The following is a 72089-nucleotide window of genomic DNA, read 5'->3' as shown; positions in this document are numbered from 1 at the left end:
CAGATCTGCATCTCACTCCTCCTACTATAGAAATACTCTCTGTAATCACTGTTGCCTTTGAATTTACTAAAAGAAAAATCTAAAAGAAAACAAAAAATCTCCTCATAACTACATAGATGAAACTTTTTTTTTTAACCTTGGGTGGTGGAATATAATGATAAAAATCTAAGGGAACTAAACAGACTTTCAGGTCTCATTTGGCTACTTACACATATAGGACCTCAGTGATGAACAAGGATGATGGTTGCAGCACAAGGTTTTAAGACTGTTTTTTAATTTGGAAGATCCTAGAGGAGTGTCTTTGTAATCTGTCTTAGACCAAAAATCTGACCTGTGGACCAAAGCTTGGAGTAGGAAAGAACTACTCTGTCTCCTGTATTTATTGGAAATGGATACAAAAATAATGTGCTATTGCAATACTACTTTAACTCATATTTTTCTAGGACGAATTTTCCTTTGCCAGTTATAGAGGAAGAAGGATTATTTTCAATTTGTGTTTTGAGAAAATAATGTTAATATCATATTTCTGCTTACCTGGCACACTTATTATCCCTAAGAAATACTAAATGCATTGAATACTTGAAAAAAAACAAAAAACCCAAAAACTCTTTTTGTCACTTTTCTCCAAATTACCTGACAAGAGAAGAGAGTATCTTGTGTAGGAAGAATGACTCAAACCTTCATTGTGAAGGATATTACCTGATGTCATTGTCAAAATGTTCGAGTTGACTCATTCACAGAGATTCAAACAAAAGAAATAGCCTGTGCATACAATCAAGCAACCAACCTCATGCTAATTCTTCCTTTAATACAGTGGGCCATTGATATAAAATGGACCTTACAGAGTAAAACCAATTAGAAGACTAGAGGGAGTTTTCCAGAGCAATGGTCAATCTGCTAGGGAGTCCTTGGGCTAGCATTACCACAGTTACCTCTATTATTTTAAGGGAAAAAAAAAATCACAACAGTTTTTATCCAAAAATTATGTTTTTCTACTTTTTTTTTCTGATAATTTTAGTTTCTGATTGAAAATAAGGAAAAAAAACTCCTTTAAAAAATAAAAAATGGTGTACCAGAAATTATTTCTCTTCCTTTTGAAAGGATAAACTAAAGAAGAAAGTCTCATTTCCTCTAAGAAGCTGATTGCTATCTGTTTGGATTATCATATCATTAAGCTTCCTTGGCTTGCTTAGTTCCATGATTACTATCTAATAAAACAACGTTCATTGGTACATAAAAGGATCTACTTATTGAAAACAGTATTTGAATGGTTTGGATCAGAACATTGTGATGCAACAAATCAGCCTTACATCTATGTTAAATGCATCACACTTTATTTTAGCAGATATAATGGATAATTTGTTTATATTTGAATTTTGCTAAGACAAGTAGGAACAGAAGTACTGGGAGATCTGACCTGAAGCCTCGTAATGATGCATTGACAAATGACATGGACCTATGCAATGTGTAGATGTGTAACCGAGGGAGAGGTGAAAACATTTTTTCGTTAAATTAAGATGTATTAAAAGCAGAGGTGCAAGACTAGCATGAGATAAAGTCAAGTTTAATAATGATCTAAGCAAGAAGGGTAGAGTAGCAAAATGTTAAATACTCCTCTCCCATATAGGCCATGGTCATCTCACCTAGCAGAATTTGCTAGTAAAAAGACAAGAAAGAATAATAAAGCTTTCACCTTAACAAAAATATTTTCTTCTAACGCCATCCATATTATAGATATGTAATTTAATTGGGATTGTTTGTCACATTATTATCCAGAGCTGAATTAACAATGGTAAGTACCAGGAACAGCAGAGACAGGACTGAACTAGTAAAGAGTACAGAAGTGTAATACAGCTGAGAAGCCCTGGTCTCTTAAGTGGTGTTTGAGATGAAAATAACTATTATTCTTCTGACAGTGACTGGAGTAGAGATAGTCATAGCTAAATTGAATGACAATACATCTCAATTTTGCAAGCACTTATAATGCTCACTACATATGTCATTATTTTAAACTTCGTATTGTAGAATCATGGATTACTGAAATAAAGATAAAGAGTTCTTAAGTGACCTAGTGAATTCTAATCACTATAAAGTAAATGTCATCAAGCTTTTAAATTAACTGGAACCTGCTATTTATTATTTCCTATTAGGTACACTACTTGACTAGTTAAACTGGTTATTGGATTCTTCATACAGTAGCCCCTGAACTCCTTCAGTCAATTAAATTCTTTATTGAATCTGATTTGTCAATGTCAGTGTCATTTCTAATCTCTTAAATCCACATTGCTTCAGAAGCTCTAAAATGTAGTTATTCTGTTGCAAAACTAGGAAGTTACACAGAGAGAATCCTTCCCCCCTCCCTCCTCTCTCTGTGCAAGCCACAAACCTGCCAACAAAGCAAAAGATATACACACTTGTACATATACACTTATGTAGCTACAGAATGAGATGTTTTTTAAGATGAGTTACAATGAATTAACAGGAAAAATATAGAAACAAAAACTCCCATTGGATGTTTTCCTACCAGCATGTTGTATTTTGAACACTTTTATTTTTGACTCAGTTTCACAGCACTTTAGATTACCGAAATTAGCAGAACAAAGTAACTATAATTCCGGAACTGGAGACTTCAAAATCTTGGTAATATTCTTTACAGGTTTTGATTGATATCTGCAAAAGTATTTCAGAACATTTTTAAACCTGTTACAACATTAAATTCCCTATTCTTAAATCTCCCTGTTTCTTTGTTCATCCCCAAAAGCTAGATTTCAAAGGAAAACACAGGTGTTAAAGGGAAAAAAAGGAAAAAAATACAAGTATTAAATGATTGATCTATGCAATATTCCTGTCAGCCGAGTAACTCTTTAGTTCACCTGGAGAGCAGCACAAACATGCAGGCTATTCCTTTCCATATTGCAAAGTAGAGTTTGCCAGACACAGACTTTTCCCCTTAAAACCATCCCCTTTCTACAGGATCTCCTTTTTGCCAGTAAAAATCTGCTTTTTTACATATTACAGGCATATAAGCCTCTGAACTATGAAAGCCATTCCCCTCCCAGGTTAGGCGCACCGCCTTCATTCTGAGAGAGAAGGCGAACCAGAGCAGACTCTTACCAGACACAGGGAAAACAATCGCTTCAGCTGCATCCAGCGGCGCCGTGTGCGAGCAGCAGCCTGAGCGATCTCCGGGCCTCACACAAAAGAGAGATAATTGTCTTTGGCGGAGGAGCCGAGCACATCCATCACGGCGGGCTGGGCTGGGCTGGGCTGGGCTGGGCTGGGCGCTGCCCCGGCCGGGCTGGGCTCCCCGGCGGGATGATGTCAGGACGGCCCCGGGCGGGCGCTCATTGGCTTCGCTCACCTGCGCCGGCCCTTAACCCTAAACTGCCAGCCGCCCTCCCAAAGGTGCCTCTCTAGGCATGGCACACGTACACACAGCTGGGGGCTTCCCATTTCCCCCTCCTTTTTTTTTTTTTTTTTTTTTCTTTTTTTTTTTTTTTTTTTTTTTTTTTCCCTGTACAAGAAGCCCCTGCTCTGGGGACCAGGTGTGCTTGTTGTGGCTTAGATATTGAACGTAGCAATTAAATAAATCCTGAAAACTAATTTGCTTAAATTATTAAACAAGACCCCCAGGTATCTGCGTTTTCGTCATCCGTCTGCTAAATGACAGTAATCATCAGATATTGTACAGAAAAGGTATTAAAGGAAAGGTTAATGCAGGCAGCACCTGGAGAACTCATATTTTTAATGATTTTTGCATTGCATCCTCTTAAGGCATGAGATTAATAAAGGCACCTGCTGGAAAAAGGGTGTAAATTCAAGAATGTTGCACTATTGCAATGTTATGTTGATTCTTGTGTCTTTTAAAGTATTTAAAACTAACAGAAAAAGTATAGAGATGTACAAGCAGAGTTATTCTTTGAATGCTAAGTAGCAGCCCAGATATTCATTAGTAAATCAGGCATGAAACACATTGCCAAATGTATGGTGTCCTAAATATAGTGGCGCTAAGTATTTAACTATGTTACAGACAATACCTGAAATCATGAAAACTTTAACATGAGTCCAAATCAGTGCTTAAATAATTACTTTTTCCATAAATTAATATTTTGATCTCCCGCATTTAAGTGGCAAAAAAACCCCCATTACTCTATAGAAAACCTGATCTATAACGTGTTGTATTTGTATTTTTTGTTCTGTGACAACTTTTTTTTTAATCTTGTGAAACTAATACTTTTTTTAAATGGATAGGAACCCGATCCCAAATGTGTTTACAGTAAAAAATATAACACAGGAATTTATTTATGGTTCTCTACTAAAAAAAAAAAAAAAAAAGAAAAAAAAAAAAAAAAGTTGCTCAGTTTGTTCTCTGGGGGAAAAAAATTACAAAGAACAAACTACACTGAGCCAAAAAACCCCAGGAAAAATGAAATATAATCAAACACAGTTTAATCTAAAAGATCTGTAAGATAAGATTTCTAGAATAAATTTGATAAAGAGGTCTGTCATTTTCTTGTGGCTCTTGCACAAATTTTTAGAGACTCAAGAGATTAAATTCTGGGGACTTAAGAAACACTAGTTTTGTGTGGGAATATGGAGGCTTTCCTATTAGTCAAAACATTCTTTAGGCCAAAAGTAAAGCCTTTGTCCACTCATATCTGCTCAGAAAACATGATAGTTTAGATGGAAATAGTTATAAAAAAAAGACTCAATGTTATGCAAAGTGACAAAACTGAATTTCAGATCAGAAAAGATGATTATTTTGGACAATGGGAATGTCAGGTTTGCTTTTGTATGATTAATGATAAAGGTAAGACGTAGTGTCATGAGTTGTAAGGAAAAGAACTATTGATGAGATAAAGTATTCTTGGATGCATCATAGGTAAAAGTTACATTCTCCTGAATATTTAATTCTATATATAGTCTAGACCAAACTGACACATTGTTGTCAAAATTTTAGTACACTAGTTGATTCAGCATGAAAAATACCTGGATTTCTATATCTGGTTAATCTTAAAATGATGAATTAAAGTTCTGTCCATTTTTCATTCTTATGTAGAGTATACTTTAGACCTTTAAAGAGTGTATACCTCACAGATTACTTGCTAGACTATCTTTAATGGTAGAATGCCATACTCTTATAAAAATTCTCAGCATTCATAAAGTTTTTTATTCTCCAGTGATAATAGATAATCTATGCCTTATGAACTAAGCAGTAACTTAGAAAATTTATTTAGAAAATGTAGTATCAATGCTAATTTGCAATATTAGTGCGGAATACTTTTTAGCAAATGACCTGTAAAATTTGACATTTTCTTTACCAAGAAAATAATTTTTCTGCAGTAATATATGATTAATGAATGTCTTGAAATTGAACTATTTATGAATTTACTTATAAATTATCAATTTTTCTATACTCCTTGTTTCAAAAATTATCTATCACCAGTATTTTTAAAACCATGGAAGAATTTGGAGATTCAGGCTAACAAAGTAACAGTTGTAGGTAACAGAGCAGTTTCATGGTCCTAGTCAAGTCACAGAGCATTTTTCACACTTTCACATGCTGTCATACATGGGTTGTAACCAGTTCAAAATACAAATAATAAAAACAATTTTAATTATAGGATTTAAATTACACCCTTTAAATATGGAATAGTAGCAAGTCACTTCATTTAAAAAAAAAAAAAAAAATCCGCAAGGCCATTTATTTAAAAGAAAAATCTCTTCAATGAAATAAACAAGTTCTCAAAGCATGACTGTGTGTGAAATCCAGGAGCACAGAATTCATACGCTCATATCATTGTGCCACGAGTTCCATATCTGAAAAGACTGGCTTGTCAGCTCTCCCACCTGGCACACACAATAAAGGTGCTGTTGGCAGTGATATCTCTTGGCATTTTTTGAGTTTCAAGTTCAAATCATGCAGAAGAAGAAAGAAGAAAAGAACAAGAAAATGGAAGAAAAGTGACTAATGATTTTCAATAACTATTTGGTTTTCTTTCTATAACCTAATATTAATCGATGTATGAATAGTGCTGAAGAATCTAACTAGAGGGGATATTTTAGTCCTCGAGCGAAGTGAAACTCAGGTTTATTAGTATATATTTCCCATGGGCTGAAATCATTATTGCATTTAATTGCTTGACAATTATTTCTGTCACATCAATTTAATGGTTAAACCAATTATTTATATTACAAAACATAGTTCTTCACCAAACACTAATTGAAAAACACAAATGGTTCTTCAGTGTTGCTTAACCTATACATTATTAATATTGGAAGGGCTAGGTTTAAAGATTTTTGGGGAAATTAGAACTCAGTCAGGTGATGAGTTTTTAGAGATTGATTGTGTAAGCTCAAAATTACAGCTCTCATAATCCTGTATATGAGATGAATGCCAAGTCAGGTAGACCTGAGGACTGCTATAAACATTTTTCCTCCTGCATTAACACAAGACGATCAACCAGCTCTTAGGAGACTTTTGTCCACAAGATGGCAGCTCTGTTTGCATGGTCACTCCTTTTCAGCAATATTCAACTTGAAAATCATAAAATGGTATTTTTTTTTTCATTCTTCATTTTATAGAAGAGATGATTTTCTATCTCCATAGGAATTTTAAAAAGATTCCCAAACAAGTACAATAGATATACATTAATTAACCCAAATATTGAGATAAATTTGCCAAGTTAAGAAGATTAAGAAGAATATTTAACAGCAAAATCTTTAGCTTTAGAGTTTTGAAAGAATCTCCATTAAGATCCATGTGTTTTTCATGCTTTAATTTCTAGGCCATCAAACCCAACATAATCTTTAACAGATCCAATTTAAAGAGTACAATAGGTTTTACTGATAGAAAAGGAAATGCTTATTTGTCTAAAGGAAACTTAGTTTAATAGATTTCTTCTCTAGGTAATGATCTATTTTATTTTGCTTTATACCTAAACTCATCAAGAATGCTCTTTTATGTTACTAAAATCTAATAGATATCTTTATTTCTAAGTTTAAAAATGCAGATATATTTATATGTATGGACCAACCATGGACATTTAATAACCATTAGTGCCTTGTAAAATTAATAAAATACAAAAAAACATTAAAAACAGGGTCTACCTCTTTTCAAGGAGTTCACTCACAGCTGAAAAACGATTAGCAAGAATAGAAGTGAAAGCATTTTCTTCATCAATGAAACCCAGTGAATTAAAATGAAGCTTTACTGAAACAGTGCATAATTTAACATGGAAACAGTTTGCCCATGGCATAGCCATTTCAAAGGAAACTATTTGGCCTAGGTACCTGTCTGCATGTAGTCTTTGATAGCACTTCTGGAGTGGAATCAGTGATCCCTCAGAGAGGACTACGGAATTCTGAGTTTCCTAAATTTATCACTGACCAAGACCCTTTTGCACATACCATTATAAATCAGTGCACAGGAGCTTACAGACTGTAGTAAATGCAGAATTGATTGATGTAACTTTCATCTTAATGAAAAAGAGATGAAGTCGTTTTAAGTGGTGTGGGGCAGCAGTACCTGTATGAATGGTTGTCATGGATCAGCTACTGAGCAGTAACTTGTTAGCAAGGCAAGAAGGCCGAGATTCATGGCTTAGAGGCACATACCTGCTCTCTCAGCACTTTAAACAATGGAAAAAGCCCAACTCTGAGATGTGAAATTCCAGAGGACAAGATCATGTTTGGCAACCTAGGTCACATCAGCATTGCCTAGGTTTGAGGTGAGCAGCAGAAGAGAAGTAGATTGAAAGCGTCTAAAGAGAAAAAGTGATCTGATAGAAGGATAAAGGCAATTGGAGAGAGTTTAGACTTCTGTGAAGATAAGGCAAACTGCCCAATGCTTGACAAGAGCCTGAACTCAGTCATGTCACAGCAGATGATTCAGTACAAACTACAATCCCAAAGTGAGTGGTTCATATAGCCAGCTGTAACAGCACACTCCTCGTCAGAGTATTGTCAGAACAGAAGTGCTGGTCTTTCGTAAGAGAATGTCAAAATACATTTATGTCACAAAGTTACATGCTCATTCCATAAACTAAAACTTTCTACTTTTCTTTGCATGTGTATGTGGGGGCGATATTCTATGTCAGCACACGTCGGCTTTTATTTTGGGTCAGCTATGTGAGGGTCCATTTTTATGCACTTTAAAAAAACCCAAAAAAAACAAGCAGTTTTATATGTATTCAAATGATGTAATAAAGCTACCTGGGCCAAGAATTTGCAGCATTCTCAATAGGAAAACATGAATGTGAAGATTGAAATTTTACACTGAATAGAAAAATTTTCAGAAAAAAAGCTACTGAAATGTGGAAATATTTTCTACTTCTCTGATGATCATGTCACTGTAATACTTTAGCTGGTCACAAGGTGATCGCAAGCATCTCCTTATTAAATGGCTACAATTTTTCTCTAGCTGGAACTTTCAGAGAAAAGTTTTAAAAATCTGATTACAGAGCTGGATAGTATTCATAAAAAAGCTCTGAAGAATTTTTAGATCTCAGAATTACTGGATCTCAGGGAAAAAAGTTCTAAGACAAAACTGATAAGAACATAGTTGCACAAATTTTCTACATAAAATAGGATTATTTTGCAAAACACTTTTTAAAGCCTTGTTTCCATAATTGCTTTGGAAATCTTACGAATATCAGCCTATTATATTTTGATAATTAATTATTTCATTATTGATGCCTAGATAAGGCATTTAAAGTTTCAAAATTGAAATACTGTTTGGTAAAGACAAACATTAGAGAAAAACTCATAATGACTTCATACACAGGAATCAGAATATAACTTGAATTTTAAAATACAAGCTTCGCAGATTTTTTTAAGTTTAAATGTTCATTTTGATAACATTATTTGTGAGTGTAACCCCAAACAGAAAGGTCAAAAGCACTGCTGGAAGCTGTGATTGCCGTGTAATACCATTTGCCCAAAGTAATTGTCACAAAGGTAAAAGGATGAGTAGAACTTCCTGAAAGTTGTGGTTTGAATATTAATGTTCATTCCAACATCTTGACCTGTATACAGTTGAACATTTTGAAGCAGAATTTTCAGACACTACTAATGAGGGGAACTTTTTTAACATTTAAATCAGCAGACAAAGGCATTTTTTGTAGATACAAGCCAGAAATACCAGTCTTTCAGAACACCTCTCATGATCACTACAAAATGTGATACAGGCATCCATCTCTTTAAGTTTTCCAGCATTGGGCATGCCAAATGGCAATTTGCAAAGGATACTAAAGGTACTGGATATTAATGGCAGTCTAGAAAAGACATAAATTATATCATAAATGCATCACATGATGTAATAACGTACAAGTTGTACAACCCTTCCTTCACACTGGGATTCAACTTGTTCCTAAGTTTCATCCTCACACGACAACTTTTTCAGCTCATTTGAAAGCTTATCAAAGAGGAAATTATTCAGAATAAATACGTCAGTGTTTGGTGTTTTAGTAGGAGATTTTGAGCCAGTATGAAATGAAGAGCTTGTTTCTGCAGCTAGCATGACAATGTACAAAACCATGTCACACTAAAAAGGCAAAGGTGACTGATTGAGGTACAGTGCTGTGCTGACTGACCAAACAACCTTTCTGATGTGTTAAATGTTAAGATAAATTTGAACTGACAAATAACTACATTTTTGTTATTTATACACAAAAAAGGTTACTTCCAAAAGTTTGTATAGCAATATCTAATGCAGTCATTACATTATTAAAATAAACATACTGAAAATACAGGAAAAATATTTTTAAGGAGGATACTAAGTATTCATCTTCAGTGTTGATTGCCAAGGGAATACTAAGTACAAGACAAAGACCTTGAGGAAAATGGCATATGAAGTGATTTAGTCTTTAAGACATTATCTTCATCCTGCCATTGGTTTGAGAAACAGAAGTGGAAAAGACAGCTTGCTGTAAGAGGTCTCTGCTGGTGACTGCAGAGATGCATTTAAAAATGATAGTGAAATGGTATTAAACTCATAATAATATACAAAGTAATATATGGTGTATGAGGCATGTCAAAAAATGCATTTAGGTATATTTTAAAGTAGAGTTTCTGGAGATAGTAAAAGAAAATAAGAAAAAATATTATTAATACAAATATTCAACACTGCTCAATGAAACTAATTCCAGGGGACAGAAGTAGTGATAGGAGAGGAAAAATAATTTTAAACCAAAATATGGTAGACTTAGATTGCATATAAGAAAGAAATTCTTTACTATGAGTGTGGTGAGACACTGAAGCACGTTTCTCTGAGATGCTGTGAATGCCTTCACCTGCCCTGGTATTGGTGTCCTCCATGAACTGCAGGTGGATCTTTGCCCCCCATTGACCTCCAGGGACTGCAGGGGCACAGCTGCTTCACCATGGTCTGCAGCATGAACTGCAGAGGAATCACAGCTCTGGCACCTAGAGCACCTCTTTTCCCTTTCTGCTCTCACCTTGGTGTCTGCAGAGCTGGTCCTCTCACGTGTTCTCACCCCACTTTTCGCTGGCCACAATTATATCTGAGCAATAACTTTTTCCTTCCTAAATATGTCATCACAGAGGCATTCCCATCATTCCTGATTGTCCCAGCCTTGGCAAGCAGCAGGTCCATCTTGGAGCCACCATGGACTGGCTCTGCATGACACGGAGGAAACCTCTGGCAGCTTCTTACAGAAGCCGCCGCTGCAGCTCCCCGGCACCACTGCACAAACCTGACCACGCAAACCCAGTGCACTCTGTAAGGCACATCTTTCTTAGACATAAAGACTTTTTACACTCCTCTCTATATGTCGCTGGGTCAGTGAATCTTCTGCTTTTCGCGGACATGATATATTATGTCACAGTGACATGTTTTCTTCCTATTTAAACTACATGGCTGAGGAATTGCTTGAAATTATGTCAAAACAGACCACTCTTTGACCGTGCTGACTTCATGAGCAGAGGCTTTTCCCCCTCACCACTGCTAAATCAAAAAAACCTCGTGTTCCACATTAATCTCATTTTAATCTAAAAAATTCCCAAAAAAGATTCTAAAGTATACCTTACAATATAACTTTGCTTTGGATAGAGTTAATAATTAGTCAGTCCCTTTTTAAATTATTTTCAGACTTTAAGTTACAAAATTATATAAATATTCTCTATTCTGAGTTATCTTATTGAAGTTAATGATTCATATGTTCCACTTTATCTGCTTGGATCTGCTTAATAAAGTTTGAATCCTATTTTATCTTTTCTTTTCTGAAATTAATAGTCTGTATGACCTTTGCTACCTTTCTTTGAGTTAAAATTAATCTTCATACCTATTTTTGCTTTCTGTGTATTTAATTGATGAACCCATTTTTGTTTCCTTCAATAAAATTAAGTTTCCGTTAATCAGTTTATCGTAATTTTTATTTAGATAAGAGAATGCTTTATTACAATTTCCTTGCCATTATTTCTTTGTTTCCATGAAAGGTGTAAAACAGTAACATATAAAGAAATATTATTTTAAACAATTAATCTATCGCTTTAGTACAGAGTTTCTTTCACTTCTGTGTCCCCTTCCCATCCCATATAGGCTTTTTTTCAGTTTTTTCCAATTTTATGTTTTATTTGTATTTTTGTCATTTTGTTTCTATTTTGTCTCAGTAAGGTGCACTCTGAGCCTCTAGCTACACAGCTTTCCTCCTACATGCTCTCTGTGCACAATCAAATTTGCAGTGTGGCTGTAATTCATCCCTGTGGCAAAAGGTAGGAACAAAGTCTGTGAATTGTCTAAGTCCAACAGCAGCCTTTAAATAGACTGTATATTATCACTCTGCATACAAATGAGGCTTGTCATTAGTTTCCCCTCTCAATTTGTTTGCTACTGTTAGATATGTGCAACGCAAAGGAAGCCTCCTGGGGAAAAAAAGAAAAAAAACCAAAGCCAAACCAAAAAAAAAGCAACTCTAACAGGAACCAATCAAAACCATCTGACTTTTATGAACTTTCAAAATTGATATAAATGATATATATCTCTTATTAAAAAAAATTTAATCTTCACATTACTTATCAGAATTCTTATTGACAAGATGGATGTATGAGGATTTTTCCGCTTTATGCATTCTATTGTCTTGAAATTATTAACGTGGACTGAACTCAACAGCTAAAATAAAGTGTCCTTCGTGGATTCACCAAAAACTGAAGGTATGTCTGTTTTGTGACCTGGTCAAAATGTTTGCTTATTTCATATTTCAGAACTCCAAGGTGTCATTTCACACCTTTGGTCAACCTCCATGCTTAAAATCTTTTTGTCAGTCATTACTTCTGTTGCCATGTGATGCCTAAGCTGTGATTGAAGTTTGGATTTTTAAAATCACATTTTTCATAAAAATCACTTTAAGACTACATTACCTAGATGGTTCCTGAATAAATATCAGAGAATCAGCAAATCACAGACTAACAGGATCACAAATGAATAAGGTTGGAAAGGACCATAGTGGGTCATCTAGTCCAACCTCAAAAATAGAAAATACTACATGAGAATCATAGAATCATATACTATCATAGAATGATATAATATCCTGATCATCAAAGTCCTGGCCCTATACAGAATAACCACAAGAATCACACCATTTGCCTGAGAGGAGTCTCCAGATGCTCAAGCTCTGTCAGGCTTGGTGCTCTGACCAGTTCCCTGGGCAGCCTGTTCTAGTGCCCAGCTACCCTCTGAGTGAAGAACCTTTTCCTGATATCCAACCTAAACCTCCCAACAGCTTCAGACCATTCCCTTGGACCCTGTCAATGGACACCACACAGAAGAGAGCAGTGTCTGCCCCTCCTCTTCCCCTCAAAATGAAGTTTAGACCGTGATGAAGTCTCCCCTCAGACTCCTCCAGGCTGGACAGACTGAGACACCTCAGACACTCCTCATGTGGCTTTCCTTCCAGACCCTTCACCGTCTTCATAGCTCTTCTTCAGAAGTTCTCTAATGCCTTAACATCTTTTTTGCACTGTGGTACTCAAAACCGCACACATGACTTGAGGTGAAGCTGCACCAGTGCACAGCAGAGTGGGGTCCAGGTGAAAAAAATATTAGAAAGAAGGTCTACCAAATGAAGGCCTGCTCCTAAATATATAGAACTAGTATAAAAATTCTCAACCTTTTTATTTAGCTTTGCCTCAAGGTGATAGGGAACACATAAGCAATAACAAAATGTTAGTTATTGCCTTCAAGTTAGGTAAGGCTGAATCCCCATCAGATTTAAACCAGTGTAGCTTTTATTTGTTTAAATTGAGTTGCGTCTTTGTAGATTAAATGAGGCTGTCACAATTTCATTTGAAACTTTCACTGTACCTAAACATCTCTTATGAGTGAAATGTCTCTGTAGGTTAATTTGTGGTTATTTAGAAGAAATTTAAAGGAAGACATTTCTAAATTTTTGATCACTAAAAATACATTAATGAAATTATCCTGCTCATTCAGAAAAGTTCTTGGGATGTTATCAGGGAGGAATGGTAGCTGCTTTTAATTACAGCACCTGTCTAGTCTGAATAAACTAACCACAGAGCATTTTGTGTTACAATGAGTCATTGCTGCTGCCTATGACCCTTTATTCTCTCAAGCAGCTCTTTTAAACTCCTCACCCTCATTCTCTTTCTGTTTATATTACTCAACACCTTGAAGCAATAGTTAGAAGCACTCATAAAAAAGCAATGATTGTGCTTCAAAAGCTTAAAAAGAAGGGATTCCTACTTGGTATTTCTTATTTTCCATTGTGAAACACTGTTTTGTACTTGGAACTAGCCATGGTTTGTATTTAAAGAACTGTTCATCGAGATTATTGTGTTCAAGAATGATATTTTTTGTGCACAGTAACTTTCCATGATTAATAATTTCTTTCAAATGCCTTCAAGAACCCTATTCACAGACATGCAGAAAAACAACAATTCACTGTGATGGTCAGGATCGAACACTGCTGATACCAAGAGAGGAAACATGTTCCAGTTCTGAGTATCCTTTCAAAAGGAAAATATCTTCCTAGCTGTCCCCTACTGGTTAAGAATGACTGTTTACTCAAAGATGACTGCATGCAGATGAGGAGAGATATTATGGCTTAGAGAGGATCTCTCAGTAGAGATAAAAATACCATCGTTTTTAATAAATAATTTGAAATATTTAAAGTCAGGTTGTGTGGTGGTTTGTTTTATTTTTTAATTCTTTTAGCCAAATTTCAGCTTCTTCTTTCTTGTTCAGAATTCAAATAATTTGCACGATGGAAAATGGAACTCAGAACATTCATTTTCTTCAAAAAGTCTCTTAGAATATATATATTATTTCCCACTAAATGCAATTTTCTACAGTGAGTCTTTCAGATAGACAGTACTGAGGGACAGCTGCTGAGAGGAAACATTCGTTTTCCATTGTAAAACTAGATTTTAGACCTAGTTAGAACATATTTCTTACAGGTATGTCAAGTCCTCCTTGACTTGTTATCCTCCTTGTAGCTGCAGGGATGGCAAATGTTGAAAATTCATAATGAGTTTTCTTTACACAAACAAATCCCAAGAAAATAGATTTTCTAATAAAAAGAGGTCATTTCTACTTACACAGTTAAAAATAAAAATATTCGCCTGGGTGTTTTGTTCCCAGATGGAAAACAGCAAAATACATCCTAGAAAAGTAATTATAAGAGACTACCTAAAAATAATTAATAATAAGATTTGTAGAAACTGTCATAGGTACGTATGATGTCCTTAAATTAATAGAGGTTTACATTGCTTTCATTGTTTTCCACAAAGAGTGCTGTTCCATTCTATTTGACCTTAATTAGTGTAATTGATAGTAGTTTTAGAGCTGCATGCCATTTTAATCATGTAGTTACAGCTTTTATGACAGAAGAAAAATGAAATAGCAGCTGGGAGTTATCTATTAATAGTGAGAGAGCAGAAAGGTAAAAGGAAAGACTCCTCTCTTCTAGGACTCCAGGGCTTTTATGGAGTTAGTAATGAATGACTAATGTATTCTAAGAGGAGCACACTGATCTCCAAGGATGTAATGAAGGGCAGTAGGAGGTAGGATCAATATGAGTTAGAAATTTTATATCATTAGGAAATAACATGGCTACAAGAGTATACAGATAGACTGGTAAAAATGTCAAAGCTTGAGCATACAAATCATGTATATGCATGCATCCATGGATAGGATTACCTGGGCTAGTGTATTTGGGGCTCAGGCTGTGTCAGAGAGAGTGAAAGTTTCTTGGGATAACAAGCAATGCTACATCTGGTCATGAGCTTATAGAAAACAACAGGACAATCAAAAAATTCTTTGGGATGTGATTATTTGGAATGGATTTGAAATAAGACCAAGGTAAATGAAAAACTAGGCAATAAATGAGAGCTTCGAAATTGTGAGCAAAACATCCTGAGTAAGTGCATTCATTAGCTTTAAGTGGCAATTTTTTTCTTGAAGGTTTCTCCTATCACTGTTAATGACACTCAGTTTCTGAAGCTGGGAGGCTTTACAAGGAAAGAAAACTTGTTCTACTCTCTCTTTCTCACAGATATGGTTAAAAAAAGCAACATAAAACAAAACAACCCTCTACTAGTGGTACTTAGTGCATATTATACTGGAAGAAACAAGCATGTCGAGCTCACTGCCAATTATATCTAAATCTGTATTCCCCTAAATTCCTCTCTGGCACTACAGTTTTGGCACAGTACTTTTGTAAAAGTGACAGTATATGATGAATTCATTCACAGATGTTTACTATATTTTATATCTAACAATTATTTTTATTTCTTTAAAATAAAAAGTAAAACATGAACACAGAGTTCAATTTAAAAAAAATATGGCAAAGGATGGCTGAATGGAAAATGAGAGAGTCTGGGGACATATATTAGTCTTTAACTGTACATGCAACCAGTGAAGAACTAAGTCAACTTAAGAACGACCAGCTTGCTCATGAAAATAAATAACATAGCTCTTATAACTTCAGCAGAATTATAGGTATTTCAAAGATTGTGCAAAAACTCCTGAAGTGATGAACTGACTAAGTTATTCATAAAATATTTTTGAAGTTTCTGTCTTTATGACATTTACATGCAAACACACTTAAGAGTATGCAATTGTCTTACAGACAACGTGAACACTCAGATGGTGAGAAAGAAAAATATTTCTAAAGATTTGTAAAACAAATTCTCATCCAGCTATTTTTCTAGTCTTGTAGAATGATTGCCTTATTTTCTTTTTTCCTTGTTTTTTTGCTCTCCCGTATTCTTACATAATAAAATGAACTTTAATAATAGGGATTTTAAAACTTTCATTACCTAGGAGAAGTGAAAAGCATTCACCCTGTTGTTAAATCTGTTGCTGTTCCAGTAAGAGCATATTGTGGCTATGTGATGGAAAATATTCTATTTCTAGATCAATTAGTGCAAAAAGGAGATGCTTTCTTTTTATGTGTTTTTCGTTATGACATATTTGAATATTGGAGATAATACTTAAAGGTCAATAAAATCCAGGAAAACAATGAAGCCAAGGTTAGACATTGATTCTACTTTTCATATGAAAAAATATGCACAATGATTTCTTTTTTTTTTTTAATATAAAATTGGTGCGGTATTAGATGACTTTTCAAAAAAATTTAGTCTTGCACTACTTAATTACTTAATATACAAACTTTATTTGCTTTCTATATCTTCTCCTCTGGCTCAACTCAAGAGTCCTTTAGATATAGCCAGGTGTTGGAGGTTCTTATCTCTGTTTCTTATCTTTGTTCACTCTTCCACTACCCCCATGGGAATGTCTTCTGTTAATGGACCATTAAAGCTCACCAGTGGCATGACACATTTCATCATCCTATTGTAAGATGCTCTATCCAGGGAGGAGGAGCCAAACCATTTCCACCTAGATAAAAAGGAGCCACAAGTGTCACCAGGCACTCTGGTGTTCCCATGGGACTACCAAAGGAAGACTGGACCCATCTCTGGACCCCTGGCTCCACAGGATCATCTCTGCTTCCAACAGGACCACATCTGCCACTCCAGGAGGGCTGATTTTGGACTGTTTCCAACACCCTGACCAACAGGGTGTCAGATTGTATTTCTAACTCTGTCAAGGTTTTCTGAAATTCCTTGTTTGTTTGTTTACTTATTCTTTTGTACTACAACATTTGTATTTTTAATATCCCTAGTAAAAAACTGCTATACCTATTCCCAAAATATTTGCCTGACAGCCTTTTAATTGCAAATTTATAATAATTTGAAAAGAAGGAAAGAGGGAGGCTTACATTCCAAGAGAAACTCCAATCTTCCTTAGCAAATACCTGTCTATCCAAACCAAGACACCAGGCACTTCAGAAAGTTAAATCTTTCCATAAAAAGGTAATATACAACAGAGGAGATATTTGAAATCAGTTCACAACTCTTATGAGGCACAACACCCTGATTTCATTATGGTTTTCCCTTCACAATTATATAAATCATGAAAAACAATTAGCATTTTTGATTCCTTCTTTATCTTATACACTGCTCACTCAGTCCATGTACAAATTAAAACTTCAGAGATTTACCTGAAATTTATTTTCGGAGTTGCTTGTAGATATTAAACTCAACTGAACAGCACAGCATTCACTCTGAAAAAACGGAAAACTCTTTTTTTGGTTCAAAGCCTCATTTTGGTCTAGATGATTTAATTTACTAGGAGAATTGTGGAAACATCAGTATCATCCTTAAATCAATAAAACCAACAACGTCCCAAATCCCCGAGCATTTTTATCTATATAACAACTAACCATCATCTGTAAATATTTCTCTGAATGAGACAGTGTGTGTTTCCTCATGGATAGTTATGCTGTTATGTTCTTGACTACTTTGTGTACTGAAGCAGAAATTGAATCGTGCAACAAAAGCTGCTTAGCATGAACAGGTTTGTAAACTCGCCCACAAACTCCCTAAATGACACTACTTTCTTGTTCTGATTAGGGATGGTATTACCTTATAGGGATTTGCAAAAATGATTGTGGCAGAGTATTTACTATTTTATCCTGGAATATTCATGAACCACTTTAGACATATAAATCCTGGACTTAAGCTCCTTTGGGTTTTCAGAACATCTTGATGACTGAATTGACTAAAGCTTAAAAACACAAGATTTTTAGCTTGTGAATATAAAATTGGTTGATTGATATTTCATGTTCCATATATGAGTTCTTTTATGACAATTGTGGTATTATTTTTACAGCATCTCATACTTCTTGCAGTTGCTAGCTGGAGGTGTCTAGACTGACTTATCATCTTACAGGGCAACATGAAGAGGATTTTAGCTTGTCACTGAGAAATGCTGTGAGGGTATGTAAAGAATTTGATTTTTGTTTTGTTTTCATTTTGCTTTTGCTTTTTAATTGGATAACTTCAGCAATCACGGAATATATTTTCTCTGAAAGGTCAAATCAAATAGTTGTTTGCACAGTACATCAAGTGGCTGTTGTTGAAAATGTATTTCAACCTTTCCTGAGTGTAATATATGAGGATAGAGGCTTTCAAATGTATAATACTGCTTTCTTAACCCAGCCTTCTTAAGCAGTAATTACATCAGAAGATTGGGGTGAATAAGAAGCAGAGTATGCAAATAATCCATTTCTAAGATAAATATTTCATAAAACTGGCAAAAAAAAAAAAAAAAAAAAAAAAAAAAAAAAAAAAAAAAAAAGCTTGTCAAAGAAATCCTTTGACATAGATTAAAATCAAAGTTTTCCATTTTCAATCTTCAATTTCAATTTACTGAACAAACTTTCTATGTTTGGACATCTTTCTTTTTTTTTCTTACTTTCTGGCCTGACTCCATTTCTAGCAAATGTTAAATGATTTGTAAAAAGTCTCATATTTATGTGGCATCCAGTAAAGAAATTACATTTTTTCCATCTTACATGTAAAAAATCTGCTAACTTTACTATACTTATCATCATTGGCTTTATTATTGACGATAGGAAATTGACAACTGCTTCACACTAGGAATCTAAATATAATTATTGTATTTGGCCAAAGGAAAATCCAGTTTCTTCCAATAAAAGAAAAGGAGAAGCAGAAAATTTCAGTGTGTAGATGAAATTTCATGATACAAGTTATGACACTGATAAACCAGAAATTAAGAGTTGCCAGTGCTTTTTGGCCAAGTATAAAAGTATTACCTTCCAAAATATAAAATACCTCACCCACAATTATTTTGTCAGGTACACACAGTATTAGCCATATGAATAACACATTTTCTCAGAAACAGAGATTTGCATCTACTCAATGATTCAACACACTTAAAAATCCTCTCATAATCTTATTTGACTGAACAATCCATAGAAGGAGTTACAGAAACTCACTGTTGGGGAAAACTTCTTCACCCTGGTTGTTATAAAAAGATTCTATATTTGGAACTGGACATGTTAAAATATGTAGTTAGCAGCACAACCAAAATGTGTATTTTTACATACATTTATATGTACTTTTATGTACTTTATATATATATATATATAGTTATATCTGTATCTTCATTGTCTCTCTTTCCATCAATATTTTTCTTTCTTTATTGACTCATCCATATGAAACCAAATGAACAAACTTTTGCAAGCCTGAATTCAGCATGTTTCCAAATTTATTTGTTTCTTTTATTAATTTTTGACATCTACAATTCAAAAGAAGGAACAGAGTGATATTTTTTTTTTTTTTTTTTTTTTATACACCATATTGGGTATGTTTCATTATTTCATGGTATTCTAAGTCCCATTTTTTAATTCTGAACAGCAAGTTGTCATGTATTGATGTAAAGACTTGACTGGTTTAAAATTTCCCAGGGAACATTTATAACATTTCAAGGTAAAATATGTATCTAAAGTGATAATTAAAAGAGAACAAGAGGCAAATGGACATAAAGTGAAGCACAGGAGATTCCATCTTAACATGAATGGAATCAGATAGGAAACCTGCCCGTTTTACTATGGGGGTGACTGGACATTGGCACACACTGCCCAGAGCACTTGTGGAGTTTTCATCCTTGGAGGTCTTCACAAGCCATCTGGACTTGGTCCTGAGCAACTGACCTTATGTGGTCCTTCTTGAGCAGCAGGATGGGATCAGGTGGCCTCCAGAGGTCCCTTCCACCCTCAACAATCCTGTGTGATTCAGTGAAATCACTGCACAGTTAACATTTCTGCTTAAAAAACATCTGATCCTTTCAGCTGCTTAGAAAAAGGGATTGTATCTTTCTGTTGTCAGCTCATTCACTAGCACAGTTAAGCTTTTTACACTTCTGTGTGTATACCATCTGGAGTGACTCTGCTTTTGAAGTTGCTGGTTTACTCCAAAAATGCTGTGTCTGTCAAGTCAGTCCCTGAGGATATGAGGATATGTGAAATATTGAACAAGCCAGGTCCAAACTGCCGCTTTGTTATTGATGGTGAGACGAAAAGATCCACTTCTCAGCATTGTCTGCATTTTGTGTAGCTGTTTCTTTTAACCTTTTCATATAGCTAACGAGTCTTCCCCTTCTTAAAGAACATGTTTTTTGCAAAACATCAAGATCAAGTTTTGATATTTCTGATTTCCTCTTATTTTTGTCATAAATCAAGAAACATTCCTCTCTTTAGTCTCTAGCAAGTGTATTTCTCAAGTAAATATGATAGGGCACATCTCACAAAAAAGACGTGGTATATGCATGTAAATTGGGATGAGCATTTTTTCTGGTGACCAGAGTATGATGATATTAGGTTTTGTGTTTGTAACAGCTTTGTTTTGAAGTGCTTCATAGGCACGAGCATCAGACAAGGCACCTCCTTGATTTTAGAGACTTAAAATGACTACTGTTAAAAACTATTGTGAGTAGCAATACATCACTTAGTAAGTATCATAATCAGAGTTCTTTGAAAGATAAAAAGTACCTTTACCCCCCTTTCTATGAAAAAAGTCCAGCAGGTGCTTTCACAAGGGGGATGTGTTTTGGGCATGGGACTTTTCTGAGTTTTTGGCAGGGAGTTTCCACTTCTTTAATTTCCTTTTTTGTTTTTCTCTCTTCTATACACTTCTAGTTTCTTTCAGGAAGTGGAATCTGCTCAATCCAGATTATCAGAGTTTAAACACAATTGGCACACAAATCTTCTAAAACACTCTTCTGCTTCTTTTCACATCACTATGATGACAGCTAGTCATCACTCTAAGGAACTTAAATATTCTTCATGCTCTAGATCTCCCTGTCTAAATATGTTAGGGATAGATGGATGCTTTTCCTTAACTTTTCTTCAGTTTGAACCTGCTTGGTCCTCCCTTGTGGAATTGAAAAGCTGGCATCATTTGTTAGATCCTCCATGCCTTCTTCTGGCTGGATGTTGGTAGAGAGTGCATTAAGTGCTCTATGGAATTCATGAAACAGATTTTTACTTTTGGCACCAAGCATGCAGAAAAACATCACAAAGCCGTTGCATTTCCTAATAAATTGAAGAAAGAAGATAGGCAAATGGTATCTTCTAAGCAAAAGAACTTGGAAAATACTATAAATTTCTAGAAATTTTAAAAACAAAAAACTTATAAACAAATTAGAGTTTCTTCTTATTAGGTATTGTGTTTGCTACATAAATAAATAACGCATCACAGAAACACACATTTCACTTGTTTGAAGTTCAGACAATTCAAAGACACTTGCACAGTATTATCTCAGTAGTCTTTGATAGATACATTGCAATATGGCCCTTGGCTGCATGATTGCAATCAGTACATTTTTGGCATCTTCAGGTCCAATGTCTTAGTTGTTGCCATCTCAGCTGAAGTTTTTCATTCAGTTTAGCCCCTGAACTGGCCTCTGTCCTAGCTACTGCTGCATACTTGCCCATGCCCCATCATGCAGGCTGATTGTATAAATTTGCCTCATTCTCCTTGTTGAGAAAACTCTCCTAAATTTCAGAAACTTATGTTCACTTTCAAAATACTCATTTCTTCTCTTAATTTAGAGACCTAGCAAAAGTGGGTTTCTTTAAAAAAAAAACAAACCAAACCAAACCAACAAAAAAACAAAACCCAAAAACAAAACCCCAAAAACATGAAAAAGGAGGACAAATGTTTCCATACACACTGTTGAAGAAAGAAGAAATCACACAACTGATCTGTAAATTCTATATTAAATGAAAAAAAAGTTAATTCTAAATTAAGTATGCACCATTAAATCTCAAAGTCAGCCAGTTCAAAGGTTGAGAGTTTCACACATTAACAACTCCTGAAAACAGTGTAGAATATATATTTAATAGAAAACAGAATAAAAAATTAAACATGCAGAATGGAATCTCCAACAGAGAATACGTGGAACACATGGCATAATACGGTAAAGAAATCAAATTAAAAAGTAACTATATGATAAAGCAATTATATTTCAGAAACAAGAAAATAAAATTTAAAAAAATCTACTAAACCATTGAAGTTTAAAAAAAAGAGAAAAAAAATCAAATAAAATCAAATGAGTATTACCAACAAATCCTGGAAGTAATTTCTTTTCATTCTCTAGCAATGGGAATATGTGACCACATATGCATCATTCTTATGGACTCTTCAGAAGCATTTTACTTAAAAGAATGGCTTCAGGATACAAAGGTACTTTATCCTAACATCTGAAAACTTTAGTTTTCAGTGTTGATCATAAATTTTAAAAAATGCAACAATCTCAAAGCTGAAACCTTCTTTGTATTTTCCGCTTTATATGCATATATAAAGACCTCCTACAATTTAAATGCACTTTAGTTTACATATAACTATATTTATATATTAGTTTTAATATTGTGACACTGTGACTGCTTTTATAATAGAGAATATATGTCTGATATTTCTCCAGTAGGCAGTAGAATTGCCATTTGTGATGCCCCAATTTGTTGAAGTCTTGAAGTGCATTTAGATTAAGTAATTAAAGCTAACCCTTGATGCTTGATAAGTTTTTTATTAAGTCAGGCCATTTTGGTAAGAAATATTTGACTTATGTTGCATGTTAAAGTGGCAACATTAATGGAACTATAATGTAAACAGAAATCAAACAGCACTGAACAAATACAATAAAGATTTTGTGACCCCCCACATTTGTTTGTTGTATCACAGATGCCATAAATAGATTCTTAATCTATATGTAAATTAGATTATTTCATACTAGGAAACAACATTAAACAACTGCTGGAGTGTCTTTAAAACCACATTTAGGTACCCATAAAAAAAAAGATGGCTTTGTACATGAGCTATGAACCACATGACAAAACTTTCTAATTCTCTTTAGTTTGGTTTTAACTTTCTCATGGTATTCATATTGGGATATAACTATAGATTTCTGGTCCTCTGAATCTTCTTAATGAACCAATGCTTCCTTGTGCAAACAACTATTTCAAGACACACAGATCTGAAATTTCTGCTATCATGCCTAAACCTACCTTTAGAAAGACATGAACTCTTTTGCAATATCAGTTATTCCACTGTTGTACTTCACTGATATTTCAGAAACTGTTTTTATAGTGATGAACAGACTTTTACACCTGTAGAAGCTCATGTCAAGGAACAAATTCCAATCTATCCTTTCTACTATGAAGAAAACCGTCCCTCACTATTGCCTGCATTTCCTCCAGCTTGCTATTCAAGCTAGTCTGATCAGTAATGACTAGGCCAACCTCTTTAACTTCATTCATGTATAATATGAATATCACCTTCTAGCACCCCAAAGGTGCTAAAAGGAAGTAAAGTCTAACTGTTCACCAGCCTTCCTGTGGTTTTCCAGTGCATATTTGAATCGTCTAGCCATGTGGAGCTGCTGAAAAATAGAGGCTGCATGGCATCAGTTGTACTACAAAGTTCACCTCTTGATCCTTTGCTTTTCAGCATCTAAAGAGGATAAATTTTGTCATTTAAAACTGAGCAGATATAATCTTATCCTACACCATCTGAGTGGTGATTTGAGGTAGACTTCTTCCCTAGACAGATATTTCTGCTACTTACAAATGAATCTGATATACTGGTCTTCTGAAAATTGAGTGCTTTCCTCCTGCTATGGAAGCCTCTTTGGGCCTGCTGGGCATCTATGGGTCACATCCAAACAGATGTGGTTGCTCTTAAACTATTTGGACAATACCCCCATACAGGCCATCCTGTCAGTGTTAGGCTGAAGATTCAGGGTAATATTTTTAAAGAACATAATATTTATGTATCAGTTGCATTCAGTCATTCACAGTGAAATGTTTAAAAAAAAAAAAGAACTGTGTTAGAACTGTAAACCAAATATGATAGATAAGAGAGAGCTGCAGAAGGATTGCAAGAAAAAAAAGGTACAGAAGCATTTTTTTCAAATTTCCAAAGGTAAACAGGGCTGGATTTTTAAGCACAGTTGGTTAAACATAGTATATGGTCAGACAATCTATTTATATTACAGAGTGCATTAACTATTGAGTACTTAAAGAGAGAGACAAACCACAAATAAATACCTCTAAAACAAAGTCTTCTATATCTAAAAGAGTACTGGAAAAAAACCAACCAAAAAAAAAAAAAAAAAAAAAAAAAAACAAAAAAACACAAACCAAAAACCAAACCAAACCAAACCAAACCAAAAAAAAAACCAAAACCAAAAACAAACAAACAAACAAATAAAAGACAAAATATAACAAAACAAAAAACAAAAAAAAAAAACAAAAACAAACAAACAAAAAAACCCAACCAAACAAACAAAAAAAACCCCACAAAAAAACCCAAAAACAAACAAACAAAAAAAAACCAACCAAAAAAAAAGACTCTTAAGATCTGGTATGACTGCAACATGAATTCTAATTTGAGATGTTTTCCTATTTGCATGTATGCATTTGCAAGAAAACATCAGAGGAAACAGGCATACCTGTATAAGTTATAATTTAATTTGCCAGTTATTTCTAATCACGTCTTTCTTGGGACATAAAAATTGTCATTGAGAACCTGCACATGTACCAACCTCAGCTGATTGTTATTCAGCACTGACAGTTTGCCTGCAAAGAGGAAGCCTGAAGATGATCTGTATGACTCCTGCAGTACCATCAACATGCCACATACCAGAAACTCTTCTATAGCTATATATTTTAGACAGTAATATTTAAAAAGACAAGAAAACAGAAAAACAACAAAAGATAAAATTAAAACTGATTACTTAACTTCAGATGTAAGTATTTTACCATGATTTCTATTTAAACACAATGAAGTTTTCAATATGTAGATTAAGGCTTTATTTTAACTTCTGACAGAGAAAGTAATCAAGACCTCATCATGCACCTATACGGAAAACCACTAGCCTTGGATTACACTTGTGGACAAGGAAAGAAACAAAACTGATAGATGAGTCTGCCAATGCTAGCCTAGCCTATTGAAAATAACCCATCTGAACATAACTATAGAAATACACAGAAATATAGAGAAATAGGGTGATATAAAACTTTTACAGTAGATGTTTTTGGTAAATGCATTTTTGGAGCCATACATTTCCATTCTACAGTTCATTTTAGTTTTTTTCTCCAATATATCTACAGGTTGTCTGCCTAAGTTGTATATTTTATACTACTATTTCCTACTCCAATCACAAAGATATGTAGAATATAAAGTATATCACATATTAGGCATATAAAGCTTTCAAGATTTCAGCTTCCTTTATAAATTACAAAGGTGAAAAACCATAAATGTAAGTTTAAGTTCTATAGAGTTGAGAGAAATATATTCTCTTTTGAATAACCCCTGCCTCCTTTTGAAGGAGGGCATGGACTACTTAGACATTGTTTGGTATAGATTAAATGTATATGGGTTCAATTACAAATTACATGATCTTATTTAAAATATGATATGCAATAATACAAAATTACTTTTATTGTAAATGGAAATATGTTACATATCTTGAACGTGTCTTTTATACACATGTGTTGAACAGAATATTTAAAGAAATAAATAGCTACACAAACAGTGGTATACCAGCAGAAGAGCAGGGCTGTGCTGAAGATGCAAAATGTTGTTACCCTTACACCAACAGGAGCATGGTATGTGTTCTGTGTCCACCAAAATTGTGAATTTGTGAATAAAGAGTAACCAGAGAGCTGCATTATAAGACCTCAAATCTAACAGTCATCTTGGAGTGATCACTGGTTATTTCTATAGTGATTTTGTGAAGCATAAATAACTAGAAGGTTTCCAAGGGCCCAGCTGAACTCCTTCTACCTTTTCCAACTCTTTCCTATCATATCTTAGTCTAAAAATAATTCCAGTCTATGCTGTTGTATTGACAACTATTTCCAATCACTGCAAAAACTACATAACCATGCAGCTTATGAACATACTGCATATTAGGGGACCAGCAATGTGAGCAACATATATCCACATTTCTGATCTTAAGTCCTTTCACTGCAATGTTATTCTCTTCATAGTATTTTTCTTTAATTAATATAAAATACCATACTTAACTTTATTGAATTTTCTCACCAACCCACACTTCTGAAAATGGATACGAGGAGAAAAGCAGTGTCTTACACCTGAATGACAACTTCAAGTACTGTTAGATGTTTGTGTAAAAATCATTAGTAGACATTGTAGGCATATTGCAGGTGAAATTTTCTGTCATTACATGCAGATAGAAGTACCAAAAAAGTGGTCAAACAGGATGAAAGGCAGGATGTCAATTACTTTTCAAGGCAAAATATGTTCATGAATATCAGTATCTGCCTTTCATGAAAAGATTACGTCTTTAAAAATTGCTGGGGAACAAACCTCCAAGACAAAAAGCAGATGAGAGATGTCCAGCACTCTAACAACTCCCTCCAGGGAACAGATAATGAAATGAAGCCCAAGTTATATTATTAATTACTTTGTAATTTCAGTAAGTGATTCATGGTATGATTTGATCCTCACAAATTCCTTGGAGCAAAAATTATGACTTGGTTCATTTTCAGGAAGTAAATGATTTTGCTATTGAAAAGTAAATTGTTTCAATTCAGAACAATTTCCAAGGCTGAGCTCCTCAGCACAGATTTGCAATTGTTCTTATTTAGCTCCTTTTTCTTTTATACCTGATTTAATATATTGACCTAAAGATTCAAATTTATTCCTTCATTTGAATGCAATCTCTTCTGCTTTTTTAATGCCAGGAGATTGTCTCCTGCTCTTTACAATAACTCCTTAAGTAACTTTACTAAACTACTTAGTTTAGTAAAATGGGAGGAATGTAAAAAAAAATTAAATTATGTGTATATATATATATGTAATACAATAGAATTGTATCTGAGATTAAAATTGATTCCACAAGCACTGTGAGAATTAACATTAACCCTCCATTTATGATGAATCATAAAGGTCATTTGTAAAAAAATTCATTCTTTAATGTTTTGATTTTGTGAAGATTACTGGGATGTTTTTTCATTTCAATATCCAAACACCCCAAAATATTAAATTTGGTTTCCATTACCAGCATGTGTGTGAAATCCTCTTGTATTTACAATGCTACTGGAGTTATTTGTAGATATCTTGTCATTAAAGGTAGCTACTTTATAATATAGTTATTGCTACACACAGAAATTTCTTAAAGCTTGTTTGTCATGGGTAAAATGAAAAATATCTCATAGAACGGGAATACTTATATATACTTATCTCATTTTCTCTTTGGATTTCACCTGTGATAAAAGTGATGTTTTGTTGGATTTTTTGTTCTGCACTATTATCTATAGAATTAGTAAGCAAAACCAAAGATGTATATGTCATACAACACAGAAATATAGTCATATTCACAAATATATTTTCATCTTCCCTACATGTATTTATTTTAACAAATATCTGATTTCCATTGTTGACTGCACTTAATCCTAGGAGGAAAAATCAAAACATTGTGTGTTTATAGTGCTACCCATTATTCACACTTTGTATGCAATCAAATAATTAGCTGCAAATTCAGCAATTTACACAAGCTACAGTAGAACTCAACAAAAGATGTCATCTGTAGAAAGCAGCTTTAGTGTATGTGACTCAGAAATGTGTCACTGAATCCTTAGTTCTTCATCTTTCCCGCTGAATTGTTTCTTTACTTGCTCATTTACAATGCTCAATGTGTTTGAAACAGTTTTATACAATGAAGCATTTCTATTTGTTTCATCAGTTCCTTGCTAAAAATAAATAAAAAATTTCTCTTCATGTTCTCCAAATAAATTTGACTATTTAATGAAACCAAAAACTTGGGAGTGTAGAGGTGATTTCATGATAAGAAGCATTTGGTGGAAATACCAATTTAAACTATTCCATACCCTCCTTGTAATGAGGACAGAAGGTGGATTACTCATTTTCAAACCTGAATCAGTTCACTGCTCCCACTCACCAAATGACTCCACCAGTAGCTGCTGCCAACAAAACATGGCTGGTTAGGGAGGCACAAACAACACGGATGGAACAGTATGATGGAACAACAAACAGTCATGGTACGGAATGGAAAGAAAAAGTGGGAGCATCTTAAACTAGGGTTACTGAATATTTTGGATCGAGTAATCACTCGATCAAAGCAGAGAACATTTGTTATTGTGACAGTACAACAAATCTTTGTTGGTGCAAGAGACGAAAAAAGCTACTAAGGTTTTCCATGAATAGTTTGATATAAACATAGAGAGTTTGGAAATGCCTGACTTGCTCATTGTTTTCTGTGTAGTGATGAAGCCAGATAAGTAACTGCACTTTTCCACTGGAGTTCACGGTTCGTAAAGCTGTCACCAATGACACTTGCCTGATAGCACTGGGGAAATGACCTCTCACAGCACAACAAGAATGCAGATTGAATTGCTTTGACTATGGGTGTCTTGGGACCTTGCTAAACATTTTATCCAGGAACCAAGTCCTGTCAGGTCTTAAAACAACTGGAAAAACTGCCCCATGATACAGATCCTAGTCTCCATATCTTTGAGACTACTAATCTCAATTCCATTTAACAAAAACAATGGCATCTGAAGTGACAGATCTATTAATTCTTGCTGAAAGTATTCTTAAATTAATTTTCATTATGCATAATTCAGTGTTGGAAAAGACAAATTGATTCTTTATTCTAGAATTAGTTGAATTAATGTGCAGAAAATAATTAATAAATAATGAACTTCATATCTAATTTTAGCTTTAGCTGGAATGACCATTTGCACATAAAAGCTTCTTTGGAAATTTTAAAACAAGTTAAACCAAATCAGAAAGATTTGTACTGTTCCCTGAAATATAAGTGTTTCATATTTGCATGTTGTTAGCCCAAAATTGGAGGAATGTTTCTGAAAATTTAAGTATGCACTGGAAATTAAATCTCCTGGTTCTCCATAATGTGCAAAATCCATGATCAGAATATTTTTGTAGCCATTGCCTGTAAAGAATATCCACAGAGTAGACAGATGTCTGAGGCTGAAATGTTATGGTTCATGGCTTAAACATTGTTATGAAGGACTTTTGAAATCTTTAAAAAGAGGCTGTGACCACTGAAGCCCACCTGTGCCTGAAGATGCCTCTGAAGGGAAACTTTGGACTGTGAGTTCAGGCACCTAAGAGAACTTAAGATAAAGGTGACTCTATTGTTCAATCATTTCAGGTCTAAGAAAGAGCAAGCAAGGCTGAGAAAAATGTATCCACAAGAAAGCCAAACCCAGCAGCTGTCCTGAAAATCAGGTCTAGCTGAATTCAGGGTAGGGGAGGTCATAGCCCACAGGCTCTTATGCTGAGGCCAGGTTTGCACACACTTCCCACCAACCAAGGCAGGGAGAAGAGAGTTCGGGTGTATGTCCTAACCTCTGATCAGAGGCAGTGAAGACCCATGCTCCTTTACACAAACTGGCTCAGTTTTATACCCTCCTCCCACCCCAGGAAGGCCACATCCATGGGACATTCATATGAGAGGCAGCTGAGGAGGTGATATAACCCATCAAAGACCCCCTAAAGTGCCCCCAGACTCATTCCTGAGACCTTGCACCACAGGACTGCATGCGATGCAAAGTGAAGCAAAGGATCTGCTGCAGGAAACTATGTCAAACTTCCTCTACCTCAGGAGAATTGAATTCTGGAAGGCCCTCTACCAAACAACTAATTTGATTTTGATTATATTAAAATAAAAGGATGTAGCTCACTTTTATATACTCCAAACTGAATAAATTACTAATAAAGGAAAGGAAAAGGGGAAAAAACTCCAGTGTCTCTCTGCACATCTGTGGTGATGGTATATTCCACTGATGCAAAATTTGTTCACCACTTCACCCTTCATACATGTACACTTGCTGAGGTAAATGTATTCATTATTTAAAGTTATAAATATAATGTATATATCAAGATAGGAGGGACTTATTGGAATATCTCTAACAGTATACTTTTAAAGCCTCCTTTTTTGTGTAATATTTATGATGTACAATTGTAGTGTAAGGTGAGCACAATTCAATGGTATATCATGTTACATAACCTAAATGTAATATTTGGTTTAACAGTTAGTGTTCCCAAGAGATATATACATATCTTAATATGATGAAGTATACCTTATATATATTACCTGTATATACATAACTGTATAATATATATTACCTGTACATATAATATTATAATTTATTTAACTATATATCTCATAAAATCATAGAATGCTTTGATTTGGTAGGGACAACAAAAAGCATTTAGTTCTAGCCCCGTGGCATTTGCAGGGATAGCTTTCACTACACCAGGTTGCTCAGAATTCCATCCAGTTTGACCTTGAACACTTTCAGGGATGGGGCATCCACAACTTCTCTGGGCAACCAGTTCCAGTGCCTCACCAACCCCACAGTAAGGAATTTCTTCCCAATATACAATCTAAAACTATTCTCTTTAGTCGGAAGCCATTCCCCCTTGTCCTGTCAGTACATGCCCTTCAGCTACTGGAAGCTAATTATTAGGTCACCCAGAATCCTTCTCTTTTCTGGGTTGACTAATGCCAAATGTCTCAGGCTTTCCTCAGAGGAGAAGTGCTCCATCCCTCTGATCATCTTGTTGTCCTCTGGACTGTCTGGACTCTCTCCAACAGGTCCATGTCCTTCCTGTGCTGGGAGCCCAGAGCTGGATGCAGCACTACAGGTGGGGTCTCACAGGAGCAGAGCAGAGGGGCAGAATCCCCTCCCTCCTCTGCTGCCCACGGGGCTTTGGATGCAGCTCAGGACATGTTTGGCTCTCTGGGCTGAGAGTGCACACTGCTGGGTCATGTCCAGCCTCACACCCACCTGCACCCCCAAGTCCTTCTGGACAGGGCTGTTCTCAATCTGCTTATCCCCCAGCCTGGATTTATACCAGCAGTTGCCCAGGTGTAGCTCATTGCACTTGGTCTTATTAAACCTCAAGATATTCCCATGGACACATTTTTCAAGCCTGTCCAGGTCTCTGGATGGCATCCAGTCCTTCAGGTGTGTCAACATCACTCAGCTTGGTGTCATCTACAAACTTGCTGACAATGCACTCAATCCCTTAATCTCTGTCATCAATAAAGATATTAAACAAAACTGGTGTGTAGGTTCATTGAGAAGACACTGACATATAGGTATCACTGGTGCTTTCCAAAGGTGAGAAATTGCTCAATATTATGCTCAAAAGACATGAAAGTTAGATGTCATTTCAATAAGCAGCTGAGAAAAACAATTTACATTTTTCTCTAACAATCCACTACCCAGTCAAACGTAGCAATGTGCAAAATGGTGTAATACACAAAACTAAATGTCATATTATTTCTATATTTTCATGTACCAGCTGTGATTAAATAATATAACTGCATAAATAATATAACTGCATTCCATTTTTAATATTTTCAATGAGTTCATGCAGAAAGATGAAAAAAAGATGTGTTTTATTTCTTGGTGATTATACTCAAAATATTTATATTGTAAGAATTGTTTTCTAATGTAAAAAGTAAAATAATATCATTAACTATAAAGTATTTAATTTCCTGGTTATATTGGGAATCTTAGAAGAAATCCATTTGAAAACTAACAGTGCAAATTAATTAAAGAAGAATAGCAGTCAAAAAAATGCAAAATTCTGCTTACTTGGTTTTGTCATATATGGTATTGCATTTTTTAATATGATATTCAAAAGGGGAAGTTATTGGTAATCTAATAAGACTCTGTATTTAATATTTCCATAATATAAAGTGTGAAATATCACCAGTGTATCTGAAATGAAGGTAAGCAGACTGAATGCAGGAAAGTGCAAATTCAGGTCTATAGTTGAAAGATTTTTCAATATCTCAATAGTTTAAAATGCAGTAAAAATGTATATGAAAAAGAAATCAGGCATTTTTATTGTTCCAGATTATGCATAGATAGATTTGACTGTGGGAACCTGAACAAAAGTTGTAGGCCATTTGAAACCCACTGGATTTTGAATCAAAGTCAGATCAGTGGTGCCGTGATAAGCTGTTTAATAAGGGGGAAACTAATCTGAAGAGCAGAAGTTTAAAGTGCTTTTACGTAGTTTTGAGAAAAGATAAATGTTTGCTTCAGAGTTGGATCTATTACTGAAAACAAGATACTTCTAGCACCTGCAGTTACTGATAGAGCTAGGATTGTCATACCTGCCATACTCAGTCATTTATCAAACACTACATTATGTTTGAGAACAGCTGATTGCTTCAGGGTTCCAGAGAATACATGGAAACATGGAAAAATGCATGGAGAAGCCTTTGAATAGTGATCTAATTCCATGTTTTCCCATGGTTAGTATGGACTGAGTTAAAAATACAAACCTAAAAGTACATGATTATTCATGTTTTTAATTCAATACTGTATAAACCTGTATATCTATAATATGTAAAAGAACTTGGCAACAGGATCTGGTTTCTTGAATATGGAGAGGTTATTCTGAGTAGAATTTGAAAATTTAGGGAAATAAAATAAAATTAATCATTATGATGCTCAATACACAAAATGGGTAGACAAAATCATGGCAAGACAAAGCTATAATGACAAAAAGAAAGAAAAACCTTTCAGTTTTTCTCACAGATGAGAAAATACGTAACTTGAAATATGTAAAGTAGGAGGATCTCATAGAGGAAGAATCATTGTTAGTGTAAAAAAAAAAATTAAAAAATGTTAAAGTTAGGGTTTCTGATGGAGAATTTCAACAAATTCTTCCAGGATTGGGGCAGCAGCATCACTGGGAAAGCTGGTAATGAGAGCTGAAAGGACATGGGCAGTCCTTCAGTCTGTAAGGAATTGTAAATGTCTTTTCGCAATGTAATATCAGAATGCCAAACTGCCTGTCCAGGGCTACTTAATTGGTTGAAAAGGAATAAGTCATCTAAAAGAACACATGGATTATCTGGCACAGTATAACGTGCTCCGGTGGTTATGTCACTGATTTTAAATCACATTAAAAGAGAAGCAAAATTTAAGAGTAAATTATAACTATCCTTTATTACTTGCTAATGTATTGTGAAATATTAATTTCATATTTGAAAATACATTATATACTGTATAACCACAGAATTTAAGTTTGATAAAATATGGTTAAAATAAAGTTTATTTTATTCTATTAAGCCAAGTTGATAAGAATTTCTATACTGTATCCATGATTATATCTAGCAACTCACTTAAAAATTACAGTTGCCAAAAAGAAAAGTTATTAATTTCTTGTGAGCTAGGTCTAAAGAACATTAATCCTACTTGGAAGTTATCACCAGGGAAAAGTTAAGAAATTTATGTTCAGGTCATGATCGATATCCTTGATTTAACCAGCAGAGACAAACTCTGGGTCCCCAGAGTCTTCTTGTCTGCCAAGGAACTTAATCTAGAGAAAAAGACTAACCCTACTCTCTCATTTTTCCACAATTATAACATGGTTAAAAAGAGTTTTAAATGAGAGGCCATAACTAAGGGAAACAAGACGTTTTACCTAATGACTTATAAATCCCAAGGTAAAGATAATTAAAGTCACAGTTCTTCATCGTGGACTGAATATACATGTAGATGTTGACATGCATAAAGAAATTATTTGGAAGACATGAGAAGGAACTGAGAAATTATCATAAAAGACAGGTTTAGTAGCTCTTCCACTCTGAGGATTTGTTTATTGTGACAGTTTTCTTTAATGAAATTAGAGATGATATGCACTGAATTTTTGTTACAGTTAAATTTAATGGTCAGCTGAGGAGGAGCTTTTAATGTTGAGCAGTGCATTTTCATTTGTGCTTCCTTATGCCTCTCCATAAAATATTTCTTCACCTTTTTTTCTCTGTACTATGTTATTCTCTTGCTGTATGTTTTTATAAAGAAGATAGGAGATGAAGGCTACTTTTAATAATTAGAGAGAGGCATGATCAGACAGAATACTACAAAAATATACTTCTTTATACAAAACTAAACCACTATGGATTTAGGTTAGGTTAGAATTATCCCTGTTGGAAAAAAATTCATGCATCATGAGAAAATAAATACTGAGGGATGGCACAAATTGTATTGCTAAACGTAACTTCAGACATGAACACATCTCAATAATGAAAAACAGATGCACATAGAATCCCATTTATTTCTACAACTTCAAAACTACTATGGAGTAACATGAATTCACATAAAAGAGGTTGAAAAAAATCAAAAGCACACATGCACACACCCTCTTTAATTCATGTTCCTTCCAACAATGTCACATTTGCCACAAATTATGTAGCCATAATATACAGGTAATTTTCTTTCACTCTGTTGGACAACATGTGTAAAGGACTCTTCCCTCCCTGTCGGAAGGCACAAACTTAAACATCTCTATGAATCAAAATTATTGGTAAATTTAATATCGCTGATCGGGGTCACTCTGCAGTATTGTCAGCTGTAAATTACATGCACAATATCAGTTTCAATGCAAGAGACTTTACAGCAAATAATGGTAAAATTTTGAGTTCAAATTAGACCTGGGTCTTCTAGTGTTTATGATCATCTTGTTTATGATAATTCATACACTTCAGTACTTCAAGAGTGAAAGCTTTTACAGAGGTGGGTAATATTTGTTCAAAATCTTTGTGATAGTATTTCTGTCTAATGTTACTTCCATTAACCTTTTTCACAAACAGGTATCCAAAAATTTGTGAACAATTTTTAGGTATGGCATATGTTTCATTCAGATGGTTTAAGTAGATACTGTTAAGGAAGAAGCTACAAATACTCACAGCAGCATCTTGCAGCATCTTGTCTTCCACTCACTGAATGTCAGCTGTTATCTCTGAGTTGAACCAAAATCTATCAAGAGCTATTAAAATATATTATATGTGGCTCAATACTGAAACGTACTGCACTCTAGTAAAGCACAGTTCCTGCCAAGCAAATAGCAATTGGGACTTTCTTCAAGACACTTGTCTTACCAACCTTCTTCATGGTCTTAAGAAAATTAAAATGTAACTGGTGCAAATACCAAAGAGGCCAAAGATTTTTATTTAGTCCCTTTCAGCTGATGATCAGTCTAATTATGGAATTCATGTAATAGCCCTGATTGTACATAAACAGACTGATTTGGGTCTCTTTCTCACTAAACTGCCTATGAGTTGGGTAGAAATGCATAGCTTAAACTATGTTCTCCTTTCCAATATATTAGTAGGTTCAGGCAATTGCTCATCTACCACCAGAGACCTTTGTTCTGTGATTCTCCTTTGAATTGTTCTTCAATATGTATGTGGTGCAACAAGGAAGGAGAGAGAAAAAAATATATGGATAGTTGTGTCAGCAAAGATGTGAACCGGGCTGAATTATGGCATTTTTTTAGACTAAGATGTCTTGATTTATGGTTGCATTGCAAAGAGTGAGTGTTTGATTGAGGGCAATGGTTTCAACAATTATAACAGAAAAGAGAATTTTATTACAGGAACATTAAGTGAAACATTTAGATGGATGGATAGGGATTGAAAGAGTGGGGTTACTTCTTTATTATTTACTTATACCCACTTACATATCCATTTCTCTTATTAGCTTTAGCTAAAAATTTTTCCTTTTCTTTTCTGTCTCATTTTAGCTTTGTAAAATTTCTGCAAGTCTCATGATAAGAAAAAGACCCAGAAAATACATTTCTGAATGGGTATTAATCACATAAATATATTTTTTTCTAAATTATTTAGCAATCTGCCATATAACTGAAATGAGGATGAGGGCATGCAACAAAAAAATTGTTGTGTCACCTATTCATTTTAAAAAGGAATAAACTCTTAATATGAGATCAATGCTTAGTGAGTACTTCCCTGAATTGTTTTAGGTAGAAGAATCAGACATTTTCATTGCAATCTAGACTTCTTCAAGTCCTGCCAACATTACTGTAATTTATTTTATAGTAAGAAGCCAACCTCTTTAAATAAACTACCAGGAAAGCATTAATTCAAAGAACTGTATTCAGTAGTACTGTGTGTTAGAGGCATATCAATATTACAATGATCTAGAGATGGATGAGAATTTGATTGGCATCAGTAATGAGAATTAGGAAATTGGAAAGTATACAGTAGATGATAAGTAGGGAGGAACAACTACTTAGGGAAACTACTTATTAGCTTAGAAGGGCTTTGAGGCAAAATCAAAACAATCACAGCAAACTTGCATGTTTCCCGTTATAATGTTCATTTAATCACTCGGTCCACAGGCAGGGAGACTGCAGGCACATTGAGCTCGATGCTGAATTGTGATTGCTTTGCTCACATGGTGGCCAAACACAGTCATTTCTGGAAGAGGCTTGCAGCAGCCTGGGAAGAAGTTGCACAGAAATCTGTGTCTGCATCCATAATCACAGAAGCACAACAGTGGATTACTGTTTTTTACTGACCAGATACATGGAGTTAATCACATCAGACCAGTTATTCTGTGTAGCAGAATGATACAAAACTCTATGAAGTGCTACCCAAATCAGTAGAAATGCAATTCCTCTCTTCAGTATATTTGCTTATTAACCTGTATTAACAGGCAGCTGTCATCATACAGGATGGAATAGCAAAATAACAAAGAATTAGTGTCTTATAAAAAATGTTCATTGCACAAAGAATTAATACACATATTAAAATGTATTAGTAGTTCACATCATCCACGCATTAATGTAAGGCTTCCTCCCTGTATTATTTGGATTATTTCTTGTGGCATTTTGTATTGTCAAGCAGTATGTTCTATGCTTGAAACACTGTTGTTAATTTTAGTAATCTACATAGATATCTGCAGTGCCTGTACTGAAAATGACTCCCTGGAGAAGGTAGTGTTTATCAGTGATGATGAAAGATGGGAACACACTATATATTTCACTGGTTTGGCAATAATCATAGTATAGAATTTGCATACCAATGATTTTCGATATTTGCTTAACTTTCATGCAGGGCTTGTGTTATCAAATGAATATATGCTTTTGAAGTGGTTTTTTTTTTCCTTAAGTTTTCTTCTAGGGTTTCAATAAATTTATATGAACTTTTTTTATGTATTGTAGTGGTGTGGAATTGGGGTTTTTAATTTTTGCATAATTTTTGTATCTAAGTTCTGTAAAAGGCTTCCTTCCTACCCCCACATCCCGCTTCCCTTGATGGCCCAGGCCCAGTCTATAGTATGTTATCAATACCCAAGGCCAGTGCTCTTCTCTCTGCTGATAGCCCTGATTCTGCCCATTGTATGTCTCTCAATAGCCCAGGCTAGCCCACTGTATGCCTCTGATAGCCTTGGCTCCAGTCGTTAAAAATCTATTCTATCTTATCTGTGAACACACCCAAGGTTCTTGATGGCCCAGGCAGGCCAGATGGCCAGACAGACCTCAGGGAACATCCCACCCCCTTCAACCCTAAATGGTAATGTCACATCCCCTCTTTTTGGGTCACTCCCCTTAATTTACATTGAGTTCCACCCCTGTTCATAAAAGCGAGACAGACCCAAAAAGTGCTCTCTGGTCTTCACTCTCAGACATGCACTCAAGCTTTGACCACCTGGGCCTTTGCCCTGGATAAACACCTTCTCACCACCGATTGTGAGTAGCTCCATCTCTGAAATAAGCACGCTTCTGCCTGGGGTCCGGACCTGCCTAAAACTTCACCTTATCATGACAGAGCCCAGCAAGCTGGAGGGTTCTCTGTGAACAGTGATAATGTATCATCTTCATTATCACCTGTCTGAACTATACACACACACACACACATATATATAGACATGCAACTTAGTGACCTGTAAGTATGAGTCAGTAAGTCAATGCGTCCACATGGTATGAAATAATGAGGTTGCCCCTATATATTAAACTGATATTTATGTCTATGTCTATCTATCTATAAATACAATCATTTTAGTAAATAAAAAACACAATTCTCCCTAAAATACATTAAAAATAACAACCTAAATCTAAATTGAAAAAGCCTTTTTCAATTGAATCTGTAATTATTTGTTTCATATGAGGGTATCTACTGACTGTAAATTTCTTGTATCAGGTAGCCAGAAAGTAAAATCCTTGATTATATTAATTTAAAAAGTAATGACAAGAAACAGATTAATTTCTATTGGACATTGATTTCTAGGCATTTGCAAACTTTACCTCTTAAAATATATTTTGGAATTAGAGCACTTTACAATCAATAAATTTCAGGGTATATTCATCCTTACAAGAAGCCGTTTTTGAATGACCATGAAATTTGAAGTCAACAGCACATTCATTAGCTCACTGTTTTACCCATCAAGACAGCTAAAATTTGTCTTATTATATCTTTCAAAAATATTTGAGTACCTAATTATAGTGATGTATTTATTTTGATCAGCAAAGATGTCAATGTCTCTGTAAGTTAAGGTGTATTTTTGGAAGTACATTCTTCCCTAATTTATGAGTTGCTCTTCTAGCAAGTTGCATACTTCCCCAGTTGGAATAGAGATCTTCTAAATCAGACAATGAGTATGTGCTATCACCTTGAGCAGTTAGCACTTGGCTAAAGAACAGTGAACAAAGAACAGGAATAAATTTTTTTAACAACTAACCCTTGGTGACCTTTTAGGGAATATGTGCTTTTTAGTATATTCCTAAGTGTGCGATCTGGAAATGGTATTAAACAATGACAAATATATGATTATATCAAAATTATTTAGAAAGGTAAAAGTTGACAGCAGAGAGTTGCAGAAGTGTTTTATGATACTAAGTAACTGAACCATAATATGGCAGAAGAAATTCAGTATAATCAATGTAAAGGAAAAAATACAGGAAAAAGCTTATTTGTGCATATGTATGAAAATGTGTTCTAAACTAATGTCTTAGAAAAAACATTAGGGTTATTGAGGTTAATGTTATGAACACAGTTCCTAGCAGACATCAAAATTGTGAAATATTGTGAAATATTAGAGAAGAGGAAAAAATATACAAGAAAATTATGAAGCATTACTGCAATGCTTCATAATTGCATAATTCCAATTTATCTTGAAATCTGAAGATCTTTCAGATCTCCCCAACTGAAAGAAAAAAGTATAAGCAAAAGAGAAGTATTAAAAGACTTGTCTATGAAGAGATATTAAATCAACTGGGGTTCTTTACCTGTAAAAGTAAATTATTGGAGAAGAAAATAAGGTTGCAATGGAGAGAGAATAAGTGTTATTCATTATTTCCCATAATATTAAATAAAAAAAATCAAAATAAATATTCAATAACAATTCTTGAACGAAACAACTTGAACAATTCTTGAACTGAAATTTGGGATTGTTTTTTTACTCAATGTGAAAATGACTTGTGAAACTTAAGGGCAACATGCTGTGCCTATATAACTGCTGTTGTAGTTATTAAGTGATATCAAACAGAAGGATGTAGAGACAATTTCCAGTTCAGAAGGTATTAAACTATAGGATGTCAGAAGCTGTGAGGTTAAACTGAGTGAAGTATTAATTTATTCTTGCACCCGCGATTGACCACCGTCTAACACAAGATCTTGAAGTAGAAGTCTTTTATCTTGCCCATTATTGCTGCTTTTATGATCATTTCACAGTCTGATAGTTTCTTGAAGTCAAGCATTTGCCTTGTGCATTTTTGGCCTGTACATGAATAAAATTAATGAACTGAAACACAGTGAATTTGGGTGGCTCTATCTACAGAGGACTTGCATCTTGTTTTAGCTATTATTAATTGGATGACAATCCTAAACACTCATAATGCTATAGAGAGTGATAAATAGAGATGAGAGTGAAAGACAAGGCCCACTTGAATGATTAGTAAAATCCTTCCCTTTGACATAGAGTTACAATCTGAGTACAAAAACTCGATTTTCTTAATATACGCCATTCAAAAATTCCATACATTGTTGTGGTAAGTACTGTACTCTGGTTTAAATTTCAAGATCATCACAAAGCTGAACATATTGAGCTAAGAGAAATTAAGTTTGTAGAAGTGACTGATTTTTTTTTCCTAAGACTTACAGAAGAGTGACAAGTACAGCATCAGAGTTTCCTGAGATTCCATTCAAAGAATTCCTGTGTATTTGAAATGTTTTAGCCTGTGTAGCTGAGAAAGATAAACTGTTATAGACTCAGGTATTCTGTAAGAAAAGGGAGAAGTAAAAGACCTAAAGGATTCCTATGGCATTTATTCCATCAGTGCAGAGTTGTTGCCAGATGTGTATTTCAGGCATTGGACTAGTTTGCCTTGAAAGACTGAGCAATAAGTTGATGTACACCTTATTACAGTAAATACTATTTTATGGTTTAAAATGAACACATATATTAAAGGAATTACACTAATTTACAGTACTATTTCAGTCACATTTCTCTTGGAAATCCCTCCTTGCATGTTCATCAAAACCATGCAGATTTCTATTCTGGAGGAAAACAACAGCAAGAGATATTTTTTTAAAAATTAAGATACTTGCTATGTCTTTATATACTTCTGAACTCAGTCTTTTAGGAGGAGTTTTAACATTTTATCTTCCTTTTCAGTCCTTGTGCCTACTGGATTCTGAAATTGAATTTTATGTTAAGATCTCATAGTATTTATCTTACTGTTATTAAATCTGGTTGAAGAGGTACAGGAGTATAAGGTTGTGGGGTTTTTTTGTTTTGTTTTGTTTTGTTTTGTTTTGTTTTGGTTTGGTTTTGGTTTTGTTTTTGGTGGGTTTTTTTTGTTTTTTTTTTTTCAAGCTAAAGAACAAAAAATAATGCTTATGTTATTGCATTTATACCTGCCAATCTGATTGATATGTCTTCCCCAGATTGAAGCCCACTAACTGGTTCTAGCCTGTTGCAGAACTAACAGGCTCTTCTTCACGTGCTTATCTGCTAACAGAAAGTAGGCTTCATGTATAATGAAGTCAATCTTGTGGGGGTCTCTTTCTCTATGAACAGCCCAAGACAGAATTTAATAAAAATAAATCATTCATCCAGAATAATATGAGCTCCTGATTCCCAAGGACCTGATCCAGGTGAGACAAATCAATAAACCAGTATTTCCTCCAGCAGCACATAAGAGAATGAAAGTCATGGTCCTTTTATAAATAGTGGTGTGTTCAGTGACCAGATCTTTAATATGATTTCTGGGGTTGACATCAGATCTGTAAAACTAAATTTTTTCAAAGTATTTTAAAGAATTTTGTGTATGTTCAAATTATTAATTCTTTTTCCATCTTCCTTTGTAACAAGAATAAGAAAATTTCGGTCTATATGTACAGCTTCATTTTCTTTTAATATATATTTTTTGTGGATTTCCTTTGGTGCATAAGGACTGAGATGTAGCCAGTGCCTCAGACAAGAAAATTACTTTTCAAAAAAACTTAAAACTTTTCAATAAGAAGATTTCTGCACTTCAGTTTGCACAAAGCAATGATAGAATTAAGTACTTTTTACAGTGGCATATAGATCAGTTACTTAGCAATATATTGCAATAGTCACACATACAACAATTTAGAACATTTTTATAACGTATCTTCAAATTTTTAAAAAAATGCTCTTAAACTACACTGTCATTGAAAAATCAAAGGCAGAATTAGTAAGTCACTAAATGATATAATTTGAAGACAATTGCATGGTTGTAAGTCACGCAAAAGATAGAACTGAATTGAGATATATGTACATAATGGTTAGCTTGAATGATCTTTGAGGTCTTTTCCAATCTTGATGATTATATGATTATTAAATGTTTATTCTGGCATTCACTGTAACCCATTAGATCTGGATGCATTTTTTTTTTTTCCTGGATCTAAATTCACTCTTAAGACACAGGCAGTGTAACTTTTGTGCTTTTTATTTATTATCTGTCTTCAACACATCCCTAGACTGTCACCTAGGGATGTGCATTGCACTGCGCTGTTTGCATTAAGAGTGTCTTTAAGAGTTAATAATTCATGGTGCTCAGGCACAAACTTTTTCTCCAATTTTCACCTTATAGCCAGACTGTCCAGTTTTCTGCCAATTTTCAGAAAGTTCGAACACCAAAAAAAAAAAAAAAAATCAATATTGTCTTAGATGCTGAATACAGTAATCCTTACTCAGAGAGATATATGGAATGAATATGTTCAACCATGGTCTGTAAAAAATCCAGCTTTTACTTAGTGGATTCTTTACTTATTGCACACCTGACAGTGCAATATACAAATACTAGGCCTGCAGAGTTCTTCAGAGAATTCCTAACATGCTATATAGTTTGCCCAGCACATCTTTGTCTATACAAATCCTGATTTTCAGATCAAACAGAAAAGAGACATCTTTTTTAAACTGCCTTTATTGCCATGCCAAAACCTTCATCTCCAAGGCCTTGTATGAAGCTGAACTAGACAATTTGTAATTAAATCTTATGGGATACAGCAGTGATACTTGTTACAGAAAAGGCATTTTATAGTCTGCAATCTTATTTTCAACTAAAAGGACGTCACAAAAGTCACAGTTCATAGAAATTTTATGTGTGTTATTTCATGCTGGAATAATGCTGCACAAACCAATTAGCCAGTATAATAGTGTCAGGGTATACTTAGAGAAAAAAATGGATCTGGCGAAATACCTCTGACTTTCTAATATTTATAATGACCTGTATATTACTGAGACAATACTCTTACATTTGAAAGATTAGTTTTTTGGAGTGCTAAGAAATAAATCTCGTAAGGCACTTAGACTATGTATAATTAATATAGGATGGTGTAGCTACCATTTCACAAATAACTTTTTTTACAATTAGAAACAGTTCTAAAAAAACAAAGCTGAATTAAAACTAGTAAAAATAAAGACAAAAATGATTACAACATAAGTCCTTCAGTTAATTCATCCATTGAGGTAAACTGAATGCAATAAACTAGACAACACAAAAAGTTTTTCAGGTAGTTGAATTAAGGTAGCAATGCACTGAGGGTATCAAGGAGGCTTTTCATATCCATGAATACTTGTAAGCATGGCCTGTCTTTTTTTTTGGTTTGGTTGCTTGACTGGTAGTGTTTTGGGGTTTTTTTGTTTGCTTGTTGATTTCTTTTTTGTCTTTTTGTTTGAAAGAGAACTCATTCGGGAGTACCACAGGAAAAGGCAGGAAAACAGGAAAGGAAGAAGATTTAAAGAGTAATGAAAGGTTTCAAGGCAGTTGAATTTACTGCCTTAAATTTAGCACAAAGTTCTGATTCCCAGAAAACCTCTTTCACCAGATTCTTGTAGATTTTGAGGTAGCTAAGATCTGCATAAACTTTTACAGAAGAGTGACAAATGTTTGTAAAGCACAACTATTATTGAAATCAATGATTAAGGATGCCACTGGACTGTCAGCCACCAATTCTTGCGAGATCTACTAAAATGAAGTTATAATATTGCTACATTTTTACAATTATAAGCGAGATTCCAAAACTTTAAAACTAAATTAAACATGTAGAAAACTGTCACCTGGCAAATATTTCTCCTGTGACTACATGATTTTCCTAGGGAGTTGCAAAGCTCTTCATATTGCTGCATCCCTGTAAGCAATCTCAGTATCTGCAAGTATGAATGGAAAAATATATTTCACCACAGATCCTGACTACCAGACTGACTGACTGATCTTTTCTAGTCAGTCTGGAGGATATTTTCAGTCCAAATCTGTAGATAAACCTCATTTGGCTATTCATAATGTCTCTCTCTTATCATGACGAGGAGCTTTGGAATTTTATGAAAATATCAACATATTTACATGACAATTTCTAATCATATTCTGCCACTACAGAGCAGTGGCAACTTTTCTGCTTTTAAGTATTTGATACTATTTTCATTGGCTGACCATTTCAGTTTCACATTTAAAAAAAAAAGAGTCATTGTTTATGTATTCAGAAAGGACAGACAGGTACATTAATGAACATTAAAGAAGCTTTACAGAAGGATAGATATATTCTTTTCAACAGAGGCCAACAAAATAAGTTGCAAAAATGAAAAAAAATTAAAGCAGTTTTCAACTGTAGAATTATGGAGTGGGAATTTTACTTCATTCAGCAGGAGGTTAATATCTTCATGTCTTCCTTTTCTTTAAAAAAATGAATATATCAGGTTTAAAGAAATTAGAAAATGGAAATATTGCTTTGAAATTACCAGACAGCCTATCTTTCTGATAGCTTATGGAGCATGTGAAGAAAATGGAAATTAGTCAGTGAAACAATGATTTCTACAACTAGGATTGAAATTGTAATTTCTAAAACTACTGCTGATGTTCTAAAGTGTTCAATAATTTCTACAACTAGGATTGAAATTGTAATTTCTAAAACTACTGCTGATGTTCTAAAGTGTTCAGAAAGTCGTGCAGAGGTTTTAGCTTAACTAGTAATGTAGTTTGAACAGATTAACTTCCTTCGCCTTGTGCCTAGTTTCCTTTACTTTTCATGTGTTACATGGAAATGAACACAGCTGGGATAAGAAAATTTTAAAAAACCACATCATCAATGAGAAAAGCATCAAAATAATATTTGTGATCTTTAGGTGATATGTCCCTGATTAAAAATGCAAGTAAAAATATTCTCTAAAAATATTTTCATCTATAAAGCAAAACCACTATGCAAACCACTGTGTATAGATTTTTTAGTATTCAGTAAGTTTATCATCTTTAGCAATACATACTCAAAAGTCAGCTAAGACAGAATGTATAATATCTCTGAAGGAGAAAAAATGGCTTTTCATGTGATGCAATTTCCTGCTCAGTATTTGAAACTCATGCTTGACTTGCAATTTTTAACTGGATTCAGTTTTTTGTTCTTGAAAAAAATTATTAATTTAGCAATTTAAAAAGAATTATGTCTCTGTAAATTCTTTTAAATTTTATATTTGTCACCAGATTTTATTAGATAGACACACAAGGTTGAAGTTCCTAGTTTAACTTACAGATTTTTATTTAAATACTGGGAATTATAAATTATTGATTTAATAATCTGTCTTTCGCAAGGCCTTAATAAGTACTGATATTAAAAAAAATATATAATTTAACAGTGGAAGTGATGGGGAAGGAATAATTCTTAGTCCATGCAGTCAGTGCAAGATTTTTCATTCGGTCTACAATATACTGCTCTTTTAAGGTGAAAAGAAATAAATTCCATTTGGTTTGTGCTTCAACCCTATATAGAACATGCACTTCTCAACTGAAAATAGTCAATTGTTTTCTGGACATATTTTGAAGCTATAAAGATTGCAAAAGAAACCAAAAACCAAAAAACAAAAACAAACAAACAAAAAAACCCCCAAAAAACCCCAAAACAAAACAAAACCCCAGAAATATTGATCTTATATTATATTTTACTTGTCCTTTATTGCACTAATTTTATATCATAAGTTGGGAAATGGAGGTAAAATAAAATATCTTTAATAGTATTTTACCCACACTAGGAGAAAAAAAAGTAATTTGCAACAAAAGAATATATTTTGAGTCAATGTAACCTTTATCCATGGAAAACATGTCAATTGACTTTTAGGAAGAATGCATTATTTTCAAATTAAAAGGTTATTCACTTGCAGGGATCAGGACTTCAGGAAGATTTTAGAACAGACTTAGGCTTGAATAAGTCTGCACCACAAGGAACATATTTATCTCTGTTGTTCTATAGTACATCCTCCTGACCCTGAAAAGAGGATCTAATGACAAAGCAAGAAATTGAGCCTCTTTTTATAAATAGCAATTGCAACAAAAATCTTTGCTAGCAGTTACTGAGAAATTCATTAGGAATCTTGACACGACAATTAGTAGCTATTCAGTGGCTACTCAGAGGTGGACTTAAACTATCCATTGAATAACTTTTATCTAACTACAAGATATTAAATAAAAAAAATCAGCTTTTCCAGATTAATATTAGAAAAGATAATCTGGTGTAAAATCTCCTGAATATTTGGAAATTTCAGATGCCAAGTTCTTGATAAAAACAGCCTGTCTTGAATCAAGCATGTTCCACCCAGTAACATGGTTCTGATGACCCCTGAAAGTGACCTACTCCCAGTGGAAAGCAATTTAATGCTCTACTGCACATAGAACAGTATATATGAATACTGGGGGAAAAACCCAAAAAACAAACAACAATAAACTAAAACCCAAACAGATTAATTACTGACAGGTACATTTGAATATGACTGCTTCTTAGTCACTTGTCTGTAGCCAGGCAAGACTGTTTCATCTCAGTTAAAAGGTGGAGACACATGGCAGTCTGCCTCTGCAAGTTCTCATTAGGCAAACAGCCCCCAATGTCCATTAGAGGAAAAATCTCCCTATTATTTAAGGAAACGTGGCAGCCATGGAAGTGAAGTTGGCAGTAAATTCATCAGAGCTTTTTGCATTCTACAACTTTCAGCAGCCTCTTTCCACTCTTATCTGACAGCTCAAATGCCTCTCAGGGTGGTGGTCTTGGCAAAGGTCAAGAACATAACAGCAGGACTGTAAAAAGAGATCCTTTTGGGGGGGAGAAGCTGCCATACACAAACAAGTTTATTGAGCCCAATACAATGAGATGAGAGCTCACATTCGAATAAATGGATCCAATTAGTTACCATTACTTCTGAAAAAACATCAAAAACTTTAAAAAAATTATTTAGAACTTTTACATGCTCTCTGAGACCTAATAAAACTAAGGAATATGAAAATATCTGTTATAGCATGAATCTTGGAAGTCCTTATTTATATTGGGAATTATTGTAGACATGCATAAATAATAAGTAGTCTGTGCTTAGAAAAAAAATTATTAAATTAAAATAAAATAAAATAATCTAATAACTATTAAAATATTTAAAATTTAAAAATAATAAACCAAACAAATATTATTTAATTGATATACAAATGCGTGTTTTACAAAAGACTAATTTAATTTAAGCATGATGCTTAATTAAATAGAAACCTGAAAACGTGTACTTCCTTCAATAAAGATATTTGCAATGTTTCAGTGGTTGAGTTAAAGCTAAGAAGTTTGCTACATCTTTTATTATTTGTCATCAGTGGTAGCAATAAGGTGAATGTGAATTACCTGTCGCAATGTCCAGTAGTACTCTTATTGGGTTAAGGAACAGGTTGGCTCTCTGATTAAAAAAGCCACAATGCAAATTCCTGTTAAAACAAAGACAGAACAGAATCTTAACTTTCTATTCTGTCAAATATAAATTTTTAAACATACACATATTCAGTGTGGGCAAGTAATAAAGGAATTTAAAAAGTACGAAATAGTTTCTGTAAGTACATTCATTCAGATATGAATTTGATAATAGATCAACATGTCTATTGTCAATATCTGGTTCCTGTTATAATGCACACACCACATAAAAACCTACCTGAAAGCAACTCGCCCAGTAAAAATTGTTAGGTTCAAACACCAACAGTTTTAGGTATATGTGTAGTTATACCAACATTTTCCATTTTCCAGATTGTATATTAAAACATATGATTCAAACAAAAGTGGACTGATCTCAGAGAGATAAATAATTTTTATTTTTAAACAGGTTTTTATATGATAATTTTTGCAACTAATTCCCACTCATACAGATACCTACTAAATATATTGCTGGATGAGAAAATAACATCACACTTAGAGACCTGGGATTCTTCTGATTTTCATTTTTAGATTTCATACTGATATTCAAGTCTGGGTGTGACGTTTAAATTGGGAAGCTTGGATGAAATACCATGTCTTTTTTCCTTAACATACATCTTTACTGTTCAATATTATTATGACTGGTAGTTAAGGAGACCATCTAACGAAGTGTATGCTATTATTCTATCTTTATCTATTCTACATTCAGAACAAAATAATAATAATATAATAATTGTAAACTATTAATAATGATTTCAAAATTTGAAATATTGTCATAATATGTTTCAGGAAAAATAGCTGATTTTTCAGATGGATATTGAATTATTTTGTCTTGAAACTTATTAGCAAGAATTGATTTTTACTGCATTGTCTGCAAAAATTTGTTACCTTAATTTTATAGTATATACTTCAATATCTGTACAATCTAAATGGAACTCTTGGAAAATTTAGAAACAGTTTAACCAGAGTGACCTGGTTAATACTGTTGGAATTTGCTGGAAAAATGCTTATCAACAAATTAGGTGCCTTAGACTATAGTCACTAATAGCACTATGCAGATTGATTAGGCCTGTTCTAAAACAGTTCTAAAATCTAGTTCTAAAACTTCCTACAAATGCATGTTTTCAGTGTATTTATATCATCTGCAATACCTTATGAGAATTTTTTCACCTCTTTAAATTTATGTGGAGCTGATCCTTTTTAAGAAATACTTGAATAAAACACGTTTGTAACATGTATTCAGAAATTTCTGGAAATGTACTTCAGATATTTCAATGTTCTAAAATTAAAAAATTCATAATGTACCTTGCTTACCCTTGAGTTTCATGAATCTATTTTCACTGTGTACATTTTATGCTGAGTAGAGTAAAATGTGTTTAAAGAAGGACAGATCATAAATGTTTCTATTTTTTAGCATCTGTCATATAATACAGGTATTTTAATATATCTCTTAAAAATATTTTATTTTGCCACATATGTCATGTTACACAGCTTCTTACATTATATTGCAAGATTCTTAGTTTTATACCAAGAAATATTTTGGGAATATTTCGCACTAATAAAAGCAGGATATATTCTTGCAGATATTATATATTACATACATTTCTCTATCTATGAATAGCTCTGCTTTTTCTATCTATCTTTATATTTGTGTATGTAGAAACATAGGTATGTATGTAACTAATTTCAACAGGATGTGCAAAAAGCAAGAGAGTACTATTCCTCTCCTTTTCCTATCATCATCAACATGGCTCTGTCTGGCACACAGTTACCTCATCTGCAGTATATGCAAACTTACTCCACTCACTGAAAGTATTATTAAATGCTTTGGAGATGTCTGATGCTGATTACTGTGGACACCACTACATACCTATGTAGATTGAGGTAGTATGCCCTGGTCATTCTTTTATGTGATCAATGGAGAATAGGGAGCACGCAGTTACTGACTCAAGAACTTTAATATTTCCCCTTAAATCTTGGGTTACCAGAAGACAAGAAAACAAGACACTTTTTTTTCAAAGGTAGTCAGCAAAATGGAAACAATGCCAAGCAAAAAACTGACAATCAATGAGGGTTCTCTTGGAAAGAGAACATGATGGAAAAGACAGCAGAGAGGAGAGCTGGCATAGAACCTGCTCCCCTGACTACCTCCAGCATGAATGCAAGGAGAACTGATCTTCACATCTTGAAGATAAAAATTTCTGATAAATTATATTAGTGATGCAATGAATTATCCTTCTAATCTGTCCACTAAAAGAAAACATAAAATTATAAACATAACAAATGAAATGTATGTAAACCTCATGAGTCGCAGTGTAGGGAATATATATATAAACCTGTAAAACTAAGAATGTATTACTTAATTTCTATTTGAGCACTACTATGCCATAGAGAAGAATTTACAGTTTGTAGAGAAGTGTCATTTCAAGGACAGAAAGTGTTTCTTTTATTTAAAAAAATAGCACAGTCCAAAGTACTTATGAAATGCTTCTGTGATTAATACTGAAAGCATGCCTAACTGTAATACATACTCTAGAAAAGAATTAATTCTAAACTTAAAATTCAGTTAGGAAATATTATTTAGATCAAAATTAAGACTTAAAAAATAAATCATCGTTAAAGTGACAACAAATAATAAGACATAGTGAGGTAATTCTCCAGTGATTTTAACATGTCCAATACACTACAATAAAAAATAAGCCTCAATTATCAGAAGAACTACTATTTGTGGTGAAACTCTGACCCTATTTGATGATGCTTTAATACAAATTTTAGAATAAATTAAAGATGACAGAGTCATAAAGTACATAAGCTCTGGCAATTTGTTGGAGAAACCACAATATTTTATGATTTTCAAATCTTTGTTTATATTTGTAGCAGTACCATCAATTATAAAGATTCAGTTTGGTATATTTACACATGAATAGTACCTGTTATTACAATTATTTTCCATTTTCTGCTAGCTGTTAAAAACTAATTTTGGAGAAGGGTTGTAAGAAACATGTATAACAATATATAAACCAAGATGAAATCTAACTTTGATGAATTTAAGATATTGCAGGAAGTCACATAACCCTCTGCCTAATAGGCCTTCATTCCTTAATAACAAATAAGATTTTATCTATTTCTAAAAAATAAAACCTCAATTTTATATTTTAAAAACATAATTAAAACTAAAACTGAAAAAAAACCATATCCCTGATAATATAATTCTAGGATTAAAAGGAATTGAACTAGATTCTGTGCTGTTGAAAAAATAGAGTAATAAAAAGAACTTTATTTTGGGGGGGAAAAAACCCAATCCAAGCTGGATTAATTTATTTTTTTCATGGATAAATATGAGAGATGCCAAGAACATCATGGAAAGTAAACTTCATAAACTAATAATCCATGGCTGCATGTTGGTGAACACCCTTGTCATCATCCATGTTGTATCCATCTGCAAGAGGACATTAAACTTTTCTTAATATCAGCTAAACAGCTGCTCACATTTTGGTTTCAAAGGTCTGAATCTTATAGACAAGCATACTAGAAGGTTGTGAAAACAAATGAAATTTAAGCTTTATGATGATGTTATTCAAATGTTATGATGAATTGTCTGAGAACAAGTACAAATTTGTGCACATGTATACATTAAGAAACATTACTGTCCTCTACCTTCTTACCATTGTAAATATCTTGCAAAGTCTTGAAAGTGCTAAAAGAGGTCAGAAACAGGTCTCGAAGGTATGATGAAGCATAACTAGATTTCTCATTCATGTGAATTCTAATATCAATTTAAAAAATCTCGATTTCAAGGTTCAAAATAGAGATGAGACTATTTCAAGAAATCAAAACAAAAGGCAGCCAAGAGGTATACTTCATAAATTTTACTCTCAGGCAATGTATTCTACTGTTACATTATAAGAAAGATATTTCAACTTCAGATAAAGTTGTAAGGTCAGCTTATTGTCAGATTGCTTTTTTTATTCTTATATATCTGAATATAAGATTGGCAAGAATGACTGAAGAATAGCATTTCTCATACAGAAAAATAGAAGAAATATAGGCCTTCATCCCCTGATTTCATTGTTAGAATTTGAAAGATGTAGAGCAGAACAATGGACTATCATTTTTACAAAAATCATCATTCAGTGATAAATTGGTCTAATCAGTCTAAGCAAATTACAAGAAACCTGATAGTCTTAAAAAGACAAGAAATTACTTCTGGCTGAAGGTTCCAAAGTGGGTGATCAGGCTAACGATAGTTACAACAGTTCTTTCTTGAATTATCTGAAACAAAATAAAAAGAAAAAAAAGCATCCTTTTCTTTGATGCAATACTCTAACAATCAAATAACTAAAAATTATTTTTTCTGCCCAGGACTAGGCAGCTCTGCAGAGAGGGTGAGGATTTGACCTGGTGAGTGGAACCAGCATCTCACAAAACCCTGCAGTAGTTTAATTCTCCCCAAATAATGGACTCAGCCTGAAGTTGGACTGATATGAAACAGTTTTTCTCACAACTACAGAAAATACTATGCTTGAACCTTTGGTAAGCCCAACATAGAAAAGCTGGCAAAGAAAGAAGCAAGGAAAGATAATACAAACAAATACAACTGAAGGGGTTCAGTAGCAAGATACTGTAGCAAAAGAAGAGCAAAGACAGGAAATTATATCAAGATAAGAAAAAATCCATGTGGACAGCAAAGGAATGAGCTACAAAATCAGAGGGCTGGTGATTGTCAAATTAGTTTTGACTTCATATAGAGCATTTCAAATATGCTAATATTTCTCAGTGTTTTGAAAGCTTATGCATGCTTTGTATGCACTGACATAAGCTGCACAACCCCAGTATTTTGAATGTTCCTGTCTGCACTGCATGAAAAAACAGGGTGTCCTGCTGGAGTGGGTTTGCAAGTTAATTTTACTCTGAAAGTAATCTTGCTTTGACTTGGCAGTCAAAACCAGACAAAATCAACAAGAAGGTTTGGAAGTGTTGTTTCAGAAGTGCATTACTGCTACAAACTAAAATGCTAATGAAGATTGATCTTCTGTCAAATATAAATGTGGGGAAAACTAGAACTAGTACTAGACAAACATTCTCATCACCAAAACCTTTTCTTGCATTTCTGTTGTAGGGCTGTCCCTAGAGAAAATATGACTCTGTTCATCTTCTAAGAGCTGAACTAAGAACTTCCATGTTGTATTCAAATAGTGGCAACAGATATTGGGTCAAACTCATAAAATTTGGAGAGCACAAACAAAGCATATTCAAAATCAGCGGACTTTAATGTCTTATCAGATACCATAGAACTAGATCATTAAAGTTCAGGATAAGAAGAATGCAAAGGGAAATAAATTATCTCAAAAACATTAAAGAAGAAATAATTGATGAACCAGATAGGAAAATTGCAAAATCTACACCAAAAAAATGCAGTAACTTTAAAATAAACTAACTTAGTCACATAATGAGATCTATTTCCTACTCTTCCTACTTCAGCTTTTGTTACTATTCAGTTTAATGTCAGCAGTGTATTTATGTATTTGGATTATGAGCAACATACATAGTTCTATTGCTAAGGAAAACTATGAAGAAACATTACTGTTTCTCTTTCCCTATCTTTTCTTTCCACTTTCTGTTAACAGAGCAAGACATCTACCAGGATAGTAATTTTAAAAAATACCAGTCAGAAAAAAACAGACACAAAGCTATAAACCTAGCACTTACAGTACTACAGACAAGGGGTTTTCTAGTGATTCAGTATGAAAAAAGTCCACTTCTGTATGTTCTATATAATTTCAGAAAAATATGTTGTTAGCTGAATGTAAGACACTTTCCTTTCCCTGAAAAAATTAGGCAGTTATGTAAGGAAGTAGAGACACATCACTCCTTCACAGCAAATTAAATTTTTTTGACCTCAACAAAACAAGACTACAAGCAGATATATACATTCTTATAAAAAAATAGGAGAAATCTCATAAATAATAAAGACAGTGTGGCTTCTTGAATGTCATTCCCATAGTTCTTTCAGAGCAATTATATTTTGAAAATTCATATGCTGACTATTTAAATTTTTGAGGTTACTTTACTTCAGCTTCTCTCTGAAAACTTTCTCTTCTGTTCCTCTCCCCAACAGTTAAGTTTATGTGGGGAGAAAGTGGTTGAAAATGGAAGACTGGCAAAAAGAAATAAATTTAAGCTGTCTTTAGAATGTTTTGTGCTGAAATACCAACCTTGCACCTGGGAGAAGCTAAAAACACCCAGTGTGGGAAATTTCACGTATATGTCTTTGCTTTGGGCTGTTTTCTGTCTGCTGGAAAGAAATGAAAATCTCTCAAATCAGATAACAGGATGCTGTTAGAGACTTATAGGCATTTTTCTCCCATAGGCTTGGGCCTCCTTGTAAGGGAGGAAGAGAGAGGAGAAGCATGGAGATTGTAAAACAGCCTTGTGAAGGATTGTGCTTGGGTCAGACTTTTTTTCTTAACGTGAGGCTGGGCAGGGTGCTTGCACTTTTTGCCCCTGCTAAGTTTGAGTTAACTCAGCAGTGCATGTGTCCCCATTCCGCCAGTGTAGTAATGGAATAAACCTACTCTTTACACTTCAGGTGAGGATTTCAGCCTTCTTGGTTACCTGCAGTTATTTGGTTCGCACAGTCTATTTTATATTTTGTTACAGAGATGGCTGCTTTTTAGAATTGGATTGAACAATAATCAGCATTCCACTTTATGTACATTTGAAAAACATTTTGCAATGAAAAGTGTTTTGAATGTGTAAAATAATGCACAGGTAATTGTCTGAAATGTGTTTTATAAGACAAGAGAATCAGCTATGGTGTTATGTATTTCCTAATCAGAAACAGAAAGCAGAACATGATGGCTTTTTATCACTATCTCCTTTATCCCTTATTATTTCTAATGATTCTCTCTTTTATTAGTTCCAAAGTCTAACAGAAAATGCAATTTTAAAATGTAAAGTTGATTTTAGATGGATCCACAGGTGTCTTATTTCACCATCAATAGGTGTAACAATCTATTTTTACTTGGAACACAATGTTTACAACAAATTTTGGTGTCCTGAAGGGAACAATAGAAGTCCTCTGTACTTTCTGATGCATCTCTGCAAATCTTTAGAAAGTTTTATAATTGTAATTTCAGTTAATTACTTCTTGACAAACTCTTTTTTATTACTTAAATTAAGTAATAACAATATTCCTAGTTAATATGTTAGGAAAAGAGTTGTCCATACCATAGTAAAATTTGAAGCAAAATATGGTTTTTATGTATCTAAGAAAGATTTCCTTTATTTCTTAGCTGCAAAATGCAGGGAATTTTTGTAAAAGAGGGATCATATGCAGGTATATGTATTACCTGTGTATTTGCAGCACTATCTTTTCTGTTCAGATTTCCAATGGCCACAGAATTATGTAATTTTAAAAATTCTACTGAGCAAATAATTTTACCCAGTTGTATGGAGGAGGGGAAGCGAAAAATGTCAGTAATAACAACACTTGTGTAGATAGCAAGAAAGATTATAATTAAGTAAAAAATGTTCAACTTTTAATATATCTATTTAGAGACACTACAAACATTCTGATTTTAAGTATTTTGCTCTGTCCATTAATAAAATAGACATCTGTCCTTTTCTTTTTTTGGAATTATTTTTCATCTTTAATTTAATTTTAATATTTAAAAAACATTTGTTATATTTAGATTGCAAATAAATAAACAAAATTTTTTTTTTCTGTTCTTCCCCAAAACTGCCAGCAAATTGATAGATGGAAGCAGAACTAGCCACAAAAATTCAAGAAAAACAGCAACAGAGCAGGTGCTTTGAAATTATTTTATGAGATTCACTTTTTTGAGAATGACTGCTGCTTTCCAAGTAAGGAAATGCCTTCTTTTCAGCCTGGGGTCAACCACCAATTTAGATAGACTCTTGTGCTTAACGTTTCTCATTAATTAACTCCAGGCATACCCTGTGGGAATATTAGCTATCTAGGCTCTCATTAGTCAACAGAGCAAGGGTAGAGTATTTGGTCTTCAAACTGTTTTGCAAGAGAGGCTACTTCTCTTCACAGAGCAAGATTATTGCCTGCCTACAAAGAACATCTGCTTTCTAACAGAGTATATAGTTCCCTGATGTCCAACTTGCAAAGCCTAAAATAGAATATAACTTCCTTTATAATGTTGAAAATTGAGGAAATTCAACATTTTCATATTGAATTGGCTGTACTTTTCAGAAACATCAAAAATCTTTTCACACTCTTTAAATTCATTCTGCAATAGCAGTGTATACGGAAAAGATTTATGGACATCAAATTCCAGTCAAACTTACTTGTAGGGTTTCAGTCAAACTGGTGGAGTATACAGATGTGTCTATATTATAGATAGTTTTTCGAAATCCTCAAGAATTATCTAAACAAGAATTACAGGTATTAAGAGAAAATATGTACACATAATTCAGACATGATAGCTGTATTTCTGTACATCACTGGCACATTTTCTTAAAAACTGTGAATGTTCTAAATTACTTAAAGGCAAATTTTGTTAGTTTTATATCAGTATAAGAAATACAAAACTTTTTGTATTCTGTATTCAAACCCCAGATGGAAGGGAAGATGTTCTTAATTCTCAAAGCTTACTGGACGTGAAGAGAAGATAAGCACATCTCACACAACCAACTAGAATGATGTGCATTCATTTACGCACGTAGACACAGATGATTAAATATAATTATCTATCTAGACATCAGCTTCATCTCACATAGTTCCAACATTTTAATTGGAATTAAGACACATGAGACTGCGCCTTATTGATTCATTAACAACTGCATCAAGTGTACTGTCAAGCATAAGGCTAAAGTTTGCAAACTTCTAGCCTCCTGAGAGATTTATTATTAAATCACTTCTAAAAATCTCAATGTAGGTCATTATTACAATACGGCATAGAATTATTGCATATGTCTTAGAGAAATAATGCATAACAACAAATTTGGAAAGTCTTCCAATTATTGAAAACAATTCTCAGGGTGCAAAATGACAATTGACAGAGGAAATCAGGTGACCAGACAGAGACATGGAACTGGATTTTAACAGGCTTAGACTATGGGGGGAAAAGAACACAGGGGCTCCTTTGTTTGGGGTCCCTTCTCAGAGGCACCAGCTTAGGCTTTTATTTTGTATTTAGTTATTGCACCAAGATTAAAGCATTTTAAGGATCAAGATGTCTGAGACTCCGCTATGGAAAACTGGTTCCAAGCTGGTTCCAAGCCTGTTGTGACTGTGTGAGTGTGAGGGGCACAGATGTGAAAGGGTCTTGGTGCCAGCTCAGGTGGTGCCAATGTGTCTGCTAGAGGGGCTCCTGGACAGATGGACAGGAGGTTTCCTTAACATATGAGTTCATTATCAGGGCTTACCTAAAGACAGGTTTACACAGACAGTTCCACTGCCGACTTGATATCTTGTAATTACTCCCAGCTCTTCCTGCTTGAGGTTTGCTGGCAAACTGCATAATATACCAGTTTATAGAAAGGAAGATACTTTTCTATTTCAACAGCCCAGGCACTGGGGCTGTGAACCACAGTTGCACTTGTACAGTCAGTGGTGAGGGCCTCACTCATAAGGCAGCCCCCTCTCAGTAGCTGTTTTTATGGGACATGCATTTTTGCCTCCCCTCTGCCAGATTGTCAAGCCAATTCAGTTGGTGCCACTGAGACCCCTCCCACCTCTGGCAGCTGACACCCCTGGGGTGCCCACGTCCTGGGTGGACCCTGCTTGCTGACACCAAATCAACTCACACTAACCTCACCAGTAGCTGGCAGTAGTCCTTGCAGTGCTCACTTGCACAGAACAGGTGAGATTACATAAAAGCAGAGTTAAGAGAGGATTTCAGAAGGTGAGAGACATGATCAGTTGCAGGGCTTGGTCAGACAAATTTACTGACATGCAGTGTTTTACATGGAATGGACACCTTTTATATCCCTGGTCCTCTACCCTTAAATATTCCCTTAAAATCTTTGCAGAGCTTCACAGACCCTCTAAAAATTCCCAGATCCTCAAGTTCACCTTATTTTCTCTTCTTTTCAGTTGTAAAGATCACATCACCTTCCCTAAAGCTCTGCCTGGGATTTTGTAAAGGTCTACCAATAACTAACTCTGGATTTTTGGACTCTGCCATTATTTCTGTTATCCCCTGCTATCTAATATGTTTACGTCTCCCTGTGTTCGTATTTAACAGTGACCCATTTACTTATTACTCCCTTTTGCATTGAAAAAAACCTATGATTATCAGACAACCTCAACGGTTGAGGTTGCAGATGTTTTCACCTATAACCTAATTTTACAGCCTTATTTACTGAATTCCTGATTACCCATCTGCCATTTTGACTTCCACCTCTTACAATAATGCACAACACAAAGCCACAAATGGAAAAAAAAAATTTGTTCAGCAGAGGAGACAGTTGCACCTGTCTCTTCATGAACAGCTAAGTAGCTTCACCATGACTATCTAACCAGTTATTACTTTACAGCCTCTCCACAGTTTATTATTTCTTTCTGAGTAGCTCATACCAAACAGACAGTCTGTTAGTATTTCAATTACATTTCAGTATTTATTTTATGCAAACACTGATATTTGTCATTGGCTAACTTACTTGGAAAACAAAGGAAGCACCATTTTTCTGTATTTCTATAGGTATTTTCTTATAACTCATTAACAGGTTAATACCTTCTGATGCCAAAGAATCAGGCATAACAGTTTCAGTTTTCTGCCTATAATTCCTTTGAGCCTTTTTCCCTTCACATGTGTCAACCATAGGCTCACTTAATGAACTCTTTCTTTACCTTATCTCACCCAGATTCTATATAACCTTTCTGAATCCAAGACTTCTGCTTTAAATTTCTTTCACTGTTTGAACTATTTTTATTCAATATTCTCTCAAATTATCTTAGCCCTAATTTTCTTCTTTCCAACAGAAAAGAAGTTCAGAGAATACCATATATGATCCATAAATTAATGCAACAAAATACACTTTACAATGAGGTATCTTGATTTAGTTATCTTTCAGTAGACTGCTATCTGTTTTGTTAATGCCGTCTCTTTTACTGTACCCAGCCTGATTTTACAGGAAAGTAATTTCCCTCACTGATTTGACAAATCAATCTTGAAACAGTGCTTTTAATTACTCTGTTTGAAAGAAAAAAATAAAATGTCTTTATGTTATAACATTGAAGAAGCAAGGAATGAACAATAGTAAAAGAAAAGCAAAATCACTGAAACACTGTTGATACCAGGAGGTAACTGTACCGCAAACATGAAAGTAATTTTGTATTATGAACTGTAAAATGTCCCCGTGTAAGGCATTTTGAAAGTCATATCTTAAGTTAGTATACATTGTTGATGTGTCCCAATTTCATATCTTTGCTTAGGAAGAGGTCCAGGGCTTGCTTTGTTTTATTTCTTTTTAACATCAACAGCTACCATAGGAATGATAGTTCAGTGGAACAGCCATGTTAACTCATTGCTAAGTCGAGGAAAAGGAAAGGATATTTATACATGTGGATCCTTTCTGTTATTTCCTACAATCTTGTTCTTATTCGTGCCATCAGACCTCTGTTAATCAAACACAACATTCATCTGGATAGCATACTGAAATTCTCCTTCTATGGCATCCAGTGCATAAAAAGTAGGATACCACGGGTACAGCTTACTTGTAGCAGAGTAAGAATGGCAGCCAACATATATTCACTTAGCTTACGTAAAGTGAGAGTCAGAAATAATCATAAATCCTGCAGTTAACTGTAGTTTTAGGGGTTTTCTTCCTTAGCTGAAAAATGTCATGAATAGTATTTTTCTCCTTAACATTAAAATTTTATGAACACAAAAAGGTTATAAAACATTTGTTAATAAAAAATTGAGGGAGTCAAGCGTATTATTTTAGATACCATTTTAAGGACCTAAATTATCACAGATATTCATGTTGGACTGGACACATGACATCCAGAGAAGATTTTTGTTCTTTGGTAATAACTAATGGAGTTCAGAGCAGGCAAGGAATTTAGATGTTGCTAGATATCTACATTCAGTCACGGATATTGCACTTAGTGTCTCATGGATCAGAGGTCATAGTCACACATGGGTGAGAACACAAGTGTTCCTATAAAATTTGAGCTTAAGAAAAAATTAAACATAAATTTAAGGAAAAAAAGAATTGGTTTGTATTTATTATTTTTTTAAGCAAAGGAGGAAAACTAAGGGAACACTCTGATCACTCTTATGTGCACAAATATTCTTTGGCATGCACAATTAAATATTCTTATCAATAAAACTTGTTACTCGAGTCACTAAATATACTATACTCAGCAGTACTGCAGTCAATAATCATATACCTGATTCGCAGGTATTGCCTAAAGTTTTGACAAAATTGTGAAATGAAGAGACATAAAGACAAAATTAATCTGTGATTTTGTTGATATTATTTCCGTACTAAAATTATGCCAGCCATTACATGGTCAACTACTCTAGTTTTCTAAATTATATTGTTTTAAGTGTTGCATACCATTTAATATAAATAGTTTAGATTTTTATGTAACTCTTTTAATTTTCTGTAATCCCATTTCCAAATGAAAACTGTAAATCTCTCTCTGCTTTTTTAAGTTGAATATGTTTTTAAATCAAAGTCAGAAGTCATAGTATTGCAAAACTCAGACTCAGGCTAGAGATTTTGTTACTACAAAATAAAGTAGCTTTTTTAAAGCTCATTCTTGAACTCTCACAGGTTAATGCAAAGGAACTTCTAAAGGCTATCCATTTTAATGTCAAGAAATGTTCTCCTAATATTCAGGACAATGTAAAGTTATAGAACCAAAATTCCATATTCTAGTTGCATATTCAATCAGGAATTTGAACAATAATCTTCTTAAGAGCAACAGTTACAGTGTAATCTGATTAGCTGCTCTTTGTTTGTTGGGTTGCTGGGGTTTTTTTAAGTTTTCAATTTAAGGATCTGGAAGAATACTCTGATCTTTATTTACAAATAATCCATGAAAAAACAATCACAGCAATGAAAGATTAAGTAAAAATCCATCTGGCTAATCCTTCCACAATCTTGACATTGTTAACTTAAAAACCATCAATTGCTTATCTAGGATACAAACTGGGTAATAACAATAAATGAAGTTCAGCATTTGGTCACAATGCTGTATTACTGGGTCAGCATAATGATTCTTGCTAGGCATAAAAGAAAAGATCAATCACTAGAATAAAGTAAATCCATAAATTCAATTTCCATCTACTTAAATAGTAGATTAATTTAAATATCTTTTTATATATGCATAAATACATACCTGCATATATTTGTATACGCATGTATGTATGTAGATGTTTAATCTAAACACACAATCATGCTGTTCAATAAACATAGTATGTGCTTATATGCAAGTAGTAATGTATCGTATGTAAGATGAGGTTATTTTAAAGAATGGAACTTCCAGTTTCCATTTCACCTGTTGTGACACTTCACATAACACTTTGAAGAAATAAAGAAAAAGAACTCATTTTCACATTTATGTCAGCAGAATTTAAATGGTTAACATTGATATTTTTATTCAGATTTTCTCTTTTGTCAGAATTATATTCAGTAGGGATAGATTAGAATAAACTAATCTTTCCCATCCAAGAAAATCTAAGTCTTAATATTTCTCCATTTCCTTGACGTGTGTCCTAGTTAGAAGCACTGCTTCTTAAGAATCTGGCACATTAAAGCTTTGTAATCTAGATATAAGTGGTGAAAGTATAAGAAACACCTCAAAATGTAAACATTTATGTAAGGATTTTATTCAATCTTAGGAATATGAGACTTAGGCTACTCTACACCTCGTCAGAAACCTTATCAATGGTTTGGAGTTTTTTTCTGGAGAGGAATAAATCGTTGTAAGTTGATTGTGGCATAGTTGCTAATATCAGTACAGCAGCTGCAGCACAGTTTTGAGGCAGAAATGTCAATGAGGTTTGTGTACATATGCTGATATATATGTGCATGTGTACATATCCATAGATATATTGGTATACATACATATGTTTCAGTATAGATGTATAGAGACATATATAGGGTTTTGTTGCTGTTGTTTTATGGGTTTTGAAGTCTTTGGGTTTTTCAGTGCATTAGTAGGGTTTTTCTGTGGGGAAGTAGTGGGATTTTGTTTGGTGTGTTTGGGTTTTTTGTTTGGTTTTTTGTTTGATTGTTTGTTTTTTGTTTGTTTGTTTTTTGTGTATTCATAATTGACCTATTTACTTTTTCAAATAGGGTGAAATTGTGTACATAGTGATCCAGAGCTGCATTTAGTGACTTTAATGAGTTTTTCAGATTTACTGGGTGATACAATGAAAAAAAATATCTTAAGAAATTTTTCTGAAATGCAGGAGATGCAGTTATGATAAGACAGTCATAGTTAGGACAATTTCACTGCTATAAAGAAAATTAATAATAAAGTCTTGGCCTTCACTTTCTGTTCTCACAGTTTACTGAATTGATACCAATAAAAATAGGGACCAACAAAGTGGGAGGCAATACTCTAATGATAATGATGCCATAAGATGGAAATATAGGATAGAGGATTTATGATGTTTCTATTTTGCTTGTAAGTGCATCTGATTGACCTCAAAATATATGGTTATCAGACACCTAATCGTCACCAGAGACTTGACAACCTAAATTGCTTAGGTCTAATGAAGATAAATAGCATTCTAGACACGGATACATACCACATACCAGAGAGAAAATGACACAGATATTGTTGCTAGGCAACTCATCGACTTATCTCCCCCTATAAAACATACATTTCCTATGTTTTTATTGTATGTGTAGCCAGAAAAAGATGGGGATGGAGGGGCAAGGGGACACACACTAGTCTCCTCTTTCACTGAATTACTACTGCATAGTAATGTATCAGAAAAAAAATCCATATTCATGAATTAATTTTACTATGTTCTTAAATATAAGACATTCACTCTTTCTTACGGCTTTTGGATGTAGAACAGGATAAGAAAGCACAGTCACTGCTGGTCAGTTTTAAAAAGTTATGTTGTACATTTTAATTGAATAATGATGCTCTCTTTAGTGATTTAGGTTGGTAGCAATTTTCTTGATACAGTGCCAATGATTTTCTGTAATTGGGTGAAATTGCATTTCATCTCAGTTCAAACAGTAAGAATAAAGGATCCAGCTTTATCACCATTTATTCTGTATGCAACCAATTTATGAGGAATTTTTGTTTTCTGTTTTATCCTCTTTCTCCTCTTATAGAATAGGTCTTTGATTGTTCTTGTTGCACAGAGGTTTTCTAAGTGTTATACAAGTACTGCATAAGCTTCATAATTGAGATTTATTTCTAACAAAGTAAAATTGAATTACCATTAAGAGAAGTGTATAGAGCTTAATGATATTCTAGTAAAGCTCAGAAAGCCATCCCATAACAATAATTTCTCTAAGAACCCAGTCTCTTAGATTTTCTTGGTTGTGCTACAACATTGCCAATTAATGAAGTCTCCAAGTAGAATGAAGATTATTTACAGTAAAAGCAAATGTCATTTTGCATTCCATTCCACTTCTATTCTTTGTTTTAGAAACCACTTTAATGTACTTTGTTCCTGCATTCTCACGTAGCTACTCGGTGACAAGAATAAAGCTATAGAAATACATTAGCACACTTACTATAATGTAACAAATACAATGGATTTAAAATTAGTTCAGCAGTGTACTTGATACAGAAGTGCATGTTCTTTGACACTGGCCCTGACTGTCTTCTAGACAATCTTCTATGGCAGTTATAATAAATATTCAACGTGCTTAAGATGCATGAGGAATGTTTCCTAATTTTATACAACTCAGACTTTAAGTTTCCTTCACAGCTAATGCTGAGATACGTAACTGGCAAAATCCTAATTTAGTGGCCTCCAGATCAAGCAATGATATTGCATGCAGTTATATTTGCAAGAACCTTAAGACTAAAATTGAGATCAAGCATCCAAAGAATTACACAATACTATTATTATTATTATTGCTGTTGTTGTAATTTTATATTTTATGTTAATTTCTTGCCATCATTTAGGCCACTGAACAATTAAAAACGTTATAATCACTTTAAAAAAAGGCTACTCAAAGGTTGATTTTATCCTATATCCAGCAGTGGATAAGAGAATATGTAGAACCTACTGTCACTTAAGTCCCAAGGCTGTATATTGTGATACGGCTCTCTAAAATAGCTAAGTTTTTTTCCATTTTTAATATGAAAAATATAGGGTTTGCTATTTTTTTTTTTTTTTTTTTTTTTTTTTTAATCTGGCTTGCAACTGTGTTTAATAAACTATAACTTCCTATGCTACATTTTACTCCAGTGTGATGCTGCACAATACTCTTATAGCATGTTTTAAATCTAGGCAGTGCTGCAGTGGTCAGGGAGGTAGACCAAATTATCATTGTATCCTTCCATCTGGAACTATTGAAATAACACACATATTGCATTGAAACTCCATGGAAAGCTTATCCACTAAAGCCTTAGATTCTGCATTAGAACTGAAGGAAAACATTGAGAAAACATGGCATGTTGCATTGACTCTCCCAAGCTGCAAGCTGTATGTATTTTTTTTTCCTTTCTCTGCTACTTTTAAATGGAATTCTTACTGCCCTGCTTAGGAGTTACCCAGGACTCAAAATAGATATGCTATATTTTTTAGCCGTGAAATTCCGTTTTTTCTGTAAAATATATATCTGCTTTGGAGACAAAACTCAGATTGTGTCAGGTATACAGTATCTGTCACAAATAAGATTCAGGGGGTCAATTTTTTTCTTAGTACATGAATTTCAGAGAGATAAGGCGAAGAATGTGGAGTTGGTTCCCCCCATGCCAGTGGAGGCAGGAAATTTATGCCTCTTTGCTTTGGTGGAACAGGGTCTTTTGGAAGTCATGAGTTCTTTTGTTTGACTCAGTTATACACACTGGAAAGAAGTACATTTTGACAGGATTCTCTGTTGCCTTTTGCTGAGGACAACATAAGGAATACTTAGTGCTTTTCAAATATCTCATTTTTCATACCTGAGATTATTTCTCAATGCAGCAGAAATACAAGATGGGCAAAGATGAAGAGCAAAGAGGTTTGCGCACTTTTATCCAGTGAAGATTATTACTTTCAACTCTAAACAAAAATCCCATCATGCTGGATTTAGTCCTGATTTTGTATTAAGTGGTCACTGGATACAATACAAGACAAAAATCCTACATTGAATGCCTTTTTCTCAGACATATTTGGTGGTACTCATTTGTTCAAACATTTATTAGCCTTTTTGATTTTATTCTTATAACATGTGCTGATGAAATTTGTTGAAAATTTTGAACAGTGGGGTGCAGACCTCATAATATAAAAATCTTTTATTAATCAATGAGATATTTAAACTTAAAATTCAAAACATTATTAGTGGAATCTAACTGGTACATTTAATTTTTAATGAAACCAAAATGGAAGATCAGGGGTTTTGAATTATGTCATATTACAAGTGATTTAAGAATCAACCCTTTAGCTCTATCTGCTTTGTTTTGCTGGCTAACTTAACAATAAAGCAGGAATTAAGAAGAGATATTTAGAAGTGAAGCGGTTAGAGAGTCTTTTAAATATCATTTCCATGCTTAATTAAAAATTTCATTAAAGTTCAGACATCAGAGGAATATTCACCTATATTTATGCTTTCAATATTGTAATGAACTATAGCACATTGAAACAATGGAATTTATACACGGAAGAATGGCATAGAACAAAGAGTGCAGAAAACCTGAAACTTCTGTATCTCTAGATTTAGAACTAGTCTTTGTGGTTTTAGATGGATTTCACTTGTACCTTCAGAAAAAGCTTATTCTTTCTGCAGTAAGAAATAGCAAGAGAAATTATACAGAAGTAAGAGATTTTTAACATTTTTATTGCTGAGGCAAGTAGGTGACATAGTTGTGGTGAACGATGTAATAGTACTGTGGAGAAAAGATTTTGTGAAAAACCTCTTCATTTCTGTGACCATGTACAATAATAGACCTCTGGGGGCTGTAGCCTTACAGGCAGCAAAAGAGTTGGCACATATAAATCCATAACAAGGTAGATATATAGTCAAAAGCACAACTTTAAGAAAATATTTTCCATCTAAAAGATATTCACAAAGATTGTGTTTAATTTATTGTATCGGTACTGGTGGTGAAGAAATGCAAGTTGTATTCAAATATCTTTTAAAAATATTTTTATTTTGTTTTCTGCCTAGCATGTAATTTGAAAGTTATCTTAAAGTAGCTATAAATATTCCAAAATGAAAAATCTATCATCAGTATGTTAATCATATTATTACCACTGCACTATTATTTCATTCTTTAATTTTTAAATTTAAAATATCAGAGATTCTCAAGAAATAATATGGTTGATATCATAAAGTGGCTTGAATTGTTAGGCATATAAATAGTTTGATAATAATTTTTAATATAATAGGTTTTAGTATATCTGCAAGGTTTTAACAGATCTTTAGATAGCTTTTACCATTAATTGCAATTTCTAGAGAATATTTACGGGGTTTTTTTGTTTGTTTGTTTGTTTTGTAGAAAGTTGAAATGAAAAGTTTATGCTGTACCCTTTACTCATTCCTCTTTCTGTAAACATACCCTCTCACCCCCACGCAATGAAATCACAAATTTTCTCTTTAAGTCTTCCAAGAACTATTTCTGGTAAGAAAAAACTAAAATCTCTCGGACTGTACTTTGAGAGGGATCAGTGTTTATGACAAAGGAAGATTTGCTTCCCAAAGATGCTGCTTTAATGCTCCAAGACTGTCCAACTGGAACTACAAGAAAACGAAATGCTTTGTAGCAGAGTTTCACAATTGCAATTGCAATTGCCTAATTATTGACAAAAAAGTTAATTTTAGAGGCAGACACATGAAGCAATTAGGACGCAAATGCAGTTAAGCCATTCCTTGAATTTTACTGAAAAGGGAATTGAAATCAAGTAAGAAAATAACTTGCTATTCAGTTACACGCAAAGATATGTAGATGCCAGTGTCATTAACACTGCAGTATATGTCTTCTAAATTATTCAGCAATTTTGAAGAATGATTTTGAGGCTGAGGAGAAAGCATTGGTCTTACATTGGTCTACATATACTTAGTTCAAATATTTGAAACTTCCTCCCTTTTATTAGATTTTGTTTGCTTGTATGCTTGTTTAATTAGAATAGAAGGCATAATCTCAAGTTATTCATAAAACTTCTACTTGAAATAATGTAATCTTCCTTCTCAATTGTTTTTCAATTTATTAATAGGGGCTACATATTCTTAATATTATATGAGTTGCCTAGTTGGAGGATTCAAAGACATCACTTAGAGCACAAGACCCAGTCTTCAACAATTACTAGGGAATAAAACATACAGAGGATCTTCAGCTGGATTCTTTGTGAGAAAATCCATATTGCCAAGGGGATGTTTGGAACTTGATGATCATACACTAAAATAAGCAAGCTAAATATCCTTTTAGTTTACTCAATATTTCTCCTGCCTGTGTTAATAGAATTTTTTTCACCTCATCAAGGTTTTGGCAGAAATCCTTCCCTGAGGCATGCTGTACAGGTAAATTCTACAGTTTATATCTGTATAATGTAAAACCAATATTTTTGGCATCTGTTGTTGAATCCCACCATGTAAATGTCTGCATTTTCCTTTAAATTGCTCCAAGATTAAGGCTTCCTGCTTTGTTGAGGGTTTGGAAATCTGTGTTGTCGGACAGATTGCCAGTAACCAGGCTTAGATACATTAGAACTCTTCCAAATGCCCAGTGATCACAGATTCTTGAGCACAGAAAAACTCAGGAATTTTCCTCCACTGCAGCCACTATGTAGACATTACCAACACATAATGTCTTCCTGATGCAATTGGCTGGACTAGGCACAATTTCTGCTGCTGAAACTCCAACCTTTTTCACTGCAGGCTCATTCCTAGTTAAAGAATAATGAGAATGAATTTTATCTGTCAATGAGGAATCCTATATATACAATTAATGAACTGGCTAGTAATTAATATCAAAACTTTCAGCCACGGGAGATATCACAGAGTCAAGAATAATCTGAAACACATAGTTTATGTGATTGCAATAACTGTGTAAAACTAATTACAATATTTCAGATATTCACACAGAATCTATTCCAGTTTTAATAAATCTTGAATTTGTTTTGTTCCATGTTTTTAATGCTTGAATTTAAAGTACTGTTTGATGGCAAAACATTATGCAAATACTGTTGTGCAATATACATTACAACTTTGTGTCTGTCTAAAATCGACATCGCTACGTCTTTCAAAAGACAATTCATCATACAGACATTTCATAAGACATTAACAATTCAAAAACTACTTTATGGCTCACAAGTAAAATGGATGCTCGACTGATGGCTTTGTAGGAGATGCAAAGGCCTTTAACTTCACTGTGATGCAACAAGAAATAGAAAAAGTTGTGTCATCAGTAACTAATTGAATCAGCCACAAAAATTAACAGCTATTGTTTAAAATATCACCTTAAGAATTCTGCATAATTCTGCTTGGTTTGTGCACAGTGTTTTCTCTATTATATTCTATGCCTCTTTGTATATAGCATTCCAAACGTCATTTGTTTGTACTGTTTCTCTGATCTTTCTTTTATTAATTTTAACCTGTATGTATTCAATTCTGTCATATTTTGTAAATGCATTATACCAAAACAAGTTAACAGAAAAAAAAAATCCTGGTAATACACGAGAAGCAAAATTTTTTGTTGTCCTTAAATCAAGTTTTATGGACTTGCCTAGTGTGATACCAGTTTAGATCACATACAGACTTTTGAGAAATATGTAAATCACATGATAATGGCCATATAAAACTTGTTTTTCAACTCATCTCTGGAGAGCCTGGTTTTATCCTCTTCCCCTTTCAAACCCCCTTAAAGCCCTCTCAATCAGTCCTCCAAGCACATGAGCTAGACTTCTTTTGTCCTTCCCAGACAGATAAAACTCATCCAACACTAGCAGCCTTGATGCTGTAAAAATTGCCCTATGATCAAAGAAACCAAAATTTAACAAATAAAAATTAAAAAAAATTGTATTTCCATGGTTATTGTCTATGGTGTACAAGTATAAAGATAGTGGACAGTATAAAATAGATTGGATATGTAAAATCAGAGTTGGTCTTATCAATATAAAGAGCATTTAATTTAGTTAACATCTTCAAAGAATATCCTTATTGACAGGCCAAAAATACACAATTGCATATATTGCTCTTTCTGTTGTTTTTCTAATTATTCAAAGGAAAGGAAGATAATAATTCATGACTGTTAATTGTTTAAGGCAATAATGATATCTCCTCAGCATCTGGTTGGAGTGTCTCAGTATTTTAGAATTCCCAAACATTCTCTTATTTGCAAGTTTTATTACTTTTACTAACTAAAGCTCATTCTGTATGAAAGAAATTATTTATGGACCTAACTGCAAATGCGTGAAGCCACAGCTTTTTCCATTTACTTCTCTGAGTAATAGATGTTTGCATTTTGAGTTCTGACATTGCATAGAAAGATTAGCAGAGGTGTTGACTTTCACAAATCATATCTAATAAGCTTTAGCTTAAACAATCAGCCTTAATATGTCTACTGCAACAACTCCATCCAGAGCTCTGTTTATATGGGCTTTTTTTGGAAAGTAACCTATAAACTAACTTCAAAAGAAATATAATCATATATCCACCAAAATTTCTAATTGTTTTCCAATCTTTTATTTACAAGTTTTTATTGCTTATGCTAACTTAAGCCCAGTCTGTACTAAAGATATTATTTGGGGACCTAACTAACAAAATATTTTTGCAGTTTTGAAATCTATATTTACAAAAATGGTATTTGATAACAGGACATTTTAGAAATATTTACAAAAGCTTTTCCCACCAACTCCACAAAAGTAGCAACAGAGCTAGACAATCCCATTGTTTGCATTTTCCCAGAGTACAAAATTAATAAGGTAACAGAACACTGAAAGCTGATTTTCTATGCATTCTAAGGGTTTTTGTGGTGTAGAATCTAGGAATTGCCTTTCACAGAATTATAGAATCAGTGTTCAACTGAATTAGAATTTATTTTTTTATTTCATTATTTTGAAATTTAATCAGTAAAGAAAGCAAATTATTCTAATTTTAAATGCTTTTATTCTGAAATAGGTGTTTTCAACTTAATTTTGAACAAAATATTAAACACAATCACAGCCATGACAATTCCATTATTTAGAAATGCATCCAGAAATGTTACATTTACTTGGATAGCTGTAGCACAACAGAGAATTTAAAGACAGAATCTCAGGATATGCTGAGTTGGAAGGGACCCACAAGGATCGATAAGTCCAACTCTCAGTCCTGAGCAGGCTGTCTCTCTAGGAATCACACCATGTGCCCAAGAGCATTGTCCAAACACTTTTTGAACTCTGTCAGTCGTGGTACTGTGACCACAGCCCTGGGGAGCCTGTTCCAGTGGCTAACAAACCTCTGGGTAAAGAACATTTTTCTAATATCCAGCCTAAACCTCCCCAGACACAATTTCAGGCCATTCCTTCCTGGTCTGGTCACCAGACTGCCTATTCCTCCTATTCCTCCTCTTTGCCTCATGAGGAAGTTACAGACTGAAGTCTCCCCTCAGTCTCCTCTTCCCCAGGCTGAACAGATCCAGTGACCTCAGGCGCACCTCAAACAGCTTCCCCTCAAGGCCCTTCACCATCTTTGTTGCCCTTGTCTGAATGCTGTAGAATACTTTAATGTCTTTCTTACATTGTGGCACCCAAAACTGCCCTCAGCACTGGAGGTGAGGCTGCCCCAGTGCAGAGCAGAGGGGACAATCCCCTCCCTTGCCAGGTTGGTGATGCTGTCCCTGATGTCCCCAGGACAGGGTTGGCCCTCCTGGCTCCAGGGCACTGCTCACACATGTTCAACTTTCTGTTTGTCAGTACCAGTTTCTTCTCTTTCCTCCTTCCAAGATAGTTTAAAGCTCTACCAATAAGTCTCACTAGCTCCTTTGCTAGAGCTCTTTTTCCTCCTATAAAAAAGGCCTATTCTGTCAGCTGTCAATAGATCATTCCATGGTCAAAATTCCAAAATTGTTCTGGTGACACCAACTTTGGAGCCTCCAAGCTCCAGCAAGCATTGAACTGATGAATCTATCTATTCTCATCGATGTTATTCTTTTCTTGCAGATTGATCAAGACCACTTTCGAAAACCTGTTATTGGAAATTATGAAACGTCATCCAAGCTAGATTGAAAATAGAAACAAAAACAATGCCTCCATTACTTTAGAAGAATTAAGTGGTTCTCTAATCTGATACGCTACTCTAGTCTGATGTTCTTCTCAACTTATATTCTAGCCTATATTAATTTCTTTTCTGCATTCTTAACACTTCTTTCTAGCAATATATTTAAAATAAATCTGAAAACAAAGACAGGAAAAGAAAATATGAAACCATAGCCAAAACTGGATATTTAGTGGACTTTTTCCCCTCTTTATATCAGTTACCAAACCTGAATGCAGAGCATCGAGAGAATTCTGAAGAAGAATGTTGCATTGAAGCAGAATCTGGAAAATTCATTACTTCTAAGTTTCCTGAATTTTGTTGTGTTGCTAGGATATTTTTAACTTGATTTTTTCTCAGAGACTCCAACATACTATCCTGAAATAAGTTTAGAAGAAAATTTAGCTCTGTAACATTGCAGCTTAGGTATCATCAAAATTACTGAGAACTTCAGATCATTTTCTCCAGACAGTTTTATTGGAATCAATTCCATTTTTTCCAAAGGGCTACAAGAGCAACAACTATTGAACTGGAAAATTAGGAGGAAAATGTGAGATCATTCAGAAGGATATACATGAAAGACTCATATTTCCTATGGTGTAAGAGAAAACCAAAGCCAGGTTTTTGCCCATGCTGGATGACTAAGTTTTGAGGAAGATGAGAAAGGCTCTACCAGCAATGACCGTACTTCTTCTATTTTTCATTTGCTCTATTGTTTTACTTTGGATATTCCACTAAACCTATAGACAGATAGCGAAAATAAAACTAGATGTATTTATTTTACTCTTTTAATCAAAAGAAAATGTTTCCACTCTCTTTTTTAGGTGAACTCAAGAGAGGAGTTAAAAAAATAATAAAAAAATGTAAAAGTTCAGCTAAAATGAAATCCTGAAACATAACTCATGTGCTCTTTAGACAAAATTTATTCCACTCTTAGACACATAAAAATACAAACTTAAAATTTGAGTGTATATAGATACTTTCACCCTGTAAAAAATCAGATTCTGTAAAGGATCATATATCTTTTGCCTCCCACCTCTGTCTGTAAATCCTATAAAAATGTTAACTTTGGTTTCCCATTACTTACCTTGAATGAAAAGTGTTCTTGGGATACATAAAATCTGTTGCTAGTGCTCTTAAAGTATTATGTACCCCATGTCATATGTCTTTCACAAAAAAAAAAAAAAAAAAAAAAAAAAAAAAAGGAACCCTTTTAAAATTCTTTTCTCAAAAGCAGGAAATGTTATGTATTGTGGCCATGAAACATCTTTACAGAGGTTATTAATAGAGGCAGCATCTTTCATGGATGTATGGCAATAGAGAGGATTTTTTTCAA

Source organism: Zosterops lateralis (genome assembly GCF_965231275.1).
Source record: "Zosterops lateralis genome assembly, chromosome: 4".
Classification (NCBI taxonomy): Eukaryota; Metazoa; Chordata; class Aves; order Passeriformes; family Zosteropidae; genus Zosterops; species Zosterops lateralis.
The sequence above is the reverse complement of the archived record's forward strand: the minus strand, read 5'-3'. Positions refer to the sequence as shown.